This window comes from Scomber japonicus, chromosome 14 (assembly GCF_027409825.1).
Source record: "Scomber japonicus isolate fScoJap1 chromosome 14, fScoJap1.pri, whole genome shotgun sequence".
In the NCBI taxonomy this organism is placed as follows: domain Eukaryota; kingdom Metazoa; phylum Chordata; class Actinopteri; order Scombriformes; family Scombridae; genus Scomber; species Scomber japonicus.
In genome coordinates, this window is record NC_070591.1 from 31,775,674 (window position 1) to 31,847,762 (window position 72,089).

The 72,089-nt window shown below is 40.1% G+C and overlaps 1 protein-coding gene across 1 annotated transcript; it reads right to left on the reverse strand.

The window, feature by feature from the left end:
- Window positions 1–6,921: 6,921 nt before the first annotated feature.
- slc2a15a (solute carrier family 2 member 15a) lies at window positions 6,922–51,744 on the reverse strand. The gene is made up of 12 exons (XM_053332863.1): window positions 51,700–51,744; window positions 42,954–43,052; window positions 28,962–29,122; window positions 27,168–27,292; window positions 26,232–26,377; window positions 24,801–24,933; window positions 24,332–24,519; window positions 16,791–16,901; window positions 16,510–16,611; window positions 15,307–15,382; window positions 8,929–9,056; window positions 6,922–7,576 (listed from the first exon to the last, which is right to left on the reverse strand). Exons 1-12 carry the CDS (start codon window positions 51,742–51,744, stop codon window positions 7,322–7,324), a joined length of 1,569 nt encoding a protein of 522 aa, XP_053188838.1. The 3' UTR covers window positions 6,922–7,321.
- Window positions 51,745–72,089: the final 20,345 nt, after the last annotated feature.

Genomic DNA, 72,089 nt, shown 5'->3' on the forward strand with positions numbered 1-72,089 from the left:
CCTTCCTCAAAGCACAACATGTCTTACATTCTGGTTCATTGAGTCAACTGCCAGTGGAGAAAATGCATATATATATTTTGAATCCTGACATCACATCCTATCTGTCAAACAAAATTCAGTCACTTATTGATGGTTTGTTTGGTAAATTAAAAGTAAAACATGTTTAGATAAATGAGAATCTACCACAGTGCTTAACATTAGTTTTAATAAGTTAAACAACAATATATGCATGAGACGGTGTGTGTATTATATGTCTATGTAAAGTGGTTTTAAAGGTGTTTTGTCAGGGGAACTTTTTCTTGATTCTAAACACACTCTAAATGAATCTCAACTACCAAACCAAAGCATCTAATCAACAAAGCACAGTTAAAAGTTAGTCAATTTTTGAAGGTTCACTAAAAACTGCAGCTCTATAAAACACAAAGACCGGATGTATTTTTACACCCTGGCTCAAGTCACAGCTTAACCAATCATCGTAGCATTTGGAAGCTGCTATTGTTTTGTTTTGTGTATTAGTGACCGTAAAAACCCTTCATAGGGCCCAGAAAACCCACTGTAGGATCAGAGGGACCAAACACAGGGGCCACAACTGGGAAATGGTTGTATTGTTATTCGCAGAGGCAGATACTCAGGTTCCTCTTTTGAGTGCTGTTGGGGGATCCACCATTACAGGTAGTTGCGAACTGTCGCTTCTTGTTGAGATGAGGGCCTAGTACACAATGAACTGTTGCAGGGTACAATGACTTCAAATAGGTTTCAAGGTAAACTCCCTCTGCACAAAAGAAGGGCTCGGGCCCGTCAAGTCACAGACACTGACGGCCATCTTGTGTATTGAGCTGTGTATTGGTGATTTGTTGTTTTCGGGGTTTAGAGAGTTGTAAATGAACAGAGTAATAACATGTCTGTGCCATGTTTGCCAGTGAAAGGAGAGTGAATGAAGGAGGGCCGGGATGATGTTGTTGTGACCCTGCAGAGCAATAATGTTGTAATCAAACCAAAAAAAGGTGGTGCATGGAAGCCTGCCCCAGTCTGAGGGTCTGGGCTAGCTGAATTTAAGGATTATCTGAGCTGATATTACCACATCTGTCCCACTTCCACCTGTTGACCTCAAGTTTTCCTCTGTAGTATCATAAAGCAACAAGCAGCTTCAAATGCATCGCTTGTGTCCTCTAGTGGCACTTTCTGTTCAGTGCAGACAAGGATATATCAGCTCAACTATCACTGATTGTCAGCATCATTATATCAGTACATCTATGTCAGTAATGTTTACATATTCATACAGTACACTACAAATATGTTTGATTTTATGTGTCCATGTGGGTAAAGATGTTTGAATTTAAGCAAACAAAACTTCACATTTAATTGGATCCTAACATTTTCTGCCACTTTCTTTCACTAAATGGAACATAGCAAGCAGTGACAAATAAAGATAATCTAAATAGTCAATAATAATAATAATAATAATAATAATAATGATAATAACAATAACAATAATAATATTAATAATAATTAAAGCTGCAAGCAGTGGTGAATTGGCCCTCGCCCCTCCATGCATGTTGGTTTACAGATAAAATAGGGCCCTAGTAATGATAATAATAATAATAATAATAATAATAATAATAATAATAATAATAATAATAATTATAATAACAATAATAATAATAATAATAATACAGGTCTATGAATCAGCACAAAAAGGGCGGATCACCACCAGAGGTTACAAATGTAAATGAGATTTGTTCCTGGTCTATATCATTGTAGCCTCTGAGTATTATGTCAGAATAATAATAAGAAAGAAAGAAACAAAAATAATCCCTTGACCAACCACCCCCACATCCACTCCCAAAAATGATAATGTACATTTCCATTGCTAATTTAAATCAGGGAATATTTAAATGACAGCAGAGTGCGCAAATAAAACAGGGTACAGCAAAATGACAAAAAGTGTTCTTACAGTGTTCAGACTTAGTTTAGTTAGGACACTTGAATGGTTATTAATTAACCTTTGACCCTGACAATAGACCTCCATTACTCCATTACTTTCACCCCATACACATACTGCTCATCAACATTAAAGCCAACAGGTGGAAAAATGCCCTAATACATACACATAAAGGAATGAAAGTCTGCAATCAACATATGACTGACTTTAATGATGTGGGAGAATAAACACTTGAGTAGTGGAGCAGTCAGAAGAAACCAGTTGAGCTTTGGAAACAGCACAGATGCTTATTGGCCAGCCACATTAGCATCCCAGCATCAGGGGCCATGTCTGTGGCCCCGGGGCCATGTCTGTGGCCCCGGGGCCATGTCTGTGGCCCCGGGGCCAGGCAGTGGTGATTAACATTTAAAACAGGCCCAGAACAGCCCACTACTCTTTCCCTCGTTATTCTAACTTATAGTGAACATCCAAAAGACACAAAATACAGCAGCTGATTTTATGAGAACATGCAATAATATAAATCATGTTGTCTAGGATTTGAATATTTAACTTCACTTGCTTAAAACATACAGAATATCCAGATTATTAATACATTTCAGGAAAAGTTTATTTGCTAAAGAAGTTACAATTTTGTTACATTTTGTGCACATCATTTGTGTAAAAAAAAATATATATAAGTAATTATTCCCCTGCATTATTACATTACAGAAAAAATGTTTGTGGCTGAAACAAAAATGTTCAATCTTACGTTGCATTTAGGCTGTGAAGTGTTTTTCCTTTTTCTTTTACACATGGTGTCACAAATGTGCAGCTGGGGGTGCAGGTTCAGTCAGGGAGGGGGTCCCTTAGGCATGTCAGCAGGGATCCTGTAATGTTGAGAAGTCACGGCTTCCCAGCCATTTATACAGTAGCTAGATCACGCCAAGTCTTCAACCAACAAGTGATGTTTACATTACTGTTGCATTTTCATGTTTCATTAAAATAATCAGATAGTTAAAACATTATTAATTAATTTGTGTAGTAGAAATGTTTTTTCTTCTTCACTCCTATGCTATGGATAATCTTTCAACCCATCAGATTTACCTTGTGACCTCTTAGGGTTCCCCACCCCTAGAACACTAATCTAAGTGTTATATTACATCGGTGTCAAAACCTGTATTGTGTCATTGATGCAGTTTTAGCAGGCCCAGTCACAGCATTCACCAGGAGCTGCATTCAAAATGACTCACATACACATGAGAATATAAATATGAATATGAAGTGAGATGTAAATGCATACTGCAATTTCAGCGAAAGATGATCAAACCCCTTGAGTCCATTCTCCTGACGTATTTATGTGACAGAGAAACATAGTGTGTGTGGCCACAGAGCTGTCTGTTTGGCAGGACGGTGCTAAGGCATAAAGGATAGGCCAGCCCAGTCGTAAGACACTACGTCACAAAACGCTTACAGCCTGTAGCACACAAGTGCCACATTCATCAGCTATCTGCCAGAGCATTTACACACCCATCATCAACATTTCTGAGACAGAGGAACTGCACTCATTCATTCTGATGTGAGGTGTCATTTGTATATGAGTCAATCTGTAGAATTATACAGTTGAGGTGGAAAATAGCATTTTTATGTCTTTTCCATTAATTTGCTAAATGAACAGATCATAGCTCAGACTACATTCACACTAAGCAAAATAAATGTGAAGATCCTTCTTCTTCTTTTTCTCTGAGCTTTTATAACATGTTAACATGGCCAGCTGTGTGTGGCAGTTAAAGCAAGCAGCTGTTGTCATTAACCTGTATCTGTCAGCATCAATTTCAATCAAGTTTCAAACATAAAACAATGCATTTCTGAGTGTTTTGGTACTGCAGATTGATTTGTTCTTATTATTTTTCTGTACTGTATCCCATCATTATTGTAGCTCTCTGCCCCCCCTCTGTTCTTCCTCTTTGGTTTAATTACAGCAGCAGAGTGGCTGTAGTGGAGCTGTATCTGCTGAATCATCCATCTAGTTTCATTACTCAGTGATGTTGTTTTCACTTTGTCAGCGGCCTTGTTCCATGATAACAGACATTTGTCACTGTCCTTGGCTTCCATGCTGTAATGCCATTAGCACCAGTGACAACCACTTGACGAGAGACATACACACATATACATATGCTCACACATACACACACATACAGGTATGTATGACCAGAGGGGAACATGGTTCGATAAAGATCACCAGGAAGCTTATTAGGGACAAAGGTAGTGCCATTAATTACAATGCTGGGATGTTGAGGTGGTGTGTGTATGCACGTGTGTGTGTGTGTGTGTGTGTGTGTGTGTGTGTGTGTGTGCGAGAGTGAGTGAGTGAGCGTGTGTGTAAGAGAAATATGGGAACACAGACGTATTGATGAATGAAGAGCATTATTCTGCATTGCACACAGATTATAACTTCCTAAGGCAAGTCATACAACAATATCATCAAGAAATTTAGATTAACATCATTTTATTACCTCGACAGTTCAGTATAAATATTGATCTTATACTCAAGTGTGTGTAGGGAGGACACATATTGTTTATGATAATGTATTGGGCATTTAAGTTAATGGTGCAGGACTGAGGTCCTGCAGTGATGTCACAATCCACCCTGCCTGGTTCATAAATAAAAATGAGTAGTTCAGTGTTTTTCCATGAATCAGTCATTAAATGAGACTGGTCTCTGGATTCTGGCCTCAAATAGGAATTAGAGAGATGCAGTGGTAGAAAAGGGAATACTGCCTACATTGTCCCTGCTCAGATGGTCATATGCCTAAGCATGGTAGCATATATGCACCTGCACTCTCTGCTTAACTTTAGGATTGGAGATTTGATTTTGAAGCCTTCATATTCACGTCTCACATGAAAAACATACAGATACATGTATAGATGTACACTGAAAGGCAGCTTTCTTGCTGTGATCATTCCTCCTGTTCATACTGACCATTAAAAGATCCCTTCATAATAAAATGAACAAAATCCACAGTCCTCTGTGTTAAATCAAGTCAAACACTAAGAGGGAATTTGATGAAGACTGTAAATGTGTCAGATATTACTTGATATGACTAACTCACACTGATGAAGACTCATATAAGCTTCACATCTACTTTTAAATGACTGTGGACTGTGGTTTTGTCCTCCATCATTTCCACTGAAAGCACATTTGATGAACAGGAGGAATGATTACAGAGAGGAAAACATCTTTACTGTTCATATGAACACCTGACTGATGGACTGAGACACAGTAGAAAAATGATAACCGTATACTTCAATGTACCTACATATATCCCCATATATAATTATATAACCATGAACATATACAGTACATAGAATTCAGCTGAGCAATAGCAGAAGTGCCAAAACATTTTGTACTCTATGATGCATCTGTGATGGATAGAATAAATATGAACAGCAGATTGTGGCGATGATCATTTGTTATTCTGAGCCTGCATGTGTGTTAGTTCTGGAGTTGAGGCCTGAGGACTAAGCTTTACAGTAGACTTAATAATAGATAGTCAGAGCTCAGACCAGACCAGCATTGTTGGTACTGGGGCCAGGACCAGGACCAGGACCAGGACCAACAATAATCAGCAGACATGAAGAAGTTGAAGTTTGTAACATTTTGGATTCAGGCTGAATATTACGAATTTTAACATCCCACACCAAGCTGCAGAGTTAGTATTTTTTTATACAAAACATATTTTAGAATAAGAGCTGCACAGTTGCTAGTTCTCTATTAATGTACAGCATAAACAAGAGCTGAGTATCATACTGATATGACACCCTGGTTGAGAGGTGGTAAATGTGTTTGAGAATAACTGTCAAAAAAGACAATGTTGCAATATTATTTTATTTATGTAGTTATCTTTGAACACAATTCAAAAATGCTTTTGCATATTTCCATGTATTAAAAAGACTGGGTTGTATAGTTTGTACAAAACACATTTTAGCACATTTTATAGCAGTATTACATCAAATATTCAAAAGTGAAAAATTGAGAACATTTTTAAAAAGGTTAATTCATGTCACACATTCACACCTCATTTTCCACACACACTAATACATTTGTTGAGTCTACCCTGAAGTTATATTTTCAATTGTTTGTGTGTTACCATGGTGACATGTTGAACATGCATATTTACAACTTAAGCGCTGCTAGTATTCCTACAGTGGATACATGTACATCATAGCTTGCAGCAAGTTGTGCACATTATATTACAAACACTACTACAACCATCACAACAATTTTATTAGACTGCTATGATAGACCCCCCCCCCCAAACCCCTAGTAATAATAGCCCATTGTGATAAGTGCCCTGGATTAAAACTTAAATCGTGATTAGCTCTGCTCTGCCAGATATCACTGAGATCTGGGAACATGGTGACATCACTAAAACAAGTCTGACTGGTGAAGAAAACATGAGCAATTAGATGATCAGACAGGTGGGAAACAAATGATGTAAACCACTGAGAGGTCAGACTGAAAGTGTGTAGAACTGAAACAAGTCATTGATTAGTCAACTGACAGAAATATTACTGCTAACTTAAATAAACTAAATGTTTAAGCAATTTGTCAAGTAAAAATGGTAAATGCTCAATACTTACATAGCACTTTTTTTTTTGACCACTCAAAGCACATTTACACTACATGTCATATTTACCCATTCACACACATTCACACAGCGTTGGTGCAGACATCTGGAGAGGGGTTAAGTATCTTGAAGGACACATGGACATGTAGACTGGAGGAGCTGGGAATTGCACTTATTGAGCATCTTAATTGTGCATATTTACCTTTTATTTGTCTTATGTGATAGTAAAATGAATGTGTAGGAATCTCCACTTTCTTTTACTACAATTTATAGACCAACCAATAAATTGATAAATTTAGAAAATAATCATCAAATATTCATAAAAACTGAAAGTAATCATTAGTTGCAGCCCTCATTCCTGGGTCTGTCAACTGCAACTTAAGTGTTTTCTCTTTTAAATATGTTGGACTAAGCTGGATGTTTATATGTCTGATCATCTGACTGTTCTGGTTTCTTGAACCAGTGAACTTTTTTACAGTGATGTTCCCATGTTCCCTGATCTTAACAATTACCCTGGAGAATATAGCGTTTTTATTACTGACATCAAGGACAGCTCCAAAGTTGTAAGCTTTGCTTCAATACCTTAGACTGACTAAAATATGAAATTAATAAGAAGAGCACATGTAAGAACCACATACTGTGCTGTTTATTCAGCAATGTTTTGAACCTGAGTATGATCTAAGTGAAATGTCCAGCTTTACCCGACCAGAGTAAGTATTTGGTTCATGTGTACAATCTGGATCTGTAGTCCCAGCGAGAACCTGAACCTTCATTAAGGAACAGAAGAAGAACTGTCGAACTCCAGTGAAGTGTGTTCCAGGCCGCCATAGCCGTTCATCTTCTTTAGCTTCAGCTGGTCAATGTGGGTCAGGCCCTGGGTCTCTAGAATGGCCTCCTTCTTAGAGAAGATCCGGCTGATCTCCATGAAGGTCTTGTTTTTGGTTTCAGGGATGACAATGTAGACATAGACAGCCACAGACAGACAAATGCCGCCAAACACTAAGTAGCAGTATGACCCAGCTGACTTCTGATGGTTGGATGGGGCATATTGAGCGATGGGGACAGAAAACTGAGTTTTAGACCAAGAGTCTGAGAATGGATTAACATTATGTTTGTTTCCTAGATCTCAGTGCATGAAAGAAGCAATCTAAAGAGGAGAGAGTTTACTTTTGATCAAACTCAAAACAGACCAAAGCTAAAGCAAAAGGAGGGAAATTCATGCTGAAATTCATGCTGCAGGTTAATGTAAAGAACACATGATGCTAGGTTTTTTTATTACACCTTATAATGTAGTTGAGGCAAATGAGTAAACATCACAGGGGGAGCATGTTCACTGCCTGATCCTTCATCTCTACTAAAGTAGAGTCTAGTAGTAGAGTCTGAGGCAGTTCCTGTTAAGCACCAAACGATCATGTGGGATGCTCACTCTGTTCCTGCTATCAACTAAAAACTTGCAGGTAATTAAAATAGTCAACTCAGATCAGCCTCTCACATTGCCTCTATTTTATATAGCTTACTGTTACACAATCATGCCTACATGCTTCAGGCTTGTGAGACATGACAGACTCTCTGTATCCAACTGTCATTGTGTTGTCATACAGCACACCTGATCCAGTTATCTGACTTCAAAATCAAAACAGACGGACTCCAGATGTAACAAGCGTGGGACTGACCTACTGACCTCTTTGAATCTGTATGTCAGAACACACCTGTACTGTCAGCTAGCAGTAATGGCAGATTAATTTGACATTTAAAGGCATCCAGGGGAGGACACTGGCACTGAAATTGACAGTACATAGAATAACCAGACAGTAGTTTATAGGAATGTAGCAGAATTACGATTATAAATGGAAAGGAAAGGAAAGGAAAGGAAAGGAAAGGAAAGGAAAGGAAAGGAAAGGAAAGGAAAGGAAAGGAAAGGAAAGGAAAAGTGGGTGACTTCAAGCAATGCGATGTGTTAGACTCCACTCTCTCCTCTATCAAACAGTAAATGACAAAACGTAAATACAAGGAATATTCAGTAATGAAACAAGATTTACCTTCCAACCATTGATTGTATCACAAAGTAAATGAAAGACTGCATGTGGAGAATATAACATGATAGCAGCATGATACAGTCTGATCATGTATGATACACTGAGACTATTCTCCCAAGAAAAATGACAGTTGTTTCAGCACATGCCGTAAAATGTCCTGTCCTTGCATTCAAGTGACAAAACCCCCTAGCAGCCACAGGTATTGTGACCCTGCCCACTGTGAGGAATTTTGTAAATTAGACTTGCTCTATGTAAAAAGTCCGCTGTTGTGATTTGGCACTATCTAAAAAAAGTGACTTGACCTTTAACCCCATGCATCTTGAAGCAAAGCAAAGCCTTTTACCTGTAAGAAGGGGAAGACGAAGCCCACTGTGAAATTGGACAGCCAGTTGAGTGATCCTCCTACGATGTAGGCTGCTGGGCGGTGGGACTGTTTGAACAGCTCCGCTGTGATCAGGAAGGGAACACCCGCTGAACAGGAACAAAACAGAAATAAATCAACCAAAATGACATATTCTTGTTTAATGTTGCTGCCATTAAGTATTATTCTTCCATGAAATAATAATGTGACTCAAAAATTGAAATTGAAGTAACAGTTCCCTTTTAGCTGCAATTAAGGCAGATTTTCAAAAGTGGAGTTCCCTCTCTCTCTTTGATTGGGAGAATAAATACAATCAAGATGAATGTTCTGCCTAAGTTTCTATTTCTGTTTCAATGTCTGCCTATATTTTTACCAAAAAGTTTTTTTAAAACAATAGACTCGATTATCTGTTATTTTCTGTGGAATGGCAAAACACCCAGAGTCAGACAAAAAGTACTCCAGAATTGTAAGTTCTATGGCGGCCTCTCTCTGCCAAATTTTCAATTTTACTACTGGGCAGCGAATATAACTAAAATTACATTCTGGTCCATGCCAACTAGCGTACCTTGGTGTCAACTGGAAGCACAGTCGTGCTCCCCAGCCTCTCTTTCTGCTTTACTGACCGGCCCAGTTACTGCAAACCTCTCTGGCCTTACCTGCAACCCTGTGGTTACTGCTACGCTTAAGATATGGTTTCAATTTAGGAAACACTTTAAATTTACGGCGCCTACAGTTCTAACCCCACGGTTAAAAAATCCTGTGTTCAAACCCACATTTACCGATCCCACTTTGTCCTTATGGCAGGATAAGGGACTGAAATGTTTTGAGGATTTCTATATGGAAGAGGTCTTTTGCTCTTTCACAGAGCTGGTGAATAAATTCAATCTCCCACCCTCCCACCTTTTTAGATATTTCCAGGTGAGGAATTGCGCAAAATCTTTATTCTCCAATTTCCCTCACCTTCCACCTAAGCAACCATGGGGTGAACTTTTACAATTCAATCCTCTACAAAGGTCTTTAATCTCAAAAATGTATACTTCTATTCAGTCATATGATGGCCATTTGACCACCAACACAAGAGAGGCTTGGGAGCTAGGATTGGTTTTTGATGAGTATTGGTGGGAATCTGCTCTGAAGGTCATTCACAAAACATCTATTTGTGCCCGTTTGACCCTGATACAGTTTAAAGTTGTATTTAGATGTCACTATTCTAAGACAAGGTTCGCACAGATTTTTCCAAATACGGTAGATGTCTGTGACAGATGTGGAGGCTCACCCTGCAACCTTACACACATGCTTTTCTCCTGCCCAGCCCTGAAAAATTTCTGGCAAATGTATTTGAACACTATGTCGAAGGTATTCTCAAAAACTATTGCATTTGCATTTGCATTTTTGGTCTTCTGGAAGAGTATACCCAATACTCTGCTAAAGAACTGGAAGTCATAGCTTTTACCTCCCTGATTGCTAAACGCTAGGGATCGACCGATATGGTTTTTTCAGGGACGATACCGATGATTAGTAATCAAGGAAACCGATAACCGATATTTAGAACCGATATTAATTTGCAGTAAAAATTAAAATTTTGGTGTCAAAATTTAGAATAACACACTTGGGATTAGACTGAATACAGTAAACTGTTTGTTTGTTTTTGTACACTGTGAAAATCTGTGATAAAAAGACCGTAAACTTGGTTTTAAAATGGTTCAAGCAATAGTTTTATTATATAAAAACAAAAAGTGTTCAACAGGTTCAGCTCTCTTAATCTGTAGGCTACTTGCTGTACCCATATGTTGCTATGTCTTCTTTTTATTAAATAAAGGAGCTCCAGGTCATGTTCACTTGATCGATTTATTTTTAGAAGCGTAATCATTTAAGCTATTTGCAAAATCGTGTCGCACTTGATGTGGATATAGGCAGGCAGGTAGGTCCAAATTTTTTCATTGAAACTGATCATAATAAGGTAATGTAAGGTAAGGTAATAAATAAACTTCACCATAGAGTATTTTTATTGCAACTTCAACATTATCTGTTGCCTTGCCTTCAAACAGCACACTGCTGCTTCACAGAGCAGTCCTCTGCTCTCTTCTCTGTGGCGCTGCATCTAGAAGCTTCAGTGTTGATTGGCTGTCACTTGTGCCGTGCAGCCAATCAGTGGGCGTTGTAGGCGGGTCATTGTTACACAGCCAAGAGTGGTGACTTCAGGCAGAGAGAGATGGCTGCATAAGAGCCAAAGGAGAGCGTTTTAAAATAAACTTATCTTATCGGTTATCGTTGGAAAAAACGGCCATGCCGATTATTGGTCGTTCCTTACTAAACGCCACCTCCTTCTTAACTCGAAATCCACAACAGCTCCTTCCAGCACGCAGTGGATTAAGGAGGATATGTCCTTTTTGAAAGCAGAGAAAATTAGATATTCAAGAAGGAGAAACTTAAACAAAATCTACAATAAATGGCAACCGTTCATGGATTTATTTTGAGACAATGTAACCCCCCCCCCCCTCCACCCCCCCTCCTTTTTCTCTTCTCCTTTTCCTTTAGTTTACTATTGTTTGTTTATTTGTTTTTCTATTCTTATGTTTGTGCAACCAGGTAAATCTTTTTATACAGACTATGTCTAAACACTTTTTAAAAAAAATGTATTGTCTATCTGTATCTATTTTTGTAATCATTGTTTGTTTCTTAAAATATGTATATCTAAATCCATTGGTGTATACGGGCACGTCTAATGCTGACACCTATGTGTCCTGATATGTGTGAGTGCCTTTGTTATTTTTCATGTACACATTGAAAAAATTGAAGTAACAGACATTGAGATATCCTAATTTTTCATCCCTGGTATGGGTCAAACTCCAAAAACAGAGTCCTATATATTTCCCACAATGCAACTCAAAAGAGTTTCCGGTTGCACCCTTTCTGGACAGTTTCTGTAAAGCTGAAGTTTGATTCCATCAGAACTACAGAAGATACTACGCACACTGAAACCATACGATTTAACAATGACTTCATATGAGGATATGTCTTTGACAGAGGTGGAGGAAGTATTCAGATCCTGTACTTTAGTAAAAGTACCAATACAGCATCATAAAATACTCCATTATAAGTAAAAAGCCATGCATGAAAAATGATTACTACAGTAAAATTGAGAGATTATTAGATTATTAATAGTGAAGCATCAGTGTTAGAGCAACATGTTACTAGGTATGAGATATGTGTGTGGATTATATTATTCATGTCCATGATTTGATTATTCATGTTCATTCATCATCTTTCACACCAATAAGGTTTATGAAAGGCTAATTAGAGATAAATAGAATCAGCTGAGCATCAGGTGAGGGCCAAGTATGTGGATGGGAGAGTCATATATCAAGTCATGTATTTTACTCCACATTATATTACTATATTCTATCATTAAACAATATAGTTTGTCTCTCTTACATGGAACATGGAGACAGATCACATGGGTTTGTCAGTTTGGTTTCATAATCGCATACAGAAAAATGAATGACATTATTTATCACCAAGTGTAAGATGTGTTGAAAAATAGTGTTGGATGTAGGACAAAATCACTTACATTTACACATTTACATTATTCCTGTGATTATTAATACTTGTAAATATTATTAGTTCCCAGATTTGATATGTAAAAATTAAAATGAAATTATTTACCCCAGAAATAACCTTAATAACATTAAATTAAAGATCTTTAAATGAAGGATCCTTTTAAGAAGTTCTTAGGTATAATGGCCAGGGGGCGCCATTTCATAACACATAGCACCCTGGGCTACTTCTGAGTCAGCTTTGTAATATCACCAGAAGAGAGGAGTCCAACACAAGGTGTGGAATATAACAAAGTAAGAAACCAAATCATCTTAAAATCACTTTACAGTTACAGTCAGATCAAATTGAAATTTAAAGGTAGATTTACTTAAATGATTTAGAATAAGTCTCTCCCATCTAATATTTCCTCTTGATACATATAGTATTTGGCTATTTGTTCAGTTTTTCAGATCTGTCTCTGAGATTTCTGCCCCCACCCCAATACAATGTCCCTGTGCACTTTATTATAGAGCTAAAGGATTAGTTGATCCACCATAAATTAAATGGCAACTATTTGGATAGCTCATTTACCATCATGTCATTTTAATGCAAAATGCCAAAAAGTCCCTGGTTTCAGCTTTTCAAACATGAATATTATAGTCTTCTATGATAGAAAATTAAATATCTATAGTCTATTGGCTGAACAAAACAAGACATTTGAATGAGACAACTTGAGCTTTGGATAAATATTTTAAATTAGTTTCTGATATTTTATGAACTAAATGATAGATTGAATACAGAATATATTAAATTAAGTGATGGTGAAAATGATCAATGTTTGCAGCTAAAAATTAGGTAGAAACTTTCACTACTTTATATGTGATGATTTCTTAAGACTTGGTCACCTATAAGATGGGTATCTATTCACATTCAAGGTCCTGAGTCCATTCAATTGGATTAGGAATAGTTTAGCTACAATACCAGCTGTATTTAGACATGAATGAGACTGCCAAAGAATCCTGTCAACAGAGAATCCTGGACGATCACAACAGTTTGCACATTTCACCCAGTGGCGCTAATCATCTTCACCTTGATAACTGGTCCTACCTCACCTCAGTACCCTATTATCATTATTAACCAAACTGTTGAAATTGTGGACAATAGGCTCAGTTTCAGCCAGCACATCAATGATACCCCAAAAGAAGCTACCAACAACTATCTGTCATCTATAAGCTTAAAAGACTATAAGTTGCCCCCTTATTCTCCTATTGTTCTAGCAGAGCATTATTCTGCTGCCAGGATAACATCACAGAACTTAAAGTCTGTGTTAAGTAAGAATAAATATGTGTTCTGAGTTTGACATACCACAGAAAAGTGTGTTGTTAACCACCCTGCCAAATTTGAATGATTAAAAAATCACCAAATATATGAAATTAGGCTTCAAAGTCTGTGGGAGTGCCCGCCAAGTTCGCTGAGACCCCGCCCCCTACCAAGTGTCACCTGTAAATCAAAGTCACCACCTCTACCCGAGCTTTCTGCTGCTAACTCAGCTGCTAGCTCAGCAGCTAACTCAGCTGCTAGCTCGGCAGCTAACTCGGCTGTTAGCTCAGTGGCTAATTCAGCTAACTGGCTAACTGTAGACTGTAGTAGTAGTAGTAGTGTGTGAATGTATTTATACCTCTACAGCAGCAGGGCGGGTTTATGCTAATGATTTTCAGACTCGCCCACTAAATCCTGAACACAGAAATCTTGAAACACAGTTTGTGAAGCCTAGCTCCACAATTCAAATCTAAATGGTTGAAATGCTTTTTACACCTTTTTTCGAAATACATTTATGACCTATTTAATGTGTTTAGAAGAAAATGTCTGAATTCACTTTACACAGTCTTTAACAAATAAGTCATTACAAACATTGCAACTTCAATAGCACAGGACATCACACACTCACTCAATCACCACTGTATCAGAATGCCCTCTGGGTGCTGGTACAGGGCATTAAGGTGTATAAGGGCTTGCTTTGAGAAAGGCCTGATTTTCCCTGTCAGACTGACTGAATCAGAGCTCAGGGTTTTCAGGGTGTCTCCATTCTCTCTAACCATCCTCACCATGCAGCAAACATACCCTGAGTGCAGCACCTGTCTTTTGGTTGCCACTATATCCTAGCCCCAGTGGTGGTTGCTTCCTCCTCCACACTGTTATTTGATTATACAGCGCGATATTCAGCCTCATATCATGAAACTTCTTCCAAATATTCTGATATGTTTTTTATGGTATATCTTAGTGTATGCTTTTCATTAATGCTGGAGTAACGTGATTGGTGAATTGTTTTGGAAGACCCACATTGTTCAGTGTTTGAAGGCACCACTACAGAGGAAAGGCAAATCTCTAAAGTCTGCACTTTTTCTGGACTTTTTCTGGCAAACAAGTGGGGAGCACTGGGTGCAGGCAAGAGGCAGAGAAGTTAAAATTTGTTAATTTGCATGTACTACCCATGTTATAATGACACAATGCTGGTTTAAAATTGGCAAAGTTTTCTTTTAAATAGGAAGCAGCTTTCTCACAATGTGTTAACGCTGTTCCCCAGTAAATAGAGCAGCATGAACACCTACACATCTCTCCAGTCTTTTTCTAACTTTGCAAGGCTTGAAGTGAACATGTCAACGGGTACACTCTCTGTGGTGTCCCATTTATAGTGTTGAAGGATATCAGTAGTGCAAAACAATACAGGACTTTCCAATATCAAATGTGTTTCTGCTAAAGAGCATTAACAATATCTATATATCCTCACAAGGGCTGAGTAGGTGTGACTGTAGATCAACTTGCCTGGACCAATGCAGAAGCCAGCGATGATGCCGACCACACAGCAGACACTGATGTAGCGCATAAATGATAGGTGAGCCTGCAGGGAAAAGAAACATCATGAGTCAGTCTGACAACATTTAGTTATTATCTCTAATGAGAACGTTGACTTCATTCTTCTCCAACACTGTCTCACACCTCCGCCCCAAATTACTGGCCCACAGGGTAAAGTAGGAATACAGTGATGTCTGCCAACTGAGAGAGAAACTGGCACAGCTGTTCATCCCACACTCATTCCCCTGTTTAACATCAGTTTAACAGGGGTCTGCTCTATTTGCCTTTCCTTCTGCTTGTTTCCTCCCCTCCCTCACTTCCACTTGTCTCCTATCAGGAAGTGACAAAAGGAAAGGAGGAAAGTTAAGTCAACTGTCACAGCAAAATAGAAATTTCCATCAAAAAGATGGATCACAAAGGTGCATATTGCCACATGCAAATAACAACCATGTGCCTTTGTTAGGATTTTATATTTCCCATCATAGTCAACTTATAGCTACTAAGACCAATATTTCAGTTGAAAGGAACACCAAATACACAAACACATTCTGTCCTACATGTCAATTCATTCCTTCAGTGGGAGTGATAACTGTTTATAAGTATATTTACTTCAGGTTTATCATTAATAATCAGTCTATATACAGTTAATAAATGTACTGTTTATTATTGTATTAGTTAACAACTATAACAGATAATGACTGGCAATAAAGTCAAAAGTTACAATTTCTGACAAACACTACATAAATAAACGCTTAAGGTGGGACACAGTTGCATTGTTATAAACAATTGATTAAATATTCGTATACTGTTGGTATACTGGTCATTAGAAAGGCATTTAAATAACAGCAGTGGCAAGAGTCCATTGAAAATTTTGTCATTATAATGTGTGTGATAGAATACAACCATGGACCTCAGGTTGGCTTGTCTCCAATGCATTGGTTTATCATGATGTCACTAAAGGGAAGTTTAAACTACTGTGGGCTCAGCTGATGTTCAAGTGCACACTAATAACTGCTGAGACAAGATGTTTCCATCTTTCATTTGCTTCTCACCCACATCTCCACGAAACATTTTGTGTCTTCAAACTGTAGTTGATACCATATCCCCAAGTTAGGGTTAAAACCCCACAATATGGAATACCATGTGTACACACACTCACACACACACACCCACCTGTAAAATTAGGGATAATGTGATTCCGCCACTGCAGATACCCATCATAGCGAAACCCCCAATCATGAGAGGCCTCCTGCCCAGCTTCTCTATGGTGAAACACTGCAAGACACAGTCATAGCTCATCAAAGGATTTTTTAAAAACCTTTATTCAGGGGAAAGTCACACACAGGAACATATCCCTCAGTGTCTCCATTTAACATAAAATATATTCTTGAAACCATTTCAATAAAAAAGATTGGACACCATGTACAATACATTAACACCTTTCTAATCTTTACCCCAATGAGTCCAGCGATGATTTCTATTATTCCTGTGCCTGCTGTGGTGTACTGGATCTCTGGTGCAGGGATTCCTGCATTATTAAATATGTCATTGGTGTAGAACCAGATCTGTGGTGGAAAAACAGGTATTTAAAGATGAGTGAGTCATAACCACATCCAGAGAGACCAATAGTAGTTACTGTACCTTTCTTTGATTCAGTCTGATTAAATATTAATAAACAGTGGCCAGGAAGTGCAAAACAACATTACAAATTGTGAAACAGAAATTTACATTTTGGAAAATATTTTTACAAAATTAATTAATCATGTTATTTTCTCTAGTGTAAGTCCCCAAACACAATGACACAATCTTCACGGAAAGGGAATGTACCAAATACCAGAAATGACACGGAAGTGATCAAGTTAGTGGCAACAGTCCTCCAGTATGTTTCCCCACATTTGTTTGGAGACTGGTAAAGTGTTTTGCCACTTGTAAATTAGTATTCTAAAATGTGGTTTGTCCTTGGCAAAAGTGTTTTTCTCATGTCATTTTGTTGTATGATATGTACAAATGTTTTTCAAAATGTAAATTTGTCTGAAGCTTTGCAAAAATGTTTCCCACTTTGTAATGTTGTTTGCACACTGTAATAAATTATATGAATTATTTCTAATGTCTAATTAATAGACTGTTAGATGAGACTTACACTGGAGAAAATAACATGATTAATCATGAAACTATTAAAAATTATAACAATGTTTGATCATTTTCATCTTAATCATACAGCCTTCTATAAATGCTGGGCACCCATGCTGCTTGGACATCAAGAAGTCCAAGCAGCATGCATTGCTGTCTGCCAAACAGTCTCGTTTTTAATAGCACCACTGAGGGGCAACAAGGAAGGACCTTTAATGTCAGATTGTGTCTGTATGGGTTAGGGGGGTACTGCAAAACAAAATGAGTGAGATGAAGCCAAATCTGAAAATGTGGTGAAAGTATGTGAAAACAGGAAAAATTCAACTAACAAAGTTGACATACTGGCAAAATAGATCTTAATCAAAATATTCTTTCAAGAAACTAAGGGCAAGACTGAGCTCTGCCCGACGGTTAACGTTGAGCATTTATTCATTATTTTTAACCTGAAAGTTTCATCTTCCTTCTTCAAACAAAAAACATTGGATGATTCTTAAAAAAAACCCAGATTATGTCCAACCATTTTTTTAAATTCTCACTTTGTGCAATATATGCATCCTTGACCTGTAAATATGATAGGACTAAAAGTGATACTGGACGACTAAGCTTGTTGTTTCTCTTGCTCAAGATGGCGCTTACCCACAAGCAAGCTAACTTGCTAACGGGTGTAGAACATGATTGTGAATTAATACAGCAGCCAACAGATATTAACGAGCCACAGAGAGGCCTGTGGCGGCTTTATCTGCTGTTTCCGCACGGCAGGGTGGCTTATTTCCTTTACAAAAGCACAGTAACACAAAGTAATGGCGGACTAAAAGAAACAGTTTAGCATGTCGCTATGACAACAACTGTAAACAAAGCACAGCCGGTGAGGGCGCGTGGGCTTAGATGGCAAGCCTAAACAGCAATACAAAATAATACTCAGCAGTATTATACATACACATTAACTGATTTTCGACTCTCTGGCTGAAATCAGTCAGCTAATCGGGGGAAAACATCCACGAGTTCTTTGAGGGAGAAATCATCCACGGCCTCAGAACGGGATTAATCCAGCGTTCTCTTCTGCAGGAATATTAGCGGCTCTTAGGGATCCAGAATAGCTCTGAGAAACACATGCTCGTGTCTTCTTTAAGTCTCCCGCGTCGACGGATAGACAGAAGTCTCTCCTGGCAGGATAGCTATTGAAAACGAATTGTTTTCTGTGTGCGGCTGGCTTTTATGGCCAGGAAGGGGTGACCCACACCAGGCTTTGATTCTTCCTGCCAGGCCTTTGTCTTTAAGCAGACAAAAGGGAAGCCATGTGCTTTGGTTCACTAATGGCGCTTTTCCACTACACAGTTCTAGCATTACTCGACTCTGTTTTTTTTGCGTTTCCACTAGGGATAGTACCTGGTACCTGCTACTTTTTTAGTACCTGCTCTGCTGAGGTTCCAAGTGAGCCGAGCCGATACTAAATGTGACGTCAACAGACTGCCGGCCACTGATTGGTCAGAAGAGTTGTCGCTGGAAGAGTCATGAGCCAACCCCCACAAGAATCAAACCCAGCATTTTTAAATACCGGCAACAGTGTTACAGCCATACGTTTCTCTTCTCTTGCTTTGTGTGTGACAGAAAGACACATACAGCAGCAAGTACACCATGTCCTCCATGTCCTCCATTGTTTATGTGTTTGTGTCGCGTATAAAACAAAGTCACTTTTTTGTAATGGAAAAGGTCGTTCCTGGAACCGTGTTGAGTCGAGCCGAGCAGTGCTACAACTGTATAGTGGAAAAGCGCCATAAAGCACCAGGGTATTGAGACCCCCAACAGTGACACACTGCATGTTCTGTTACTACAATTACACCTAAGCGAGCTAACTACTTGTTTTCATCTAATTGTTTTAATGATAGCTGAGAAGCAAATGTAAAACATCACTCTCTGACATATGCCTAAAGTGGAAAAACGTAAATGGTGTAAAAATCTAAATGAGGGAAACATTTAGGACTTGAGGACTGCACAGGTGGTGCAACACTGCCACAGAGAGACAGCAGTCATTTGCTCATATTCAATTTAATTCAATATGAGGCTTTAGGGGAGGCAGGACAGGGCAGGGGGTGTATTAACTGGAGACAGCAGACGGTGACGGTTGGAGGACCAGGTAGATGAGTACGGCAACACATGGCTGGCATAAACTGCTACATGCACACACATAGTCCTGAAGTGTTCCAGGAACTGTGCCAAGGCTTACCAACTGTCACATACACATACTGTAGGACTAAAGATCATCTTAAGCATCTGCCACATTGCAATCACCATTACTGTCATCATCATCACATCAATGTAGTCAAGAATACTGTTAACATAATTACAAGTGTTGTTTCATCCTCACCAAAACCTCAGGAATGACATCAAGTATAACTAACACCTCAATTACTGCCATCTTCATCATCATTGCAATTATTACTAATTATCATCATAATTGTTCTTGTTGTATTCTCTCTATTGCTCTATTATTACTATCATCCTCATGTTCACCAAAATTAAAGCATCTACACATTACTGTCACCAAAATCACTTTCATCAGCAGCATCCTCATTGCTGATCATCAGTGTTGTCAATTACAATATTTACTTTATCACCATCGCTGTCAACTCTATCGTTATGGTAACCAAAATCACTTTTATCCCCAGCATCGTCTTCATCATCATCATCAACATCAACATCACCACTGACAAATATCATTGTCATTCTCAGTATTGCTATGTTCTTTTCCATCATCATCACCATCACCAACAGTATCAATGTAATCATCATCCCTATGCTAATCATCATCAATATTATTCTAATTATTTTACCATAGTAAGCACTATAGTAATCATCATCATCATCATCATGATCATCATTTTCACCACCACCCTCTTTGTTGTCACTGTAATCTTCATCACCAATATATATTACCTTATCATTATTACTTTCATGATTTACCATGATGATGGTAAATCATCTCTGCTATCATTACCATCACTGCTGATACTCAATGATGAATATTTATGCCAATTAATTTAATTGGATTATAATATCCTTGTCCTTCTCATTACAGTATTGCTGTTTTAATTAATGAAGCAATGCGTTCATGCAGGAAACGGAAGTCACACGCCCCAGCTGTAATCAGCTGACAGCCACTGATTGAATCAGCCCACCTTATCAGTCACACACCAATCACAGCCATCCTCACCACAAGGCGGTCCCTTTAAATATGACTCCGACCTACACTGATCTAGCTTAACCATTGATCACACTGCTGCTGGCAAAGCTTGCCTCCACCACCCCAGCCTCCACCTTTCTGTTTCAGGGTCCCATCATGGCTCTAGGGTCAATCTGCAATTCATGTCTTTCTTTTGGCCCACTCTGTGGGGGGTCTTGCATTGCACTCCCTGTTTCTATTCTAATCCAGGGAGCATCTCAACACCAAGTAAAACTGTATTACCATTTGTTGCAATAAATGGTTTAATCTATGACGAGAGTGTTCCTGATCTTTCAGCATTGCTCCACTGTTGATTAGGCAGAGCTAATTAGCAGCTAAAATACAGCATGGAGAAGGGTGTGCTAATGAGTTCAGGTCCAGTGCTTACAGTGTGCACTTTCTGGTCCGGGCGCCCTTGTAATCATTTGAATAATTAATGAATCTCCAGGGTATGATTCAGAGAGGGAATCTGACATCATATCAGTGGAAAAATGATGACAGCAGCTTTTGGCTTGATGTGAAAGACCACACAAGGCTTATAAAACAATAGGGGATCATTTAGGCCTATTTTCATCTCAGTATCTTTGTCTAAACAAGCTTGATCAATCAGAAGAGTGATCTATAGAAACAGGCAGAATGGGCGAGGTAGAGAAAGAGGGTGAAAGGGTAAAAGGAGAATCATGTGAAATGAAATGTTGCTCAAAGAGATAAGAGCCAGAACTACCTAAAACATCTGATGCTGTTTCATCAGGAGTTTCTGCCAGTTTGTGCTGCTCATCTCTGTAGCCTAAAGACTCTATTTACCAGATGCCATTTGGCAGCCAACACTTGATGGTAAGCAAGCACACACGGGATGGAGAAAATGTTATACTGTTATAAAGCAAACACCTGCAAAATCTCAGAATACCCTCTGGACAATAACAGTTTATATAACTGGTGTATTTTGGACCTGTTTTAAAAGAATGCTAGTATAATGAAATGTTGCATTGGTAGAGGTGTGGACTCAAGTCACACGATTGACTTAGACATGATTGACAAAATCAGCAAAAGACTTGCAATACAATACAAGTGACTTCAGCTTTTGTGAATCAATTTATCAGGCATCAGCAGCATTTGCATTGTGCAAGGGAAAGGTGTAGAAAAGAAGAAGGAAAAGAAGAATCTTTATTTGAACAGCACTTTTCAAAAGCAGGGTTACAAAGTGCAAATGCAAGCATATGACAGAGCCGTATGACACATAAACTGGTTTCATTCATATTTAACAAATGGATATTTAAAGAGTCCCACAGGGTTCTGTCCTTGGGCCAATCCTGTTCTCATTGTACACGTTACGTTTTCTCTGGGTCATTTGTTCAGTCGTTGTGAAGAGATGTCATATCACTGTTATGCTGCTGATACACAGATCTACTGTAAAAACTGGTGTATAAACCCACTTTTGACATGACTTATTTTGCAGAGAGATGTTGGATGTGGACATGATTATAGGTCTGTAAAGGGGCCGTCCACACTCAACAGCGATAACTATAACAATAACTATAACTACAATAATGATGATGTGAGCACCCATACTTATAAACATAACGTGCTATAAAGCAGTGTCAAGCACGCGTTGCTTGACACTGCTGTGAGCAGCTAATTAAATGGATATGACGCTACTGCTGTATATTGTACAGAATATTAAAAAGAAAAACAGAAGGGTTCACAGGCGGGTGCTGATTCAGTGTGTTGCTCAGAAGTATCTCGGGACACTAATTGCTGTGATGTTTCAGTATTTATAGACAACAGGGCACAGATGAGCAGCTTTTATTGCACACTGGCAGGGACAGACAGTATGAACAGAGATCTGAAGCCTTAAAGATTCACTAACTTTGTTGGGATGATGCTTTGTTTGACTCTGACACAGAGACTGAGGACTGGTTGTTGAGCCTTGCAGCAACTCGGTTACAATATTTGCACACAGCAACAGCTCTGATGAAGAGTTTTTGTGTCTTGAGTAAGCACACAGCTGCACACTGTATTAAATATGTAAAGCTACTGCGTTCTTTTTAAAGCTTTAATTGAAACTCGCCTTAACCAAGTGTTAAGAGTTAATATACTGGTCCAGTTCAGTTACAGAAATTGGACCATTGTTGGACCATTAACCTGACACACTGTTTCAGGTGTTATCTGTGTGTTTTGATTGTGTTTCAAATAAAAGTAGATTGGAAAAAAAAATTGGAGTAACTTACATAATGTGTTTATAAATGAATAGCTACTAGTGCATTCAAATAAACCATTCTTTAATTAAAAAAAGCATTTTTCCGGGAAAGACACCCTCGTTCTTTTAATTGGTTTAATTGGTCCTGATAACTATTCAGTTTATTCGCCCACTTCACCCAAATATTGAAATTCTGCTAAGAATCTTCAACCAGTATATGAAATTTGACCACTTTGAAAAAACTTGAACAGCAACAACCCCTCCTCCCTCCTATGTCCCACCCCCGCACTCCTCCCTGTCCCCTTCCGCCTCCGCGAACACTTTTCTGATATAGTTTTCTTTTTCCCCATGGGAGCAGCTGCTTTTGTCTGTCATTGTCAGTCGCTACTGTCTGTTTACGGCTATCTCCGTGTATCATGGATGTATTATAATGCCGTGGATCCACAACAGTCTCTCTTCCAGGTGGGGGTACCGTCCGTGATTACGTAATGTGGAAGAGGAAAACAGGCAGGTCGCTCGGCCAATCATCTAATTCGGACCAAATGATATGATTGGTCAGAGTTTTCACAGAACGTTATGAGAATGGAATAATGATGACATTTGTTGTTGAGTTTGATTTACTCTGAGTGAGTGAGACAGGAGCTCTCCAGAGGAGCTTGCGGTAATGCAACCCTGCCCAAGGATCCAGCAGTGAGGGATTTTGAAAAAGATTGATCAAGAAAGAACGATTTTCAAAGAACATGAGAGAAAACAATAACATAAACACTTAGATTTACTAGCTGAAGAACATTCTTCAGCCTGCCAAATGCCTGCCATCGCACAGAGCAGAGATTGAGCATGTATGCAGAGTTGAGCATGCACATGTTCAAACTTTAAAGTGTGTGCTGGCAAGAGTTCCACTGCATGCTCAGAAAAGTCCCACTGCGCACTCACTAATGTGTCACGAAAATAATGCCATACCTTCCGCACCCATACAGGCGTTGGAAGCAAGAGCAAGAGAGTCTAGAAGCCTCTCGTCTTCTTCAATTGTGTGTAGAACGGGGATCCTGCCTTCAAATTCTGTTCTGTGTAAATCTAGGATAAGAGACTACTTGGACAATCAATGAGTGGCTCAGGCACAGTTCTCAAAAGATGCTGACATTTTTCTAGCATCTGTTTGGCAGATAAACAGTAAGCAGACCATTAGTTGAGTAGTCTGAAAAAGAAAAAGAAAAATCATAGCAACATTTCAGCTATGCTGACCTTCTTGGGACTGAACCCCTGCTGCATGATGCAAATGTTTCATTTCTGCTTGGACTACTGAAACCTTTGAAGATTTTCTTTTTGGGGAAAAAACTGTAACTAAACTAAACTGTAGTGAATTTCTGAAAATTCAAGTGCACATCATAGGTAGTATATCATGGCACCTCGTTCTTGTATGCATCACTCAGTTTATAAACCACACTCACAGCATCGATGCCAGACAGCTGCATGCCGATGTTGATGACCACCACGCTGAGCACCTGCCAGCGGACTGTGTCATCGAGCAGCAGTTTCCATACGGACAGCGTCTCCATGGATGACAGGGAGCGCTGCTCCTCCTGCATCTCCTCAATCTCAGCCTGGATGTTACACTTGGTCCTGTACCACTTCAGAGCTGAAAGACAGCATGGTTACAGTGCATCATGGAATGATACCACATATAGCTTTTTCTCTTTTGCTATCTCAGTAATTACTGTGATAAGATTATAATTCTATTGCCAATATAATCAGAGAATAAATCAAGATATTTCAGTGGCTGTCTCATGTTTCCTCATGCATCTCTATCAGGACAAAACTTCCACTGTGCATTTGTACACAAGAAACATCAAAAACTAATAAATCAGGACAGACTTTATGCATCTCTTTGTTGATATGTAACAGAGCCAACACACTGACCTGTGATGGTGGCGTGGATATTGTGCTTCTCAATCAGCAGGTACCTGGGGCTCTCTGGGAACCACGGCAACAGCATCAACTGGATGAAGGTGGGTACTACCACCACAGAGAGAAACAGGGGCCAGTGCTCCTCCTGTAACAATTTCAATACAAGTAGTTGCACACAATTCCTGTCACAACAGGGCAACACTGCTTGTCCACGATGTTGTGACAATATAGGTATTTTGTTAAAAATTGAGCGAAGAAAAGACTAGAAAAGAAAATCCAGTCAGTAATATAAAAAGGACACATGAGGTTCTTTTGCTTGATAGAGTGCTTTGTAGTTTTCCAAAATGAATTAAGGCTTCCAGTGGGGTTTTTCCACAAACACACAACTCAACATAACTTATCATTGCTATGCTGATGACACACTGCTGTATTTTACATTAGCACTGAGTGAAGTGCAGCATCCTTAGTCCTGTCTATGTCAAATGCTGAATGACCTGTGAAGGCTGGTGAGCGTGGACCCAGTTGCAAGAAGGAGAAGTGAGGCAGAGGTACAAAGTCCAGTAAGGCAAATTCTTTAATCCAAGTGGAGGCAGGTGGTCATACACAAAAATGGCTAGCAGAAATCAGGCAAACAAAAAAAGCAAGGAGCAGGCAGAAAATCCAAGGTCAAAAACAAACCGGTCTTACAAAAAGAAAAATAAACAAACAGGAATAACGTGAGAAAGCAAGTAGACTGGGTAACAAAGACAATCTGGCAGACATGGTGGGGTTATATACACAGGGAGGCAAGACACAGGTGAAACAAATATGTAATCAACTAAGGCGGGAAAAATAACAAAGAGGGGAAGTAAAACTGCCAACACAAGGGAAGACTAGACTTTCAAAATAAAACAGGAGGTGTACAATACAACATAAAATACAGAGTCTGACATGACCAAAGATTGGTACAACAGATTGGTCCTGTAAATTACACCAGTGTTATCACCAATTTCCATGCGTCTGCATTCTGGGAAATTCAGCTTTAATTGAATTTAATATTCCAAGCTGAGAAACAGACAGCAGCATTTCTAAAAATCTGAAGCCATCAAATGGCTGAATGGGAGACCAGTAAAAAGAACATTACAGTTATTCAGTCTGCTGGTAACAGAGACACGAAAAAGTGTTTCATGAATGATGTTTCCACAAATTGATGTAGAACAGTGAATCTAAGATGGTTAAGTTATCAGGAGACAGTGGTATATAGTATTTGTACAAGAAGTACAAGAATTGACCCTTGAGGGAAAAAAATACAAGTTGAAGACTTCTGAAACTGAATAACTTATTACAGGCATCTGGTCCTATAGCCATAACAATATGGTTACCTGAAATTTGCTGCAAAATTTGCTTAGCAAAGCCGAATCCCCTCCACAAATTAGGTGTTGTTATAAAGCAGTGTTTGTCTACCTTTCCTAGCAGCTCATGTAGACCAAGGATCTGGGCAGTGAAGACTCCAGTGCCAATAAAGATACTTGGCACAAGACCCAGGAAGCCTCGGAGGTTCTTAGGAGCAATCTCACCCAGGTACATCGGTACTACACTTAGAGAGATCCCTGCAGTTAAAAACAGAGAAGGATATCTATTTAATAATGCTCTAATTTACTTTGATAAAAATGGATCATGACTTCATAATGATTCAATAAGTCTGTAAATATCTAAGTAAGGAGTCAATGGAGAGACTTACACCAGATGAAAAAAAGTATGTGGACACATGAACAAATTATATGGTCTCCCAAACATGATACCCATTAAAAGGTTCAGCTATAAAACTGAACATGTGTAGAAGGGAGTTGGATTCAGGAGTTTTCAAAGTGTTCCTTTTACTGTCTACAAATATTCTCAGTCCAGGCTAGCAGTTTTCCCTCCTGGGAAAAGAACCTGGGGTAAGCCCTGCCTCCCCCTTCTGAGTCGTCTTATGAATTGCCAGAACTTCTTTGAAGCCAACCAAATATCCCTCTCTTTGGCCTCCCCAAAGCCATAACTGAGGTTTTGCTTCTGCGACCTAAGAGTCTGCAGTCATTTAAGCGACCTGATAAATGTCTGCTGCTCCAGAATTCACCTTGACCAACCAAGCCCAAAGTACTCCTCCTCTACAGCTTTATGGCCTCCTTCACAGCTGGTGGCAAGCAGCAGGTTCTTTGGTTCCAGTCAAGACAGGCATGATGGTCACAACTCAGAACAACTCTGCACTGGAGGAACTGAACATGGGCCACCCAGAATCCACATTATACCGGCCAAAAGCCGGCATATACTGGCTAACGTAAACCCTGCCCTGTACATAGCCTAACATGGTTGCACATCAGTGTGGAATTCATGCAGACGTGTGTGTAGATGTGTGTGAACCTGAGTGAATTCCTGTGATGAAGCGTCCAAAGATGACCATCTCAGGTGAACCACAAATCCTGCTGAAGCCCATGAGTGAGCCAGCAATAAACACCAGCATTGATGTATTTACCACCGTACCTTTCCTGAAAATACGCAGACAAAAAAGCAGGCAGACATTATGAACATACATAAAAACATATGACCCAAAGGTTTATGAAACAGCAAGGACAGAGGCAGTATATTGGTCTGGAGGCCAACAGCAAGAACCCCCTCCCCTGATATACACAAAGTCATAATGGTAGACATGTATGCCTGTACAAGTCCCGATTAGCTATAAAACACAGCTGTGTGACGAAACTGATAAGACAGTTAATGGGATTATAAATCGTCTGCATTTCATTTGCGTTTAAATGTCCACTAGTGTTCTATGAAATAGTGGAGTGAATGAAGCAAAATAACTTCCCTCTGCACTTTCAGGACAAGCACACTTCTGAAGGGCAGAGCTGGTGCACTTAGAAGGAGAACAGGGCACCAGGGAGAGGGGAGAGGTTATCAGCAGCTCTGAATACAGCCTACATTGTGCCAATGTAAAAGTGTGTGTCTCTGTGTGTGCATTTGTGTGTCATAGGTTACTTTTGTGGACAATTTTCAGCCTAGAGACCAGTTAATAGGGGACAACTTGTCCAATTGGGAACAAAAGCCATGTTCCCAATCAAGGAGAAAGCTGATTGTAGGTCAGTGGTTAAGGTTAGACAAATAGTGGTTATGCTTAGGGTTAGGGTAAGTCTCCAGGAACAACCACAATGTGAGTACAGATGCCTTACTGTGTTAATCCATACATTTTTACTCTTGTATTGTCAAAATGTTAATGAAAGTATTACATAGTATGCTGTTTGGTGACTCCGTGTTATCAGTGTGTTTTCCAGCTTGGTTGATTGCAGCACCAGAGCTACAGAGAGTCTGTATTGCCAACTGGCCACCATCCACCCTCACGGTTGGGCAGTCTAGGGGGGTTTCTGGGTACGGTGTTAGGACAGAGCAGAACCAATGTCCAAATACAACTCATTCACCAATATGTGCAAAATAAGTGCATGTTCAATGGCACATGCACACTGGCCAGTTGTGTTCTTCATGAAATTATTGCTTTGACATTCAAATATGTTTATATTGTGGGAGCAGGACAATTTTAATATATTAATAATTTCATTACATTTATGATGATGATTTATGGAATACAATGTCTTACCTATTAGTTTTTTAATTAGGCACAATCACATTTTTTAATAATTGTGGTTCTATGGAGCTTACTATATCATTGTTTAACACTGGGATGTTTATGATTTGTACATATGCATGGTTTTATATTGATGCATCGTAGATTTGTGCTCACAATGTTCATATACACAGTTTAAACACAGATTTGTGGGTACACACAATTTTCAATCTTATTAGAATCTAAATAACCATTTTTTTTAACCTTTGTTTGAGACCATTCTCCTTACAGTTCAAACCTACAGCAAGAACCATTGAACATTCTAAAAAAACTAAACAAAACTTTATTCTATTCTTTATTATATATACTTTATTCTCAAACCTCAAATCATTTACAAAGTACAATGCCAAGATTACATTTGCAATAATGCATTTATTACAGAGTACACCTCATTGATAATTCTGTCCACTCTGACTCTTTAAATGTTCACTGTCTGGACCTGGTTTGTCCATCTATAGATCAACTTTTTTTTTTCCTCCTCAGAGTGATATGTGTACCTTTGCATTTCTGTGTATTTTGTAGATGTAGAGAAGTCTTACCTGCCAAAGCGAGTGACCAGCATGCCCACTATAACGGAGCCAAGCAATCCTCCAATAGCGAAGACAGACACAGTGAGAGAGTACATGAGGGTCAGGGTCTCCTCACTTAGCCCTGTTCCATTACGACTCACAACTGTCTTATTGTAGAAGTCTTTTATATACTGAGACAAGGAGGAGGGAGAAGAATAGGTTAGAAGGAGATCATTCAATTTTAATTATATGGTGCCCGATCACAATAAATGTTATCTCAAGGTACGTTTTACATGCAGGGCTAGACCGTACTTTAAATTAATTTAAAGAGACCCAACATTCCCACTAGGGCTGGGCAATTAATTGAAAAATAATCCAGACCGACATTTAGAAACTCTAATCGACTTAATCTTGCTCATATCAATTAATCGTGGTGTTCACTGTTGCCATGACAGTAAGGGTTGCATATCTGTAAGGAATTTGAAAACTTGTCTCCAGTGATCATTTGAACCCAAACCACGATCTTTTCATAGTTTTAATCAAGTAAACTAGACATTAACCACAGTGTCACACCTTAAAACATCTTTATTTTCACTCCCTAAAGATCCTCATGTGTGAGGGCAGCAGTGGAAAATACTAAACTAAAGAAACTGTGAAAATACATAATTGTTCATCAAGGGTGGAGATAATTGTTCATTAATCGTAACCGAGGATAAAAGTTCAATTAATCGTGATTTAGATTTTTGCCCTAATTCCCACATAAGCAAACACGAGGAGGAGAAGAAGAAAATAGTCTAAACAGGATGCAGAGGTTTCCCCCCCTTCGCAGAGGTTTTGATGAAATACTGTAGTGCTTTTTTATGGACAACAGCAAACAATTATCAGAAGCTGAACATAGATCACATCAGAAAACATCCCAAAAGTGTATTCAACTATAAGGCAAAGCAGGGCCACAAGGCATACAGATTTGACAGGAAGGTGTGAATTAAAGGGTAAATGTGCAGCGTAAAGTAAGGGTATGACTGTGAATGTGTTGCAAGCCTTGTTTACACTTTTCTACAAGCTCTCATGTGTTTGTACATAGAGATACATGGAGAAGACATTGAGGTTGTAACAAACTATAAATATTTGGGAACTGTTATAGACGACAAATTAAATTGGAGCTGTAACACTGACACCATTTACAAAAAGGGAATGCAGAGACTGTACTTCATGCGTAAGCTAAGGCAATTTAAAGTAGATAGGGATATGATGCGGGTCTTTTACCATTCTTTTGTGGAAAGCATTTTATGTTTCTGTTCTGTGGCCTGGTACTTCTCTGTCTATTGCAAATAAAAATAAGCTTCACAGGATAGTCAACATGGCCAGCAAGATTGCTTGCCAGCCTCTAAATAGCATGGCCATGACTGTTGAAACAAGGGTGGTAAAGAAGGCAAATAATATATGTGAGGATCTCTCACACCCCTTACATCAAACATATGAGTTGTTGCCCTCAGGTAGGAGGCTCAGGATGCCTTCATTCCAGACAAACAGAGCCCGCAGATCATTCATACCTACCAGCATATCCATGTTAAATAAGACAACTAAGACTGAATAGCACATTGCACTTTAGTACTGAATAACTGCACTTTAGTATTGTACTGTATTTAAGTTGGGTTTTTTGTCCTATTGTCAACCTGTCTTTTTGTCCTGGGAGGGTGGGTGTATGGTTTGTCTATTGTGTTCTTGTTTATTGTAATGTCTTTGTACTTGTATCAGATGCACTGAAAACGGCACAGAACAATTTTCCGAAAGGACAAATAAACAATTTATCTTTATCTTGTCTATTTTTTTCTTTGACTTCAAACTTATCTCATCTGTGCGAATATTTTATACATATGAATACATTTTTAAAATTCTCACCTCATACTTTACAAGTCATCAAGTCTCCAAGCTCTCACATGTTGTAACATATTTACCTGCATAGATGACTTTTTTTCTCAGCACATCTTGGCTGATATGATTTGCCTGTTTAAAGACTGTGTAAAGTGAATTCAGACATTTTCTTCTAAACACATTAAATAGGTCATAAATGTATTTCTAAAAAAGGTGTAAAAAGCATTTCAACCATTTAGATTTGAATTCGTTTTATACGGGACACAAACACATAAACAATGGAGGACATGGAGGCGATGGTGTACTTGCTGCTATATGTGGCTTTCTGTCACACACAAAGCAAGAAAACTGAGCTGTATGGCTGTAACACAGTTGCTGGTATTTAAAAATGTCGGGTTTGATTCTTGTGTGGGACAGCTCATGTGGGACGGCACACAACTCTGACCAATCAGTGGCCGTCAGTCTGTTGACGTCACATTTAGTATCGGCTCGGCTTGCTTGGAACCTCAGCAGAACAGGTACTAAAAAAGTACCACGTATTATCCCTTGTGGAAACGCAAGTTAGCAGCCAAGTTAACCGCCGAGCTAGCAGCTGAGTTAGCAGCAGAAAGCTCTCAGACATAGCGTCCATGTTTCTGGTAGAGGTGGAGACTTTGATTGACAGGTGACACTTGGTAGGGGGCGGGGTTTCAGCGGACTCGGTGGGCACTTTTTTTTTTGATAACTCTCTTTATTGATTTTTTTTCTTGTCAATAGGCAGATACAATCAAAATGTCATCAACATTAACCCACCCCTCCTCCCCCACCCTCTATGTTAACATTCACTCTTGTTAACATCAAGTTTATAGCCTGAAAAGGCACTGTACTGAGTAATCAGAGTTAAAAGTTGCTGTAAGGAGAAGGACGGACTGGAGATAAAGAGTACGACATTGTCAGCATATAAGGAAATGTTCTGCTCCACTCCCCCACGGACGATACCCTTAATGTTGTTGTTACTACAAACCGAGATAGCAAATGGTTCAATTGAGAGTGCGAAAAGAAGTGGCGAAAGTGGGCAACCCTGCCTTGTGCCACGTTGTAGGGGGAAATAAGCGGAGGAGACTTCATTTGTGCGGACAGATGCTAAGGGGGCAGTGTATAATAGCTCTACCCAACTAATGAAATCATTGCCAAAACCAAATCTCCGTAAAGTGTGGAAAAGGTAGAAGCATTCAACATGGTCAAACGCTTTTTCAGCGTCTAACAGCAGAAGGACCTCAGGATCGTCTAACTCAGAGGGGGAATAGATAATGTCCATTACTCGCCTAATGTTTCCGAATGATAATCTTTCTTTAATAAAAACCTGTTTGGTCAATATTGATGATTCTGGGCAGAACTACATCCAGTCTTTGGGCAAGAACCTTTGCTAAAATTTTCACATCAGCCCCTAAGAGACTGATGGCCCTAAAAGAACCACACTCAAGCGGGTCTTTGTCTGTCTTTAAAATTAAAGAGATAGAAGCCTGTCTGAGTGAGACAGGAAGAAAATGGGACTTGAGGGCATCATTGAACATTTCGGCCAAGGGTGGCGCTAGCTCGTCAGCGAAGGTCTTATATAGCTCAGTGGGTAGGCCATCAGGGCCCGGGGATTTGCCAGATTGCATTGATTTATTTGCTTGTTTTATTTCCTCCACAGTAAGGGGAGCATTTAATCGGGTCCTTGTGTCACTATCAATGGTTGGAAAAGGGAGGGTGTCAAAAAAAGCATTAATAAAGGTAGGGGTGGGAATCGAGAACCGGTTCCAATTGGTTCAATCCATCGACATCATTTGCCTTTATGCTGAACTATTCTCTTATCGATGCCTTTCTTTCACGTGCCTTGCAAAATAATGACGTCACGCTCGCGCAAGAGTCAATCAGCAGCGCGAGCAACACCATGGCGGAGAGACAGAAGCGGTCCAAAGTGTGGCTTAATTTCACTAAGAAGATGCTAACAGCTCTTCAGAGAGAAAGTGGAGGTCCCTTAGGTCGCGTGCAACTGCTGTGTAAAGTACCCCTTCCCCCGCGCACCTCCGGTTGCCGTTACAAGCAGGTAGCTCTGCAGGCTGTATGATGGCTGAAGGCTGAGTCCCACGAACTTTCCCGCCATCTAAACGGACCAAGTCGGCTGTATGGGAATACTTCAGCTACTGTAAAAAGACAGACGGCCACGGCTTGGAGGAAGAATATTGTTTTTTCCCACTAAATATAATTAATTTATGTCGTGACTTGAGTTGCAGGTTTAGCTTCAGTTAAAGGACTGCACTTATTTTTATTTTTTTTATTTAGAAAGAATTCAGTTATTTTTTATTATTATTTATTTTAAATACATATTTACTTAATACTGTAAGACATCTAGGATCCAGATTATTATTTATTATTATTTTTATATCCAGATTTATATTTGTTTTAACATTTACACTTTCATTTATTTTAGCACATTGTCAGACTCTTCTCAAGCGATAAAGAATCAGATCGATAAGCAGAATCGATAATGGCATTGATATCAATAAAATCTTATCAATTCCCATCCCTAAATAAGGGATAGATCACATTGAGCTTCAGATCGGTAGAGGGAAGAGTAAAAATCAGCAAAACACTTATTTATCTCAAAGGGATCAGTTAGTACAGAGCCAGAAGGGGAACGAATTTGATTAATGATATTCTGCGCAGAATGATGTCTCAACTGCAAGGCCAGGAGTCTGCTAGGTTTGTTGCCAAGTAGGACTGCCTAGTCCTACGCAGCATGTCTTCTGCTTTCATGGTGGTAAGAAGGTTGAATTCTGTCTGCAATTCAAGTCTCTTTTTATAGAGCTCAGCAGTAGGGAGAGAAGCATACGATTTATCAGTGTCTAAAATTTTATCGGAGATTTCGAGGAGTCTCGATTTGCGTGATTTACTAAGAAAAATGAAACGTGAAATAAAGGTACCTCTGACAGTTGCCTTTAATGCTTCCCAGATTGTCGAGAGGGACATCCCCGGAGTTTTATTGATTACTAAAAAGTCCTTTATTTGGGAAGACAGCGAGAGGACATAGCTTTTGTCGGCAAGTAAGCGCGTATTTAGTCGCCAATTTGGAGAAACTACTGGCTTTCCAGTAAGAGACAGTGACATTAATAAAGTTGCATGATCTGAAATAACAATGCTGCTGTAGGAGATAGATTTAACACATGGTAGCAACTTATTATCAACAAAAAAATTGTCAATTCTGGTAAAGGAATGATGGACTGGAGAAAAGAAGGAGTATTGACGCGAATTAGGGTAGATGAAACGCCAGTGATCGGAGAGACCAAGGTCATGTAAGTGTGATTTAAGAACGATAGCTGAGAGGGAAACAAGTCTGACTTATTACCGGCAATGCAGACCAAGCTCTGACACCAGTCATACAGGGAACGGACGGCCCTTATCAGGGGGTCCGGTACCCCGTATTCCTGGAGAACCCCCCACAGGATTGCCCGAGGGACACGGTCGAATGCCTTCTCCAAGTCCACAAAACACATGTGGACTGATTGGGCAAACTCCCATGCACCCTCAAGGATCCTGCAGAGGGTGTAGAGCTGGTCCACAGTTCCACGGCCTGGACGAAAACCACACTGCTCCTCCTGAATCCGAGGTTCGACTATCCGACGGACCCTCCTCTCCAGCACCCCCGAATAGACCTTACCAGGGAGGCTGAGGAGTGTGATTCCCCTGTAATTGGAACACACCCTCCGGTCCCCCTTCTTAAAAAGAGGGACCACCACCCCAGTCTGCCAATCCAGAGGCACTGCCCCCGATGTCCACGCAATGCTGCAGAGTCGTGTCAACCATGACAGCCCCACAACATCCAGGGCCTTGAGAAACTCAGGGCAGATCTCATCCACCCCCGGGGCCCTCCCACCGAGGAGCTTTTTAACCACTTCAGCGACCTCCACCTCAGAGATAGGAGAGCCCACACCCGAGTCCCCAGGCCCTGTTTCCTTACCGGAAGGCGTGTCGGTGAGATTGAGGAGGTCTTCGAAGTATTCCTTCCACCGATCTACAACGTCCCGAGTCGAGGTCAGCAACGCACCGTCCCCACTGTGCACAGTGTTGACGGCGCACTGCTTCCCCCTCCTGAGACGCTGGATGGTGGTCCAGAATCTCTTCGAAGCCGTCCGAAAGTCTTTTTCCATGGCCTCGCCAAATTCCTCCCATGTCCGGGTTTTTGCCTCAGCAACCGCCTTAGCTGCACTCCGCTTGGTCTGCCGGTACCTGTCTGCTGCCTCCGGAGTCCTACAGGCCAAAAAGGCCCTATAGGACTCCTTCTTCAGCTTGACGGCATCCCTCACCTGCATCATCCCTGTCCACCAGCGGGTTCGAGGATTGCCACCCCGACAGGCACCGACCACCAGGGACGGACTGGGCGGTCTGGCATTTAGGCAGATGCCAGAACGGCCGCGCAGAGGTCTAGACCGGCCGAGCACGCCAAATTGATCACAGCGGCCCCTAGTGGCACTGACGCGGCCCACTCTCTCTTGCATGCTGAACAAGTTCCCGACGCGCTTCTAGATTTCATATCTCTTATGATTTTGCATGCAGTACTTGACACTGTTGACCTGATTGGTATTTATACCACACATACCTTTATACATCATAGTCATGGTGTATTTCAAGTTTTACATCAGCCTGCTTTACTTTTGAAGGGAAATTTCTTGTTAGGATTTTAAAAAACGTTCATGGTTTGAAATAAAACAAATCTACTGGTATTTTGTATTTGATTGTTTGAGAAAATTAAAATGAAGCAATGCCTTCTGGGAATTTCATGGCAGTGTATAAATCGGGTAAAAAAGTAAAAAAGTGTAGTAAATCGTGTCTGCGCATTTGTGTGTTGGAAGTTGGACTAATGGTGGTCAAGTCATTCAGTAGATTGGTTGTGGTGGTGATTATACGATTAACTGGTTAGAAAAAATGAATAGAGGCACTAAGCGACAGAAAAAGAGAGACAAGATCAAGAAAGCGCTGCTGTTTGAGGGTGAAAAATGCGCCAAATTGGATTCATTTTTTCAAGCTAATGTTACTCCAACCTCAGCTAGCGCTAACACTAGCAGCATTGATGTAAGCGACACTGGTGAGCTAGCAGAGGAGGAATATGTGCAGGAAGAAGAAAATGAGCAAGAGGGTGATGATCAAGACAAGACAAGACAATGATTTAATGGAACTGGCAGTGGCATCCAGCAGTTAAAACTCTTCACCTATGCTTACAGCAATATATGGTTGGCATACAAATTTTTACTGACACTGTCGTGTACTCAAGTGGCATGCGAACGGAGTTTTTCCACTCTGAAGTTCATCAAGAATCGCCTAAGGACCCGATTGACACAGGATAATTTGGAGGCCCTTATGCTGATGGCGACAGAGAAAGAGATCCTTATGAACTTGGATTCAGATGACGTCATCGACCGGGTTGCGGAAAAGAGCAGGCTCCTTCGCAATTTGTTAACTGCATGACGGTAAGACAAATGTTTTTATTATGGAGCGGCTGGCTCTAACAATCTATTCATAATGGTTTATTTGTGCATTGATATGACAATTTTCTTATGCAGTTGTTTAAAGTATGGGAGTTTATCTGCACCATCATTGGGGCTATCAAAAATGCTTCTCTTTCCGTGCGTTGGGTCTGCATCTGCGAGTTGGGCCGCTTGTGGGTGCAAATGCCAGGGCCGTTTTTTTATCCCAGTCCGTCATTGCCGACCACCTTGCAGCCACAGCTCCAGTCAGCCGCCTTAACAATGGAGGTACGGAACATGGCCCACTCAGACTCAATGTCCCCCGCCTCCGCCCCTCTCTTCACCCAAGTGTCCAAGACATGCGGCCGCATGGTCTGACGACATGACTACAAAGTCAATCATCGAACTGCGGCCTAGGGTGTCCTGGTGCCAAGTGCCAAAGCAGAACGAGGGAATCCCCAGGGGGAGTGTTTTCCAGCACCCCCTCCAAGGAGTCCAAAAAGGCTGGATACTCTGGACGGAGGCTACCCTCTCGTCTACCGGGGTAAACTCCAACATACAGGCACCAAGCCGGGGGGCAATAAGTATTGCCACCCCTGCCCGGCGCCTCTCACCAGTGGCAACTCCAGAGTGGACGAGATTCCAGCCCCTCTCGAGGAGACTAGTTCCAGTGCCCTTGCTGTGCGTCAAGGTGAGGCCGACTATATCTAGCCGGAACTTCTCAACCTCACGCACCAGCTCAGGCTCCTTCCCCACCAGAGAGGTGACGTTCCACGTCCCTAGAGCTAGCTTCTGCAGCCGAGGGTCGGACCGCCAAGGTCCCCGCCTTCGGTTGCAGCACAGCTCACACTGCAACCGACCCCTTTAGCCCCTCCCACTGGTGGTGGGTCTGTGGGAGCAGGGTCCCATGTCCTTTATTCAGGGGGGGCCCCGGTGACCCGCGTCCGGGCAAGTGACACGAAAAACCATCCGTCATAATCATCATTGGGGTTTTCTGAGCTACCTTTTGTCTGGCCCCTCCCCCCGGACCTGTTTGCCAGGATTTCTAGGCGCAGCCAGGGTATGGAGGGGGTCCGGTTTGGTGACCTCAGGATTGGGTCACTGCTTTTTGCAGATGATGTGGTCCTGTTGGCTTCATCAGACCGTGACCTCCAACTCTCACTGGATCGGTTCGCAGCTGAGTGTGAAGCAGCCGGGATAAGAATCAGCACCTCCAAATCCGAGGCCATGGTCCTCAACCGGAAAAGGGTGGAGTGCACTCTCCGGGTCGGGGATGAGATCCTGCCCCAAGTGGAGGAGTTCAAGTACTTCGGGGTCTTGTTCACGAGTGAGGGAGGGATGGAGCGTGAGATCGACAGGCGGATCGGTGCAGCGTCTGCAGTAATGCGGACTCTGCACAGATCCGTCGTGGTGAAGAGAGAGCTGAGCCGAAAGGCGAAGCTCTCGATTTACCAGTCGATCTTCGTTCCTCCCCTCACCTATGGTCATGAGCTTTGGGTAGTGACCGAAAGAACAAGATCGCGGGTACAAGCGGCTGAAATGAGCTTCCTCCGTAGGGTGGCTGGGCTCTCCCTTAGAGATAGGGTGAGAAGCTCAGTTATCCGGAGGGAGCTCAAATCAAAAATGTTTGGTTTTTAAGTTTTCAATAGTGAGTTGTAACGATTTTAGAAGGCACAGAAAAATTATGTTGTCCTGCTGGTAACTACTGATAGAGCAGAAAATATACTTCTGTGTGTTATACTGCAATGCACTGCCCAACAATGTATTTTGTCATTTAATTTGCAGGTCTTGTCACTTGCTCTTGACAAACATAGACATAGGTTGTTTAAGCATATGAATAAGAGACAAGAGATGTTGTCATTTTTCTTAGGTGGACAGTGTCAAGAATTTTTCATAGTGGAACATGACGTCAACTGTTCATGGCTAAAAACAAAACACGGCACCAGTTAAAGTCAGTGTAAAGTAAGAATAAATATGTGTTCTGAGTTTGAAAAGTGTGTTGTTAACCACCCTGCCAAATTTGAATGATTAAAAAAATCGCCAAATATATGAAATTAAGCTTAACTCTGACTCTTTCTTTGCTACCAAACGCTGTGGGAGTGCCCGCCGAGTCCACTGAAACCCGAAATATGGACGCTATGTCTGAGAGCTTTCTGCTGCTAGCTCGGCGGCTAGCTCGGCTAACTGTAGACTGTAGTATTAGTAGCAGAATGTATGATTTATACCTCTACAGCAGCAGGGGCTGGTTTATGATCTTCAGACCCGCCCACTAAATCCTGAACACAGAAATCTTGAAACACAGTTTGTGAAGCCTAGCTCCACAATTCAAATCTAAATGGTTGAAATGCTTTTTACACATTTTTTTAAAAATATATTTATGATCTATTTAATGTGTTTAGAAGAAAAAGTCTGAATTCACTTTACACATTCTTTAAATTGGTGCAAATCAACTGTGATGCAAATTTGCTTTGTGTTGTACCTGAAAGCAGTTTAATATACTGAAAATGTATGTTGCCAACACTGGTCACCTCATTCTCAATTCTAGTGAAGTTACAATGTTCTCACAGATAAGATGCTGCAATGGACTACAATAAAGAGCAATTGGTCAATCCCGCCTCTTTGAGCCAATCAGAAAGCACTCCTTTCTAATTAGGGAGGAATCCTTGTCTTGGTGCATCATGTGGCCAATATATGCTAGTTCCACGAGACCAATATGATACACACTCTCTTTATCTCTTCTTTTTTCACTCTGGCATTTTCAACTATGCCTCTAATCAAATCCCAAAGTCTTTTTTTGACCTCAGCCTCCTAATCAATTTACCATGTGATGGCACGAGTTGGTGGATCAACGTCAGTTCTCCAACTGCAGGCTGCAGGCACATGCTTTTACTCAACTAGTAACTCTTAGTATCTCAGGTCAAAACTCAACTGTAATGACAAATAGCTCAAGTGTGAAAACGGAGCTTTAACAGTGTTAATTATATAAATAATATATATAAATATAAGTATAAATATATAAATATCATGAAGTATATTTTAGTTCCAGTACAGCTCTGATAATAAATGTTAATGATGATGTATAGCTGTCATGAAAAAGGAGAGTGAATTGAAGTGAATTGGTATTCTGCTTCCGAAAGCAGCAGTACAAAATGTTTGTCAAAATGCCCAAGTAAGTAATTATTCAAGGGGTGTGTGATGTATAGGAGTAAACTACATGTAAAAATAGGTTGTGTGTCAGATGTACAGCTATACATGATTAGCATCAGACAAAACATCATCCAACTACAGTATTATTGGTTTTTACAGCCTGGTTGTTGCTAGCTTTTCTAATTTAATCCTTTTTTACATTATAACTATACAAATAACTAAAATCCAGCCTATGTGCAATCTTAATCAACATTATGTCATTCATATATGTCACAATATGGATGGTAAATTATTTAATATTATTGTTAAAATTATTTCAGGTTTTATTGTCTTTTAAGCGCACCATTTCCCATAAGCCCAAGACCTTTTCAGGTTAAATGTCACTAGTTTGACAGAAGAAGCTATTGGCTGCTAGTTTAGGTATGTCTATAATAATGTCAGGCTTAGGAGACTATGAGCTCTCTGTCACTGACAAAATGCATATGGAGGCCTGTCCCTGGATCAGTCCAGGAGCTGACAGCATGATGAGCTGCTGTTTTATCAAAACAGACACCAAATACACACAGATTGTGGCCCCACACTCATAAGCAAGCACAGCAAACATTTTCACAACACCATATTTTTTGTACCTCTAGTTCTGTTAAATGTTAAGGATTAATTGGCGCAATGTACTTAACACCTCAACAGGACAGATCAACTATGATTACATCTAACAAGTCTGATCAAAATTAAAGAGAGCAGGTGTGGATATCATAAATTAGACTGAAACCAACAGTTTAACATGTTATATTGTTTACTACACCATATTGTAGTAAAATATTGTAGGGGCTATTTAATTTTTCTTAATTACCTTTTGATTAACCTGGTATTAATCTTAGAATATGTACAGCCGGTATGTCGAGTGGTTGAGACTAATACCATGTGGCTGTGATGTTCCAGCTTTTGTTCCAACAAGGGACATTTGTCGCATGACATCCACTCTTCTTTCCCTGTGTTTCCATTTTCTCTATAAATTCATGATATCCAAATGAATGCTGAAATTGCTCCAAAAAGAACAAGCTCTGAATAGTACTGCAGAACCCTGCTTCACTTCTTCATAAAGACTGATGACAGAAACCCTCAATGAAAGGTTATAGTACTGAGTTTGGGAAGCTAGTGGAACACAGGCTAGTGATGTCATGACTTAAGCTCACTACTGGATAGTGGTAATAAGCATTCTCTTTACTGTTTAAGCTCCAGATCAAAAGAAAAATCAGCATTATGGTCACTCATATCATTCTGTCCTTTTGCCCAGTATTTAAATTTGAGAGGAATATTTTAGTTCTCTCTTCATGTGTGCTGTTGGACAAAGTGGGATCCACTGTACACTCATCCTCACTGGGCCAAGCTACATTCCTTCTAATAAAGTCCAGAATGTCATGCAGTTCACATTCCTCACAACAAGCAGCCCTTCTCAACTACTCTCTCACTCTGTCTGTGTCAAGCAAACACACTCTCCTCTGCCAGGCGCAACAACCAATAACCACATATCCTTGTGAGTGTATTGTGCCTTGTATCATGAATTGCATCAAATCAAACTGTGAGCTGTCTTAAGCGTTACATCCCTACTAATCAGTAGAACTAGTTTACACATGTCACTGTGGATGTGTTAGACAGACTAAAGAACTGATAACACAATCCCGGTATGGCGAATAGTGAGGCAAAAATCAGATATTTGATATTAAATTCAATTCAAAATGATCTAGCTGTGTGTGTGTGTATGTGTGTGTGTGTGTGTGTGCTGGGTTTGAAAGCGCAATGGCAACAACTTATGGCCAACACATGAACATATGGCGGGTCTGAAGTCAGGTGTCTTTTTCATCACTTAAAGCCCAATTTCCATGGGGTCCGTCAGCGGCGCGTTACAGCTGCGCCGCGGTCACCGGAGCTGATAGGTACCACTATAATCAATGAGAGTGTTTCCACCGGGAGCGTCTCAGCAGCGTGTCAGCAACGTCTCAGCAGTAGCTCTCCGCACCACAGCGCTATCAATACGCAGCATTTCTATTTTTAACAGAACTGTTTCTAACTCGTGACAAGCTCAACAGAGCAGATTGCACCAGACAAGAAGTCAGACACAGAATTGGAATAATAAGACTTCCGTCTTTCAAAATAAAACAACCCGTGCAGCCTCCTGATCGTATTTCAGCAACAAACAGGAATAAAACAGACAGATAAAGACACCATCTAGCTACGTAGCCTACTGACACATGACGTCAGCCCAAACATCAAAGAAAATTACCAAATCAACCAAAATTGAGCAAGTTAACAAAACCGGGCCATTTAGTTGTGCTGCTACTATAGTAATTACTGTAGACTAAAGGCACTCCTTCAGATTTGACGGGCTGCCGTAATTGCTGTATTAACAGTGCAACTTTGTTTTAAAAGGCAGATTTCTCTCCCAGAGCATGCTCCGCTGTAATGCTCCCGGTGTGAGTTGACGCCGGGCAGAGGCCGGAGCTAAACCGTAGCACAGCCGTTCCGCGCCGCTGACGGACCCGGTGGAAACACCCAGTAATACCCCACAAACCACTGACTGTCACTATACGCAAACTAGGCTACTTGATTTAATCAAAATTGGTCGGTGGACCCGAAATTCAGCGGATGACTGCACCTGACCAAGTATGGTAAGTTTTATTTTGTTTGTTTTGTACTACGTGAAAATATTAACAATATTAAGTGCGCTAATTTCACATTGATTTAGTAGTAAAACACACTATTAAATTCAGCGTTAGATAAGCTATGGCGGTACCTGTTTTAATAAAGTCAAAGAACAGGATAATACACTGTGATTATTTGTTTTCACTTCTCTGCTAGCAGTTTATGTAGGTATACATTTTCCTACTGTCAGATATGTGATTATTTTTCAATAAATCAAGAAACAGGCTGCAAAGGAAAAGCCTTGCTGCCTGCCTGAGGATCAAAATAAATGGACCCCTGTGGCTGAGATGGACTACCAGAAAGCCCTGAAAGTCTTCTTTGAGAGACCCAGAAGGATGAGATGTAGTGATCCAACATACAATGTGCCACAAAATGATACAGTACATACATCTTAATATCAGTGAGCCTCTGTCCCCCTTGGCTTTAGAGGGAACAGTCTGAATCTCTTGGTTGATTTTTGAGGCTTTTTTTTTTCATTTATTGTTATTTATCTTACAATGTGGCCAGCATTACAAGGCTTGTATTAAGATTCACGTGCCATGCGTATTTTAGTTTAAGTTATTAAGTGCAAACATGTATTTATTTTAATTGTATTTTTTGTATTAAAACATTGGTGTTGAACAGTACTTCAAGAGAGGCGCTTTTGTGAGACTATAGTTGGTGCTTAATTATTGTCTATTACAGTCATTTTTTCAAATTTCCAACCTACCACTAGGCTTAGCAAGTTTTCTGGGGGAAACCCTGTGTGTGTGTGTGTGTGTGTGTGTGTGTGTGTGTGTGTGTGTGTGTGTGTGTGTGTATGTATGTGTCTTACCACAGCAGGGGAGTTGACCACAGCCAGATTGTAGCCATAAAGCATAGAGCTCCCAAAGGAGGTAAGGAATGCCACTGCCAAAAGAGAGCCGGTCAGGTGCTGCAGATAGAGAGAAGTCATTGTCAAGCTTGATTTATACTTCAATTTCGTTGTGCTTTGTACAATGACAATAAACAAGGGAACGGCTATGACTCCTCTGAAACCACACACACACAGACACATATACATAGACGCCCGCGGGTTGGCCCGTTGCTGTGATACGTCAGCGTGTCCGCCATATTGGATGTGGCTGATCTGCCCCGTGAACTAATACAAGTTAATGGAGTAAACTTTATAAAGCGCTTTTCTACAAACTGCTTTAAGTCAATGCCTCTCATTCACACATACACTAATATATTTGGGAAACAGATAGATAGCAAAAACAACGTATATATATATGACAGAAAATGATAGACCCTTGTTTTATTGTAATATATATATATAATAATAATTTCATGGCTAAAAAAAAGTAAAGCAAAAAGAGAGAGTTATTTCCAAATGGCACAGCGTGTTGACAAAAGAGACAAGAAGTACAAATATAAGAATAGACTGATGAGCAGACAGTGGGCAAAACAGAAGGTCTGAAAGATCAATCAGTCAATCAATCTTTATTTATATAGTGCCAAATCACAAGTCATCTCAAGGCACTTTACATATAGTGTGTGTAAATGTCTACCATAAAAATATTATAAATTAATATAAAATAAATAGTAATAATAATAATAATAAATAATAATAATCAGCTGGAGCCTGGGGCCTTCCAGATTTTAAAATGTATCATTGGTCATTTGTATTACGTACTATAAAATCATGGTTAAACCGATCAAATTCCACATCTTGGCGCTCTTTGGAAGCAAAGTTAATACATCCATGCAGATTACAGGATCTAATCTTTACAGATATTCCTATCAAACAAGCCAGAACACTTTTTGGTCCTATTATTGAAAATGTTCTGGTAACTTGGAGATTGTTGACTGAGTACACCAATACAAATAATAAATGGCATTTTCACACTCCAGTATTTTACAATCATAATTTATTGATAGATGGCCGACCAGCAGCCTACCCTATATGGACAAACAATGGGATTCATATACTTGGACAATTATTCAATTCTAATGGTCTCCGCACATTCGAGGATTTTAAGGAACAGTATAACTTATGTCGATTTTCTCGCTTTCTATATTTTCAGCTGCGTGCTGCCATGAAGACTTATGGAGTTTCATGGAACTCATAGCTGCCTAAACATGACCTGGCGAAACAACTGTACTATACTACTAACACCAGGGGAACTGTATTAGCATTGTATGCCCAAATATTGCAGGCGTCTTATAAACCAATGGCAACTTAAATATTTTGGCAGAAAATGTATGCTCTGATCAACTCCGAAATATCATGGGAAACAGTATGGAATAATTTTTACATATATAACCTTTACACATATGTTTTGGGAATGCCCTGGAGTACAGTTGTTTTGGTACAAGTCACTAAATCCTTATCTAAAATTCTGAATAAGGAGGTTCCATGCTGTCCTGTACTTTGTTTGCTGAATGATAATTCTCAGTTTCCTATGTCAACACATGAAAAAAGAGTTTGGATTTCTGGCTTAACAGCTGCTAAGAAAATGTTGGTAGAACGGTGGAAACCACCGCATGCTCTATCATTAGATCATTGGTGGCACCTCCTGATGATTCTACAACTACAGCTTTCTGTTGCACGGCCTCATGGGGCATAGGATAAAACACTAAAATCTTGGTCAGAAGCTATCATAGTTGTTAAGAATCTTGCCTATGAAAGGGTGGGTTAATGGGTGGGGGGGATGCAGATCAATCACCAGGGGCCTGTTTCAGGAAGCAGGTTTAACTAACTCTGAGTTAAAACCTTAACTCTAGGTTGACCAACTCTGAGCTGTCAAACTCAGAGTTTTGGGTTTCAGAACAAGTGTTAACAGTTAGTTCAATCAACTCTGAGTCAAAGTAACTCTGAGTGAAGCTTCTGCATGAGGAGATACCAAGCCCTCATCAATGGAGCACAGATAACATGATTCACCATGACAACAGGAGAAACAAAGGCCTCAGTCCTCCTACTTCTCCCCAAAGGAGTTAGAAATATTAATGAATACATGCAGATGATGAGTATATTTAAGAAAAGACAGTCAACAGTGAGTATGAATGAAAAAAAGAGAAACATTTTGTCTCGAGTGGTCGACTTATTCAACATTTATATTCTGTGTGTGTGTACGTGACACATTTAACATTCATGCAGACCCCAACAGGTACAAAACGTAGACCTACTTGGCAGCAACTGAATATGAAATATAAAAATATAGCTCAAACAAGTAAAGTATAATTTCATTACAAGCAGCTGTGATGTTGTTTAACCTGCCCTACCTCATTAAACAGCATTTAAATGCTACATTCAACATGTTAAATATATTTCAGTAGTTGATGAAATCTTCTAAGCAAAGAAGAAAGTCAATTTTTCAGCCATCCCAACACTGCCAGTATTTAATATTGTCTATTTGAAAGCAACACCTACATGCCTTTATACATACAACACTAGAAAAGTAAACGTTTAAGTCAAATTTAGTTTTATGTTTGGGCACTTTCACCTTAATTTAACAGTAGCTGGTATATATATAGAGAAAGTTCCTCACTGGTATCGAACCAGCAACACTGTCACTATGAAGCATGCGCAGTAACCACTTGACTATCAATCACCTTCAAATATTGCCTTTGTGACAGCCCGACAGACGGTTGCCTTGGAAACATGAACTTGAACAGAGAACTTGTTCTGAACTGAGAGCATGTCCATGTGGTGTCGTACAGACGATACGAGGGCTGAGAATATTGTTCAGATAAATTATCGATTGTACAGAAAAATGGAAACACTCAAACAGAACATCATCAGAGAATGATAAAACATCCCAGCAGGGTCCGATCACCCTCTGATGGAGATTTATGCTTGGTATTTGTGCTTCAATATTAACTGACTCTTTAAGAAAAGGACACACCATGTCTGACACCTCCTTCAGTCTGCGGGCTTCAACTAAAAAGCAGGAGAAACTCAGGGTTAGTTGAAGAAAACCTGCCAGTGAGCAGGTTAGGTTCACAGAGTATGTTGCCAGGGTAACTGACTCAGAGTTAAGCTGAACTGGCTTTGTGAAACCGAAAAACCAGAGTTTCCCTCATCTCAGGGTTAACTAACTCAGAGTTCTCACTAAACCTGCTTTCTGAAACAGGCCCCAGGGAGTTTATGTTTGTTTTGTTTTTTGATGATGGTACAGTTGTCATACAGGCTCCAACACATTACGCGGCTACTTTCACACAAACTTAGAAAGAATGTCAGTAAACTCGTCAATATAAATGAATATAAATTGTTCAACATGTAAAGACACTTACAGTCATTGCTTTCTGAGGGATACACACAAAGGATTACTTTGAACCAGCCAAGAGATGGTACACACATGCCACCATGTCTTCTCACTGTTTACATTGTTCCTTCCTGCTTCCTGTAACTAGGTTGATTACAAAATAAAAGCTCCACAATACCTGTGCAACAATAAAATGTTTCAACAGTCACTTTAAGTGTCTTTTTAACATATAAAACATAGTCAGGGCAGAACAATATTGTTTGCCAACAGGGAATACTCTTGAATTGTCTGTATGTTCTTATTTTATTTTATTATACTGATTTTCATTTTTTGCTATATGTTGACTTGAAAAATGAATAAAAAATGTAACAAAAAATAAATAAATATAATTTTCTACTTTCAATTGATTATCTCCCATAGAGATAAATACAGCAAAATGATGTTATAAATTTTAAGCCCTGGGTGATTGATTGAAATAAAAAATATATTAAAAAGAATATCCTTGGAGAATTTGATGCCACATGCATGAACACAGCCCAAATTATCAAGAAAATAAAAAATGAAAGGGTTTAATGAAAGAGACCCAACATTCCCACATGAGCAGCACTTAGCGACAGTGGCAGGAAAATCTCCTTTAACAGGAAGAAACCTGAAACAGGACTGCGCTCTAAGTGAGCGAACATCTGCCTCGACCAGTTGGGTGAGAGAGAGAGGGAGAGAGAGAGAAACGAGAGGAGAGACAAAACAACAAAAACATATAATTAATAAATAATACTAATAACAGTCACAATAGCAGTAGTAATAATGATAATTAATAGTGTAATTAACAAAATGATAATAGTATTATAATTTAATGATAAGTAAAGATAAGAGTACCAAAGGTTAAAGTTGGCAATATAGTGTAATAATAACAATAACAATAATATTAATGAACAATATTAATTAATAATAACATAGTACCAGAGACATAACATAGTAATGATATTTATAATGATATAATAAATAATATCTATATGTCAGCTCTTCACCCTGAGATCCTCCAGACGACCACAACAGTGTTCTTTGCTCCTCCTTTCTCAATCCATTCATCCTAGTAGAAACAAGGATGAAAATATTATTAGTCATGTTTATATTTCATCATTCAGTCACAGTCCGTCACATCTGTGCTAGTACAATGTGCTGTCAACTGTCCCACATTCTTAATCTCATCACTCCTCAACTGTACAACCAGCACAGTGTGTGTGTGTGTGTGTGTGTGTGTGTGTGTGTGTGAAAGATGCACATTCAATACTAACATCTTTCAATATATGCACATGTGTATGATATCTGTCATTGTGTGGTGGGTTTGTAGTGCTGTAGTTTGTATAATAGCCACCAGCAGATAGTGCAGGTTCATGCACATTGGTATATTTGTGTTAGGGAGTGATAAATTACATATAAGCATGTTGCTATGGGGATGTAATGTTGTTGATTATTTCAATGTAGTTATTTCAAGTGAGCTTTATTTTTATGTATTCATTAATGTAGCCACAGCATGTGCTTTCACTGTTTGACTTACCATTTATGTATTGGTAATAATATGCATTAGAGTCAGACTAAAGCAGCTGCCTGATATTACGGCTTATCGATACATTAATAGGTTTATTGAGTGTGAGATGAGATGTACGTCTTGTTGGTGAGACAGAATAAAGTGGCGCTTGAGGTAGTAACACACCACTGAAATGTGTTGTTTCTTACTGCTCCACAGTACATCTTTCGCTGTGTAGCAAAATAGCTACCGGCCCAGGTACCCCTAGGCTTGAGGCCGGTAACATAAACAGTCCACTGACAGTCTGTTGACGTCACATTTAGTATCAGCTCAGCTCGCTTGGAACCTCAGCAGAGCAGGTACTAAAAAAGTACCAGGCACCAGGTACTATCCCTAGTGGAAACGCAAAAAAACCCAGAGTCCAGTCGAGTCAAGTCGAGTCGTGCTGGAACTGTGTAGTGGAAAAGCGCCATTTGAGGTCTGAGATGTCCTAGTAGCCACAGGTTAAAGTGAACGATAACATATTTACATATTTTCAAATACATCATTGATTCCTTCACATTCAGAAAGGAAAAGAACATTTTCAGCATAGTGTGGCATTGACTTATCTAATCCTTACAGCCTAGTGATACACCTAGCCTTTAGAGATGAGCTGGGAAATAGAAGCCACAAGGAATGGCTCATTTCTGATCCTGACTGTCTGACCTGTTGGTCTGAAATGATCCCTGCAGAACATTGACGAGCCAGTAGAAAACTCTTCCCACTGCTTTCTCTGCTCTTTGTCTTTGAAATCTACACACTATGAGAAGTTAGCTAAGCAACTATCAGCAATCAGAGTAGTTAGTTTGGGGGAATTTAGTTAAATAAGATTGACTTCTTAGTTGTTTGGCTGGTTTTACTGCGGGAATACAGAGTATTATCCACAACGTCAGCAATTTCTGTTCTCAAAATAATGTTATAATGGCCAAATAAAATCAAAAGTAATTGTTCAGTCTTACCTGTGAAATGTAATCAAGTGGGATCTGGTGTGGATTGTAACACGGCTCGTACATCTCCAAGCTGAACATGAGAAGCATCTCCTCCGATCTCTCCAGTTTGCTTCATCCAATATGGCGGCAACGTTGACGTACGACTCAGCGCTCAATGAGGCGTCTACGTATATATGTCTATGGTCACACCCCCTAGCGACATGGCAGTGAATTGCAGAGCAACGTGTTCCCTCAACGCCGTCGTTCCAACGCAGAAGCATAAATCAGGCTTCAGGAGATGCAGAATGCTGAATGTATCTTTCATCTACCCTAGCTCAAAGAAATGGAACAGTGAAGCAGCCCAGTATCCCTAGGAATATGTACACGATTGATAATTAAACACCTCACAGTGTGTGTAGTGTGTCTCTTATGTAGAAAGTAAGGGTATGAAAGTGGAGATGGCAGATGGACATTGCCTTCACATTTACTTTTTTGATGGAGCATTGAATTAGTTCAGGCAGTGGCAGGCATTAGCTGTTTCTAATAAAAAGCTTCATAATCATTGACTAATGCACACCTGCATGTCTAATAACATCCAAGCAGGTATGCAAACATGGACATAAAAACTTTATTTTCACTTGCCTAAGTCACATCTTGTACACATGACATAGACAATTATTTATTACCGTTTTTTATGTAGCTCTGGATTTGTCCCTCTAAAATGCCTTGTTGGCATTGTTCACATTCCTCACAGTAACCAAACTAAAGGGCATGGCTAGCTGCCAGTTTAGAGGAAGCTGAAGGGCAAATACAGAAACTTTGCTCCACAGTGGGACCAGCATCTGGTGCAAATAAAATCCAGCTAACCTTTTAATTGTCAAGGTATAAACTGTGGGGCAAATAACTGCACTGGGAAAATATTGAGTGTGTTTTGGTGCAGTGTTTTGAGAGAAAGATAGAGTATGCAATGCTATAATGTGAAAGGAGGTAAGGAGGTATAAAATAGTGAACAATGTCAAACAGGTCACAAAAATAGTCTAATTAAAGTCAATTTGAACTTGAATCAGGGATGTTCAGTACCAGTGTAAGATGATAATGATGTAATGAAATAAAATATCAGAGAAGATAGATTGGAAAAACTGCAATGCTAACTTCAGAATACAGTATGCTAGCAGTCATCTTCATGTTACCATTTGAAAAAGAAATTGTGAAATAATTTACTGTTCAGTTTTAATTAATTGCATTTTTATTCAAAATGTCTGTTCTTGTTTCACCCCATTTTCCAGTGACATTAGGTTTCCTAATGTTACTTTCCGTTTCTTTCTTTTTTGCATGTTTACTTCATTAGATAGTTGATAGTATAGAGGTGTAAAGAAAAGTGTCTGAAATGCAAATAAACATGGAATACTCCACTAGCTGTAGCTATTATACAGCCATTGCTCCTCCTGTAATACTGCCATAAAGAAGACCCTTCATTGCACTGGCTTTTTTACACTGAACCAGACAAGACAGACTGACAATCACATAGCTCATCTCTATTTTTAGAAGCTGGTTTCATTTTTTATGCTCAACACATTGCTATGTGGTAACAATTACATGGGACTGTGTATAATATGACTACAAAAATACTTCATTTTACCAGTAGCAGGCAGCAGTACAACCCTAACCTTATGAGAGTTTTTTTTCATCTCACATTACAATAAATAAATCAAATCAATGTCTATCCATGACCCTCTAATTAAAACAATCTAGTTAATTACCAGTTAAAAAAGAGTACACCCTCCAAACCCTGCATAACCAACTGCGCTATCACGTGGTAAAACTCAATAAGCATGCATGATGGAGATGGAGTCTGTGTAACAGGTAGAAAACCCAGTTCCAACCCACCTACTGTACATGACTACTTTTTAAAATTATTTTGAACCTTTTAGCAACATTTGTGCCTCAAACGCTAAAAATGTTCCATTTAAATGACACAAAAATGATTTTCTCTGTCACATACTCAGTCACAATATTAAAAAGTTTCTCTGAGCTCCCTGAAAATCAAATTTTAAGATGTGGGCCAACAGACTAATTTGTGACATCACAAGTTTGAAACCAATCCTGTACCAATATTCAATTTACACAAGTGTGATATGTAAACTTCAAGCCTTCAGTGCACACATTTGGAAAATGTACTTAACATTGAAGTAGGAAAGGAGATTTTCTGTGAAGTAGTTAAACTTTTGAAATGAAATATATTTACTAAGGCTGTCAGCTTTAACGCGTTATCTGATGAGAGACTTTGCTATTGGACAGGTGATTATAAAGTAGATGTTACTTCTGTGGCTGAAGAAGTAAAAAAGACAAAACACAGATATGAAAGGGGTACTATTGGAAGGATCGGGGCAGTAGGATGATTTCGATGTGAAAAAGCTATGGACCTGAAGAAATCTATAGCAACGAGACTGGTACATGACTGCAAAACATAATACTGAATGTGCTGGTTGTAACACTCATAACAGCATAAGAAACCTGAGCTAGAAATTCCTGAAGTGTACAAGTCCGTCTTTAATTATTATCCTGGTTTTGATTATCAAAGTAAATAATGATTATCGAAGTGAATATAAATAATCAATTTAGGCTAGTTCTTCATATTAGTTTGATTACCTACATCCAATAACTCATAAAGTCATATTAATGGTGAGCCACCGATCTACTTTGTACCACGTTCTGGAGCTACAAGTTTGAAAGTTGGTAGTAAATGCTATTAGCTGCAGAAAGTATGTGTCTAAAACAATAGGGGATTAGTCAGCTGACTGTTCTGGCATCCAATTTATGCAGTGAGTCTGAACTTACCGATGTGATTTTCCCTGACGATGGAATTAAAACCTCCTCAGCCATTTAAGAAATCTGTCAGTCCCAAACAGCAAACGGCAGAAGGGTTTCTTTCTAAACTGCAGGAGATGTCATGCCTGTAGTTGCAGGCGTGGTCACAGGTTTAGGCAGCAGCAGGTTAAAGTGAGCAGGCCGGTTCATGAGCACTAGGTCAAGCCTCTCCTCCACCCAGCAGCCATACACAGGCCTCTGTTAACAAGCCCACACAGTGTCATCACATGACGGAGAGCAGCGTGACGGACTGAGAAGCCTGCTGGAAGCAATTATGTCTAAGTGAATTTACAAAGAGATGGAGGAGAGTAGAGGAGATACAAAGAAAGAGAAGGAGGACGAAGAGGAAAGAGAAAAGGAAACTGAACAGAGAGGAGGTGAGGTGAGGTGAGGTGAGGGGGACACCACAGGAGAGCAAAGGAGAAGTGAGGCAAAGTAGCCAGAAATAAATAAATAGGAAGAACAGAGGGGAAATACAGGGACAAAAAGGAAAGGAGGAGAGTGAAGGAGATTAGAGTGGGATTATGTAGAGAAAAAGGGGAGTAAAGAGTTTGTATTATGCACAGATAAACAAAAAGAAATGGATGTCAAGAAGAATAAATCATGTAAAACACAACAGCAGTTATCTGTGATGTAAAGTATATGGGATATGGGATGGAACATTCAAAACTACTATTGGTCCTGCCAGTAAACTTTTGAATGCAGGACTTCTTTACATGCTTTACTGAAGGATCACAATACTGATTTTTAATTGTCAAATGCAGCAGTGCACAGATTCCCATAATCAAACACTCCTCCAGCAATCACATAACTATCATGTGCTAATAATTTTGTTGCATTTAAAAGAAGCAGGGCAGTGTTTTCTGTTACCCATCATTGGGTAACAATCAGCCGCCTCGCATTACACATTTCTTAATCCTATGACTTTACCTCTGCTGCTGCATGAAAGGCTGTTTTGTTTGAAAAATCCTGCCCTTTGGCAGAAACATTCTCTCAATTAGCATACAATTCATAACATTACACTCAGTTTTTATTATAAAACAAGAAATGAATTATAAAACAAGTGAATTCCACCAGCTGGTCTGAGACCTGCAATGCTGTATGTCAAGCAGACAAACATTGTCAGGTAATTACATTAGATTCTGTTTTTTTCTGTTTTGTTTGTTTTTTCCAACTGGTCCAGATAATAAACTAAATAAAATGTTAATCAGTAAGAAGTGCTGGTAGGTGGATTTTCTTACATTTGGACATAGCAAGGCAAGCTATTCCCTCGTTTACAGTCTCTGTGGAAGCTAAGGTAACCAGATGCTAGCTGTAGCTTCCTATTTAATGTACAGACATGATATTGGTATCAGTCTTCTCATCCATCTCTCTGCAAGAAAGCAAAAACATGTATTTCCCTAAATGTAAAACATTTCCTTAACATTGAGTGCTCTGACCTAAATGTTGTTTTTACTGTAATGTTGCAGGTAATGTTAAAGAAAGCAATGTAGATGAGTGGTGTTAACTGTAGCAACAGAACAGTCTATTATATCAGCTGAGTTGTAAAGCCTGACTATTCATTAACTGTTAACCTCCATCTGACTGTGTGTTCATTCATTGCAATTATGTTCAAGGTCCTTTTATTTACAATCTTTTCACCAACCACCACTGTCTATGACATTCTAGTATACTATAATTTCCAGTATACCTGATTTCTAGTTGTCTGGTCTCTGATTGAAATATAACTTCGAACTTCAAAGAATTAAATAAAATAATGTTTATTATGCAGATGATATTAATGATTAGGTAGAAAAACAAAGATGAAAATAAGTCATGTTTATATTACATCACTAATTCACCTCAATTGTACTGCCAGGAATGTGTGTGTGTGTGTGTGTGTGTGTGTGTGTGTGTGTGTGTTTGTCTGTGTGTGTGTGTGTGTGTCAAGGACATTCAATATAGTGAGTACTGAAGGCTGATTTATGCTTCTGGGTCGGACCAACGGCGTAGCTACTTGTAGCCCTCTGCGTCGACGCAGACCTCTACGCTGTAGCCTGACGTGCACCTCCAAAAAATCCTAACTACGCGTCACGGCAACGCAGACCGCAACGGCTGTGATTGGTCCGCTCAAAGCATCAGTTCCTCCGGCAGTTGCTTTATTTATTAATAATGAACAAAAGGTTTGTGTTTTCTGTTATTAGCACACATAGCGCAATGCTACATGCTACTATGACCGGAAGATAAACAAGGATACAGATAGAGACTCCTCTGACCACACACAAACACACACACACACACACACACACACACACAGTCACACACCCTAGCAACGCGTTCCCTCGACGCAGAACTTCGAAAAGACAACAACGGCGTCGTCGCTCCGACGCAGAAGCATAAATCTGCCTTGAGTCTGTCTGAAACAGTGTCAGTTTGCACCACCAAGCAAGGTGAAGCACAATGTGCAAAAGCGCGACTTGGGTGCAGTAGTCTATTTGCGCACAGCGACAACTCTGATGAAGAGTTTTTGGGACTCGAGTGAGCACACATGTAAACACTGTATTAAATGTGAAGTTACGGTGTTCTTTTAAAAGGTTTAATTGAAACTCAGCCTAACCCGAACCAGGTCTGAGTTAATATACCGGTCCAGTTCTGTTAAATCATTACCAGACAATTAACCATTAACCTGACACACTGTTTCATGTGTAATATGTGTGTTTTGATTGTGTTTCAAAATAAAGTAAATTGAGAAAGTTTGGGAGTATAAACATATGTGTTATGAACGAAGAACTACTGGTGCTTTTAAATAAACCAGTCTTTAATAGAAAAGTGTTTTTTCCAGGATGACACCCCCCAAAATAGACCGCTTCTCATGCACCGGTGCTGGTTTTATGGTATATATTCTGTATAAAAAAGATTGGCTGATAAATTTATCAAAAATATCTTAGTATTAATAGTAGTATTAGTAGTAGTAGTAGTATAAGCCGGGCCCTACTTTTTACTTTGGGATTTTTACATATAGGTCTCTACGGTGGCCGAGACCCGCCATAGCTGCAAATAAAAGTAACGCTGCAAACAAAAACAAACGCTGCTGCAAATAAAAAGAAACACTGCAGCAAACAAAAAAAAAAACACCGCAGCATATAATAAAAAAAACAATGCAAATGAAAAAAGACACAACGGAAGTGGATTACCGGGGACTGTTTTTGCCGAAACACCGGAAGAAGAAACAACAACAACAGGACTACGAATTGGAAAACGAACTAGAAAGTAAGTGAAAATGATAGTGTTTGAGGGTGACTTGTCTGTTTCAGCCAACATGGGGATGAGGATCGGAACTGCAGACACTTAAAACACGCTGTTCCGCCTACGGTCCTTCTGAATGTTTTAAACACCAACATATTTATTCATGCCGTACATTGTTAGAAAGCATAGGTTGCCCTGATTCATTCAAGACCACTCACGACTTATATGGTTGCTCACAGCCGTAATAGTATTCAGCCACTCAGCTAAAGTAAAAACAGCTATAATCTCTACATACCTTCAAAGTCTTCCCTTTATCCACAACGATCATCTTATGACTCAGGACTTTCTGTACAGCTCGCCAAGTATCCATTCTTGTGAAATATGAAATCCGTTTCCATAACATCGAAATACTTTCCTCAATATGTCAACATGTATTTAGTCCAACACGTAACGTAATAACACAAATAACAAACCATATACGGTCCCTTTTACGTCTTTTCCTGACCTACACGTACAAGCAACAACAACAACGACAGTAATAAGCTGCCGGTGTTACAAATCAACTGAGGCCTGTACTACGAAGCTGAATTTTCTCTTATGGAGGTAACTTCAGGGTTAACTCTGGGTTTTCCGTACTACGAAGCTGGTTCACTTCTTACCGGGGTAAATCACCATGGTAACTTATGCTGAACAGCTAACCTGCTCCGGAGCAGGTTATGTTCTGGATAAGAGATCAATGAGTACAAAAGCACCACCTCCTGACCAATCAGCTCTCTTAGAAAATGACCTGCCCATTCTTAAAAGATCCTGTCAACATTGGTGCGAGGATCGCGAGAGGAGCGCTTAGGAGAGAATGAGCTTTTAGGGATAGATGCAATTTTTTAATTGGCCAAAATATATATTTAAAAAATAATCATTGAGGCACGTGGGGGATATTATTCTGTAGGTTTGACATCCTGAGATCAAAGTGTCAGGGAGCATAATAACTGTATTTATTTATTGTAATTGTAAAAAATTGACGAAAATATATATTTGTAAAATAATCCTTGAGGCACATGAGGGATATTATTCTGTATGTTATACAGTTGGTTTGAAATCATTCACTCAAATGGTTGTAGCGCATAATAGGTTTGTATTTTGAATGTTGAATATTAAATTAACTTAATGTCTCTTATGAAAGGAAGGGCACTGAGGAAGTGATCTGCCCCAAACGTCTGTGCCGTAATAAAGTGGCATTGTGTGATCAGAGTGCTGTCCGTTTATATTGTCTGATAAATTAATATTGTATGATCTCGTGAATTTACACATTAACAGAGTCGGCAATTTTCTGCCAGCATTCCTTCCTGGCTTTTGCTGCAGCATCAGAGTTACTTTTGGCCTGGATGATGTTTGAATTCTTCATATTTATGAAGAATAATTGTCTGCTCCTCCATGGTAAAGGGTAAAGTAGGCTGCTCTGCAGGGTTTCTGCATGTTTGTGATTGGTCAGACGCTGCAAACACCTCCCCTTTATGTGAGCGCGCAGAGATCCAGATTGGAAAACCCTGGGTTGATTTACCGAGTTGATAACCAGCTTCGTAGTACCGCTTATCCTGGACTGCGAAGATCTGGTTAAGTCAACCCAGGTAACGGAGAGATATCCTGGATAGGTTAATCCAGCTTCGTAGTACAGGCCTCTGGTTTTCACGTTAACTGAGGGGTATTGCACAAAAGTAGAATAAAGAAATCCAGGATAACTGAGCAAGCGCAGCTTGATCTAGTCTGACCGGCGCATCTTGGCTTATTCGGTTGCACGTTTGCTGAGCCAGGATGAAAAGGCGCGGCTATGTCAAGCCAGGTGTAGATAGTTGGGATAAGTGCGTGTTTACGGCATTCTCAAATAGACCCACGGGATCGATCACAGAATCACAGATTGGAAAATGGAAAGGTGTTGCGCGTCATTCTTCACGACCGCTGAAAAACAGCTCCTGATGGAATTTCATGATGAGGTTAAAGAAATTATAAGAAACAAAGGCAACACAAGCACAAAGCACTGTAATCAAGGAAAGGGAGAAAGCCTGGCAGATAATCGCGGATCGGCTCAATGCATAAGTAGTCCAATTAATATATGATTAATGTGTTAAGTATAGCTCGGTGGGTAGAGCACTCGCCCCATGTGTGACTACAGTCCTCGCTGCAGGGGACCCCGGTTCAAATCCCGCACCAAGCGCTCCTATCCTGCATGTCATTCCCCCTCTCTGTCTCCAGTTTTCCTGTCTCTCTCTACTAACCTGTACATCAAAGGCAAAAAGCCCAAAAATATATATTAAAAAAAAAAAGTACAATTTATACAACAGTGCTCCACTAGAACTGTCAAAATTACAATTAAAGGACTAAAGAAGTTACTGTCCAAGCCCACTAATCAACAGTTTTGATTTAAATTAAATTAAACACTTTGATTTAAATGTGGCAAGTAAAAGTGCATGCTACTCAGGAAATATAATTAAGTGCAAACAATTATTATAATTAGGTGTAGGGCAGGGGGAAGGCACATCTGCAGCTGCAGGATGCACTTCTGCAGATGAGGAGACAGTGTTGCTGGACTCCAGGCTTGAGGTATCATGTCTTGCTCATTTAGTCCATAATGGATATGAAGTCAGTGATTTGGTGCTAATAGAAAATAACGTGTAACAGGATGACCCAGATGCTGCTCAGCCTCAGAAGCAGCCAAGTAACATTGTGAGTATCGGCTAGTAAATAGTACAAAGTAAATCTACTGTACATTATACACAATAATGATACCACATGAATGACTATAAAATGACTGTTGCAATTAAGCAGTCAACAGACTTTAATGAAACGACAATATAGTCTATCTGTAATATTTTAATGCAGGATAATTGAAATGATGCAACATATTTAGAAAGACCATGGTAATGCTGTAAAACCCATTAATTTGTCACACGATCGACAGTAGAACTGCCAGATAAATCCCTGAGAATAATCTTAGCCTGGTTGTTAGCCTGGTCTGGAGCAGGCTAGCTGCAGAGAATAAATCACCATAGTAACTGGGCCGGGATAAATTTAACCTGCTTTCATGCAACCGACTTGAGGCTAAATTCAGCCAGGATAACTAACATATCCCGGCTTAATCCCTTATCCTGGTTTCGTGCAATACCCCTCTGGTTACCTTTGTTTGTAAACAAACACCGCTACTGCAGATGTTCCAATCACGGAGAGAAAATGTAGCTGACCTCGCGAATGCCTGAATGCACGTCCATATATATATCTGATGATCTCTCACTCCACCTGCTTAATCCAAGCATGATGCCTCATGTTGTGAAGTACAATTGTGGGATCCGAAATACTGGACACCATATTCTGTATACATGTTCAAATAAAAATAAATAAATAAAAAGTCACCCGACACGGGGTTTGAACCAACTGCAAAATATCCCCAGCCTAGTGATTTACCGTTAGGCCACATATCTACATAACAAACAACTATCATAAAGTCATACAATTACTGTTGAATTAAAAATGACGTTTGCATAGCCACGACTGTCAACACACCACGGCCAAATTAACTTGTGACCACTGTTATTGCAATGATAACACTTTAGCACCTTACAGGTCCAGCTTGTTGCACCCCTGAAAAACATTTCACGATGATCAAAGATCATGTTTGGTAAAGGTGGTCGAGGAAAATTACGCATTTGATGTTTTGGACACGTTTACGTCCGTGTGTTGTAATTCATGTTGGAGCAACAGTGTGTAAAATAAAACAATTTGAAGTCGAGCGGATATCTATCTATCTATCTTGTTTAAGAGCAATAGTCAAATTTAGTTTTATGTTTGGGCACTTTCACCTTAATTTAACAGTAGCTGGTAACCAGCAACACTGTCACTATGAAGCATGCGCAGTAACCACTTGGCTATCAATCACCTTCAAATATTGCCTTTGTGACAGCCCGACAGACGGTTGCCTTGGAAACATGAACTTGAACAGAGAACTTGTTCTGAACTGAGAGCATGTCCATGTGGTGTCGTACAGACGATACGAGGGCTGAGAATATTGTTCAGATAAATTATTGATTGTACAGAAAAATGGAAACACTCAAACAGAACATCATCAGAGAATGATAAAACATCCCAGCAGGGTCTGATCACCCTCTGATGGAGATTTATGCTTGGTATTTGTGCTTCAATATTAACCGACTCTTTAAGAAAAGGACACACCATGTCTGACACCTCCTTCAGTCTGCAGGCTTCAACTAAAAAGGAGGAGAAAATCAGGGTTAGTTGAAGAAAACTTGCCAGCGAGCAGGTTAGGTTCACAGAGTATGTTGCCATGGTAACTGACTCAGAGTTAAGCTGAACTGGCTTTGTGAAACCGAAAAACCAGAGTTTCCCTCATCTCAGGGTTAACTAACTCAGAGTTCTCACTAAACCTGCTTTCTGAAACAGGCCCCAGTTCAGCTCCTTCATGTTTACCTCCTCGTTGTCGTTTTCTTTATTTTTTCGGCGAGTCGCTTCTGTGACGTCACGGTCAGAGTCCAGTGGGTCTTATCTGGGTGGTATGGAAACACAACAACTGAGAGGACCGAACTGAGAGGACGTTCCTGTAAAGGTCCCACCTCCTAAGTTTTACCAGGAACTTCCTGAAGTTCCTAGTCTACAAGCCCCTCAAATGGTTTTTAATGCTGTGTTATTAGACTGCCTTTGGTTGTCTTGGCAATGTAATTTCTGTCAGTCATGAATGGTTTTCATTATTATACTGTAGCAAAGGTTGGTTCTGATAATCTTAATAGTTGAGGACAAGACAGGACAGTAATCATTAATTTATTCTAGTCACAGTTTTGGTTTTATCCCTTCATCATGGAGCACACTTTGTACATTTGGTGCAGTTACTTCATTGATTATTTTATTTTTTTACCTATATATTTGAACTGCTGCTTTTGATCTGTTTCATACTGCTAATTTAAACTGCTTCTATTGTATCTTATCTCATCTAATCTTATCCTGATGAGTGTTATGGAGTGATTGTATGGTTTTATCATACATATGTAGAATAACCCTGTGTCATACAGTAATCGCCCCTGCTTCTCTCACACACACACCCACTTGCAGTATGATAAAAAGCGACTGTTGAATCATGGAGGCCCTCTAGTGGTCATGTTATTGACCTGTGGGAGGCTGTGTTCTCTGTGAAATGGAAGAGCTTAATAAAGACAGCTGGGCTGGCTGAAGACTGACAGGGCTGCAGAGATTATCCACACATCAATCACAGTGCTAAATAAGACTTGTGCAAGAGGACACAGTTCAAGCACTAGCAGTGTTAGTTCTGTTAGTGGTAACAGCAGTTCCAACTATGTAACTGAAATTAAAAAGTAAAATATGACATATGGAGATTTACAACAGTAAACTATGCTGAGACAAAGATTAAATCAAAAACAAATATGAGAACAGTCAAAATGTGGTATACAGCAGTGTGAAATACTGTATGTTACTATATGTAAAATGTTAGGAATATCATTTTAGTTGCAGATGTAGAGCAGGAGTAACAGCAGAGATAAGTTTGTATCAGTGATAATAGTAGCAGTTGTACAGTTTAAATATTTGTGTTAGTAGTTGCAGTGATTGTAGTACTAATTGTAGGAGAAGGAGAATGAAGAAGAGGAAGCACAGGTAGCTACTGGTAAAATGATTTGTTTGGTCCAGAGGATTCATGAATACGTAGCCTTATGGCTGTGTCAGCCGCTAACAGCCAACAATAAGGAAGGCTGTAGGCCTTACCTGATGAGCAGAGCAGAACTTGCTTTCTGCAGCCTCTCCACTCACCATACTGCAGCACCTCATCTATTGTCTCATGTTGCCAGCCATGCACTTGCAAGGTTTACAAATAGATACAAACTAAACCAAAATATGGGTTATCATTCATTGTCCATCACAATTTGAACTAAAGAGTAGCATGCCACACTCCTCTCTTCTTCCTCTACGTTTTGTCTCACTCTTGTTGGGACTCAGTTCGAAACAGCAATAGTATTTCTGAAAACATTCACCTGTCAGATGCAGGCACGTGCACACAAAGGGCACTGGGGGTGCTTGAGCCCCTGCCCTTTTTGCCTCGTATTAAAAAGTGCCCTCTGTCTGTGTGTGTTTTTTTGTTTTGTTTTTTAAAATAACATTAATAAATTCCTGTTAGGGATGTAAAAAGAAACAGCAGTACAAAAACTCCACGGTATTCTACCGTACCCATTTTCTTGTAATACAGGGTTGTTGTGTGTGTTGAGCCTGCTGCTTCTCTGTCCGTTGCGGCTCCGCTCGGTCACAGAGCCGCCAGAGAGGGAGAGAGAGAGAGTGGGCGAGCGAGTGAGTGAGTGAGGGAGGGAGGGAGAGAAGCAGCTGCCCCATGGATAACTGAGGAGACGTGACAGTGTAGCAACATGAACCTGTGAGTTATGGTCTAACTAGTCGCCGTCCACTTATTCAACGTGTTTAAATATGGGTAATATTTCAGAAAAACACTCTATTTTAGTCAATGTGTCAGCTTCTATTTTTGCCGGATGTCAATTCAGCACAGAGCAGATCATGCGGGACAGGAAATCGTGTACAAAATACAAAATAAAACACCGGGTTAATTTTCAAAATAAACTGCACCGTGTTTACGGCGGATCATATTTCCTTCATTACAGGTCTGAAGTACAGGTCCGAGGTTTAGATATAAAGTTTATTGTGACTTTGATAATGTGAATGAACTCATGTTGACAATAATTTGTTGACACAAAAGAAATGGCAATTGCATAACTTTCACCTACACCGGACATACAGCTAAGTAGTTAGCTTTCTATTATTCTATTTTTAAATTTTCAGCCGCGACGGTATATGAGACACGAAACGTGGCCCATTGGTTGATTTTCTTGACGGACAGAGAGTGCTACATACTGCATATGATAATTATATATTTAGAAAGTAGAACTGAAGTGATGCATTACAAGATGATTGGTTAAAACATTTAAAAATGCATCTGCATTATTTCCATTTAGTGAATTTCAAATAAAAGAACAGTCATATATTTCCTCATTGAAGTTTTCTTAAAAAATAGTTAAAATCCCATCTTGTGAACCCAATATTGTGTTTCGTCTCATCTTGTGAGCTGGGTGTATCGTCACACCCCTACAAGTTAGATAGATGCAGATGGGAGATAAAGGAAAAACCTCAATAAATGTGTGGAGGAACATAACAACTGTAGATGCCTCCACACAGGTGCACTGCATGGTACAGTCAAGCAATTAACATGAAATCATGCTCTATGGCATTTATGAAATGCTGAGCAGGCCCAGTTGATTCTGTAGGAAGATGAAGAACAAAATGTCTAAGTGATTTTGAAAGAGGGTTGATGGTTTGTGTTAGGGAATTTTCCATCATTAATATGCACTGGGCCAAACTAGGCTTTGCGGCCATTAGAAAGGCCTCACCAAATGTTGGGTTTAGACACTGTCTCCTTTTGGGATAGTGCTAAGCAGTGAATCTGCTCCTTTTGGGGAAAATAGGGTTAGGGTTAGTGGTGTTGCTATAGCAGCCAAGGTCAGATATGTCTTTGACTGTTTTCCCTGAAGTGGTAAAGATAACTGGAGTCAGAGGTTTGATATAATGTTGGATGTAGGACAAAGGTCCTGAGTGAGGTCTAAGCAATGTTCTGTCTATAGACCAGTAGACTAAATTCTGCATATTGTAGATGTGTTGGCCATATTTGGGCACGGCTCAACCTTGGGCATTATCTGTGTGGTTTAAAGTCTATCCCCGGAGGACAGAAACTTCAGAATTGAAGGGAGCATCAGAACATAACGTGCTGATCATTCATTCACTTCTCCTTGATCAAGTAAATAAACCTTTTCAATAGAAGACATCCTGGACTCCTGTCTACTCTCTCCATTGACGTATGGGCTGCATAATTAAAATCTCTTAACAGTTGGAGCATGGATGACAGGAACTTCAGTCACACAGACTCAACTAACTGGTGTATCAATAGTAACAGTGACGTCTGCACTTACATCTATGGGAAAGACATCAGTAAATAGGGTCAGAAATTGTATTCAGCAAGGCACATTTGATGACTGTGATACTTGTGCATTAGTGCTATATGTAAGGAAAAACAGTGGTTCAACTCCTCATTAGGGGAACGAGAATGTCAGTGCAGGACGTGATCAGAATGTGTCAGCAACAACAGTCTGTCAACAGTTACATAGAGAGGGATATTATAATAGAGTTGCAGTGCATCAATCCCTCATTACAAAGATGAATGTACATTTAAGAGTTCACTGGTACAAAAACCACAGGCACTGGTCTATAGAGATGTGGAAACAAATGAAATGGTTAGATGAGTCACCCTTTACCTTATCCTCCAGTGGGTGAGGGCAAGAGAACAGTACAGGCCTGAATGCTTGACCCCTACAGGGTATTTTGCTGGCATGATTTGGGTCTGCTTGTCCTTTTAAAAAGAAGGTTCCCAAATGTATACAGAGTTGCTCTGAGTGATCACCTTTATCCTTTAATGAAACTATCTATCCTGATAGGAGTGGTCTCTCCCAGGATGACAATGGCTCCATTCCAGGCCACGAGGGGTGTCTGAGTAATTGTGAATCAGATACTATGCCATTCAACCCAATTGAACACCTATGGGAGATTTTGGACCGGTGTGCAAGACAGCACTCTTTTTTCTTCACACCAAGTGAAGGAATATATTCAGGAAGAATAGTGTTCATCCCTCCAGTATAGTTCCAGAGACTTGTAGAATCAATGCCACAGTTCTGGTGGCACATGGTGGCCCAAAACCATACTAATACACTTTATGTTGGTTTGTCCAAGGTGAAAAACAGGTTTTAGCTGCCTCAGTAAATATAAAATGTATGTATGCAGGGCTTGAAATTAACTTTGGCAAATGGCGAGTGGCGAGTGCTAATTTCAAGCCCTGTATATATGACTGTACTTATATAGCACTTTTCTAGTCTTTTTGACCACTCTCACACTTTCACACTACATGTCTCATTCACCCATTCACACACATTCATACACTGATTGCAGGGTGCCAACCTGCTCATCAGAGGGAAACTAACCATTCATACACATTCACACACTGTTGGCACAACAACAGGAGCAGTTTGAGGTTTAGTTTCACAAGCTAGGACCTCACCACCAATGAGATACGTTTGACAAAGTTATTAACAAGATTTTAATGAATCGTTTGTGCTCCTGATGCAGTGTGGGGAGGCCGAGGACCCCCTTTGAACCTATGAGAAAGGAGAGAGGAACAGAAAGAGAGGGTGGGAATATGAGAGCGAAAGAGGGGGGAAGAGGGTTAGGTTTGTTTATATAGGAGCCAGAAGGGGTGCAATTGGGTTGTGTTCCCGCTCCTGAAACTGAGCTTCACAAGGTCCGATTCACAAGCAAGGACCACACCGTCAATGAGATACATTTGACAAATGTATTGTTAAATTTGTTTTATATGGGAATTAAAGGACAGATCTGATCAAATATAACCATCTTGGTCTTTTTTCCTAAGGTAGTTCTGGCATAGCTAGGACTTATGTTTTAGGTCATTATCTTGCTGTAGGATGGACCTAGGGCTGGACGATTATGGCAAAAATCTATGGGGTGCCGTTTGTAAAGCGGCTCATGCTGTGAAAATAAAAGCAACATTTTGTCACATTTAGCTTCAAACAATGTTTAAAAAACTGGTGCGAATTTTTTAGAGTCAATTTTTTGCACATTTACAACAATATTTGTCAACTTAGAGATATTTTAAATATTTAAATCCAAATGTTAAATGTTAGATTTAAATGCTAAATCTAAATCTAAATCTAAATCTCAATGTTAAATCTAAATATAAATCTAAATGTTAAATCTAAATCTAAATGTTAAATGTTAAATCTAAATCTAAATGTTAAATCTAAATCTAAATCTAAATGTTTCGAGTGAAACTAAATATTTAGCTAATATGCAAATTCAAATGCCGGTAACAGGAAGTACCAAAATAAAAGCTTGAGGAGGTCAGAGTGTGTTTATAGTGGCAAATAACGAATAAACCCCATCTTATCCGGGGAAATGGACTCTTGGACATGGATTATCGTGATAATAACTACCTAAAATAAGAAACACGGTTGGAGAAACTTTATTTGAAGAGTACTGTGAGTTTTTAGTGTCACTTTTATGAAGGGTGCCGGACTTATGACCTGTAGCCACTACAGCCAGCCACAAGGGGGCTCACTATGACTGATCTGTCATCCTACACCCTCGCTCCTCCACCCGGTACACTGTACTGTCGGCCATGATCGCGCTGCAAACATGACTCAATCTGCTTTAGCTGAGAACATCGGCAGAGCCGTTCTGGCGGCACTACAGAGTATGTCCTGATAGCTGTGTGATCTCACTGAAGATGTCCCAGTCCTACCTTTCTTCTTGTCAACCAAAGGCCTTTCTGTCATTTTAAATCTCCCAGATCTGCGCAGAAACACACCGTTCCTCCAGCGGGTCTAACATAAGGGGCGGGACACAGAACTTGCTGGGAAAGACGGGGCGATTTATGTCACATGTGTGCCGCGCCGGGCGGAACAATAATCGTTTTAAGTCGATTATTACGTTTTTATAATCGCGGGAACCCAAAATCGATATCGCGATTAAAATTCAAGTAATCCAGTCCAGCCCTAGATGAACCCCTGACCAACTACGTGCATACTAGAAGGTACTGCATGGCATCACTGCAGAATGCTGTGGTAGCCGACCCTGGATCCAGAAAAACAGCCCCAGACCATCATGCTTCCTCCGCCATATTTGACAGTTAATGTCACACACTGAGGAACCATCCTTTTGCCTACTTGACGGCGTACGAAACTCCTGCGTGATGAACAGAATATTTTAAATTTTGATTTATCAGTCCATAACACTTTTTTCCAGTCTTCAGTAGTCATGTCCATTGGTGATGTTTCATGGCCCAGGCAAGCCTCTTCTTCTTATTCTGACGTCTTAGCAATGGCTTTCTTGCTGCAACTCGACCTGTCAAACCTGCACGTCTTCTCTTCACAGTTGAAATTGAGACTTGCTTACTACGACCGCTATGAAGCTGTGGTTGAAGCTGTTGTCCTGTGAGCCGCCTACCACGCAAGCTGTTGACTCTCAGAAACTTGTCTTCTGACTGTGATGTGGCTTTGGGTCTGCCAGACCTCTTCCTTTCAGAGTTTCCCCCAGTTTCTGTATGCTTTTTGATGGTGAAGGACTGTACTCACTGCCATCTTGACTTTCTTCGCAGAGGTCTTTCGCTCGGTAGGAAAGACCTACACTTTTAAGGGTTTTTGTATAATTTTCAGTTTTGGGTAACCTTACCTTTTCTTTTTAACCTCTGGCAGTTCACACAACTTTGTCATTCAACGCCTGCACCCTCTCAGTATAGTCCAACAGCAGGGTTTTAAAAACTGTTGTGCATCACTTGCAACCAGATGTGGTTTAGGTGCTTGAGGTATCTGTGGCGGTACGCAACCGTGCAGCGGCTTCTCAGCTCCCAGCAATCGTACTAAAGTATAGTTTCTCAAAATTACTTAAACTTGTGAGCCACATTGTGATGATTAAACCAGTGCTCAAATCAGCGTTAGGTAGACTGAGAACAGCGGGCTGGAGAAGGGATACAGACCGGCTGAGAGGAAGAAGGAAGCAGTGTGCTCGGAGGCAGAAGAGGGGCAAGCGAGCCGGCCTGCTAGCCAGGCTAAAAGCTACCAACAGACCCACTTTGCCAACACTCTTTCTGGCAAATGTCCGGTCGCTGGATAACAAAATGGACTTCCTGAGACTCCAACTTGACAGCTACACGGAGATGAGCAAATGCTGCGCACTTCTATGGCTGAAGTGCCAGCCATACAACCTGCCATGGGAGTTGACAGTTGTGTTCATTGTGACTGTGTATATCCTCCCAAGTGCTAATGCTAACATGGCTCTTGAGGAACTACATGACCACATCTCTGAGCTCCAAAACAAGCATCCAGGAGCAACCAGGGGAAACAACACACTAGACCAGGTATACACCAACAGACGAGAGGCATACAGAGCGGTGCCCCGCCCCACCTGGGCTTCTCCAACCACATTTCTATCATGCTGATTCCTGCTCATCATCCTGTGCTCAGACACAATAAGCCCACACAGAAGACCATCACTGTGTGGCCCAGCACTGCTTTGTGCGAACCGAGAGGCTGCGACCAAGGAGGACAGGGTCGAGCTGGAGGACTATGCATCAGCTGTCAGTGGGTACATCAGTAAATGCATTGATGATGTCACAGTCACCAGGAAGATTACCGTACGCTGCTGGACCTGAGTACCAAATTCATTTTTCATGTGCAAACATGTACATGACAATAAACTTGAATCTCCATGAAAAAGGAAGTTGAGAAAGCCACACTGGAAATGAAGAATAATCTGAAGGCTGCTATGAGTGAAGTCGAGTTCATTGCTACCACTACTGTTTGCTGTACAGCACATAGACAGAGTTTCCTTGGAGTTACAAGCACACTGGATAGAGTCTGAAACAATGGACAGATGCAGTACAACATCCGTGACAAGATTGTGCGTACAACCACTGATAATGGCTCTAATTTTATCAAAGCTTTTCGAGTCTACGGAGAGCTGGATGGAAATTATAACCAAATTCCACTTGAGGAGGCAAGGCCAAGTGAATCAACAGAAAGAGAGAACAGTGAAGGAGAGGAAGAGGTTGTATCTTGAGGTTGTTGAAGCAGGAACCTTGTTGGAAGAAGATGATGGCCTGGAATACCAATTGCCAATGCATCATCACTGTGCCTGTCACCTTCTGAACCTGGTGTCAACAGTTGAGACAAATGCCAACACTGTCTACAAGTGGTTCTCGTTTAGCATTTTCAAAGTGCTGGAGTCTATGGAACAAAAGCGGAAGATCCACTACAGCTGCTGAGATAATTGAAGAAAAATGCAAACTCCAGCTCTTGAGGCCAAATGAGACAAGGTGAAATTCTCTTTTCCTGGCCATGGAGAGGATTGTGAGGATCATGAGAGAACAAGGAGAAGGAGCCATTACAGCTGTGTGCAGTGCAGTAAAGATTCCCATGTTTGTAACATTTTTACACCTTAGTGACTGTTATTAATTAGTTAATATTAATTCCATTATGTGTGTGTGTGTGTGTGTGTGTGTGTGTGTGTGTGTGTGTCTGCAATATACATAAGTCATGTGTTACTTTTTGTAGCCACTGATATGTTGTGTTTTAAATGTCGTTTTCTGACAGGTTCACTCCTGTTGAGATTGCTTTTCTCTCAGAATATGTGAAGACGATGAGCCCATTTGCAAAGGTGGTTGATGTTCTTCAGGGAGAGGCCAGTGTGCAAATGGGATGGTACCCACAACAACACTTCTCAAGACTTAGCTACAGCACCTTCGACTTTCCTCCAAGTTCTGTAGGCCTTTGGTGGATGCTCTTCAAGCAGGACTTGAGAGGCAATTCGGGCAGATGCTTGCTGATTCAGAGCTGCTGCTATTCTTTTCCCCAAGTTCAGGACATGCTGGACAAGTGACGACAACATCCTAAAACTTGGTACTGTACGTGTTAAAACATTTGCTTAATGGAATAATGGAGGAAGTTTTGGAATCTGAATGATCCATAATATACTGGGTAGTGTTAGGGAATTTTCCATCATTAATATGCACTGGGTCAAACTAGGCTTTGCTGTCATAGCAAGGCCTCACCAAATGATTTTTTTAGACAGTTTAGACACTGTCTCCCCTTGAGATAGTGGTAAGCAGTGTGTCTGCTCCTTTTGGGGAAAACAAGAGGCATTCTAATAGTGTTGCTATAGCAGCCGAGGTCAGATATGTGTTTGACTGTTTTCCCTGAATGAGGTAGAGGTAACTAGAGTCAAAGGTTTGATATAATGTTGGATGTAGGACAAAGGTCCTGAGTGAGGTCTAAGCAATGTTCTGTCTATAGACCAGTAGACTAAATTCTGTATATTGTAGATGTGTTGGATCTGCCCATATATGGGCATGGCTCAACCTTGGGCATTATCTGTGTGGTTTAAAGTCTATCCCCAGAGGAGAGAAGCTTCAGAATTGAAGAAAGCATCAGAACATAACATGTGCTGATCATTCATTCACTTCTCCTTGATCAAGTAAATAAACCTTTTCAATACAAGACATCCTGGACTCCTGTATACTCTCTCCATTGATGTATGGGCTGCATAATTAAAATCACTATCAGGTAGTGTTTCACTGTAGGGTGGACAAAGGTGTGCTGATGATCGGACAGAGCTGGATGAGCAGTATAAACTGAATGTAGTTGGAATGTTACATGTATGTTATGAGCCACATTTTGCTGACTGTAGTGACATGATGATGAGCTGCAATTTATTCCATGGAGCAGTAATTAGCATAAATTACAAAGAGCTTGTGCCTTTTCCCATTTCACCTCAGGAGGTGTTTGCTTTATACTACAGAAATATTAAATCTACATTGAAATTCAATTGTGTCTATGCTCAGACAAACACTTCCAATGTTTGTTCTAGTACTAAGTGAGAGCACCTCAACCAACAGCCACAAAAGAGGCTGCAATGTAACTGCTTGGTGCAGTCTGTTTCTTGTTGTGCCTAAGTTTTTGTGTCTAAGTCTTGTTGCACTCTCTCTCTCTCTTTCTCTCTCAGCTGCTCATCAGGGCCAGGGGTCCACCCGTCAATAATATTAAAGTCAATGACCACACACACATCGAAGCTGTCAACCTCTGATCTGTCAAAGCTGATTCAGACAAAAGCATTGCATTCTGGACAATACATTTCTGCATTTGCATAGAAACTGAGTATAGACACAGATCTGGGAATGGGAATGATCTATTAAGAGAGCTGTGGACTCTACCCTCCTAGTGTGAGCCCCCTTTTTATCATAATGCATTCCCCAGCCTCTTTACCTTACTAAAGCCTCTTTTTTTGGAAAAAAAATCTCTTTTTCTCTTTTGCCAGTAAGAAAGACAAAAAGAGAGTACTTATATGCAGACATCCAATAACTGTTTCAGTGTTTGATTAATGTTTTCTGTTGCATCATTGGTACCTCCAAATTATATTCTTAGTCTAATTCATTCACTTTTTCAAGCAGCAATGCTATTTTGCACTCGTTAATTATAAAAGATAATAAATTGCAAAATTCATCTTAAAAATTATGACACAAAAGACCTGGGTGTCGGCTCTTGGCAGATGTCATCCCTTTCCCCCTCATTCCTTGAATAAATGATAACTGTCCAATAATTGCTCTCATCCTGGTGCTCCCTTTCCTCCTCCTGGTTCCCTTTTTTTCTGGTCTGAAATTCGTGTTTTGGGATCAACTTTGATGTCGTACCTTTGTTTTTGTTTTACTTGTGCCACTGCCGAACCTCAGGGGACACAGCATTCACCACCTCAGTTAGGCTATTGCGGGCCAGGCTTCGTCTTTAGTTTTTTTGTTGTTGTTTTTTTAACACCTCCGTCACACTTTTTTTTAAACGTCTGCTATTGTTAAATTCGCTCTCTTCGTGATACACCAAACATATGTCCTTATATAGAGAAATAGAGGTGTGGCGGTATGCTGATTGCAGACATGTGCCTGTCAGTTTAGAATGATTCTGATTCACTAACAAAGGCATGGTGGTGAGAAAAAAATTGTCCGGTATACACGTTTTATAAATCCAGCAGTGATTTTGCGCAAGCACTTATTTTCAGAACATTTCTGCGCACATATTAGTGAATGAGGCCCAATGTGACCTTTGAACTCAAGAGCTGATCTCCATTACCCTCTAATTCATTCATTAACAATAACAACACATGGGGTTGAGCATAGCTCAGCGGGTAGAGCACCCGCCCCATGTGTTGAGGCTATAGTCCTCGTTACAGGCGACCCCGGTTCAAATCCCACACTGAGCAGTCTTATCCTGCATGTTATTCCCCCCCTCTGCCTCCTGTTTCCTGTCTGTCTCTACTGTCCTGTACATTAAAGGCAAAAAAATATACTTAAAAAAAAAGAATAACAGTACAGATGACTGTTTTTAGTTTTGTTTGTGAAATTTGAGTTTTCTAGTGCAGGGCCAGTTGAAAATGTGCCTGTTTGGACTGGAGCGATTGATTGGTCTCTGGTATTGCTGCTTCAACGCATATAAAATGAATACCATTGATGTGAACTGTGAATGTGTATCAACAACATCACAGAGACTAATATTCTATTATCACATGTTAAGTTCTGTAACTGTGTATCAGAGATTTTGTCAATGTGCATGCTAAAATAAAGTGAATTGATCCTTCTAAAGATCTATAATTAAAGTGCAGTATATCATTTGTGTAATCCATATCCAAACAGAAATGTAAAAATCACATTTTGGTTTTAGAGGGACTTGCATGCTGCAGTTATTTCTTAATGAACATCAGTTTATCCATCCATCCCACATTTCTGTGCTCTCTGTCTCTGGTTATAAAGTAGGTAGCCAGATAAGGTCACTGAGCATAGGCTTAGGTTTTGGCCTCCTTTCTGTGATGTCAAGCTGCAAGAAATACAGACCCTCCTGCACCACAAACGGGATTCAACACAAACTGCACTTGTGTTTTAAACCAAACATACAATTTACACAACAGTTTCAGACTGGAGCAGACTGTGGAAACACAAGAGGGGAGCCATCACTATATCAGTACATCAGTATATACTATATATGTTTATATAAAGCAAACAGTATATCCTTCTGTTCTTGTATTTTCCTTTATAAAAATAATTTCAGTAAGTTGTTTTTTTAGTTTTCATATGTAATTGAGGGTTTTAAGGGTTGACATTTGGATGTCAACATGATCGGACACCTGGCCTGGTGTTAACCCTTTGTGCATACCGTGCAGATACTGTCACGTTACAATAGCTACAGTGATCCATGCCTCCAGCAAGCTTGAGCTGCTGCAGGCAGGGAAAGTTTATCCCATCTTGTGTCCCTGGAACAGGTGCAGGATTTTGGCGGTTCAGCTTAGCGCTTAACAGCCGAGAGAGGTTGGAAAATAACATTTTTGCTGTACATGTAAGGAAAGGTCTGGGTTCTGTGAAAGTCTAAGGAATGGTGAAAGCACTATATATAGATTACTTCTAGGCCTTAAAC

What these genes read in the sequence shown, in the direction of transcription:
- slc2a15a (XM_053332863.1), bottom strand. Translation starts at nt 51,744, where the DNA reads ATGGCTGAGGAGGTTTTAATTCCATCGTCAGGGAAAATCACATCG. An exon ending in CATCACAGGAATTCACTCAG is followed by an intron (nt 26,378 to 27,167) that starts GTTCACACACAT and finishes TTTTAACTGCAG; the next exon opens with GGATCTCTCTAAGTGTAGTA. An exon ending in TCATCGCTGGACTCATTGGG is followed by an intron (nt 16,612 to 16,790) that starts GTAAAGATTAGA and finishes TGTGTCTTGCAG; the next exon opens with TGTTTCACCATAGAGAAGCT.